General features: G+C 36.1%; 6 protein-coding genes and 1 long non-coding RNA gene across 10 annotated transcripts; 4 read left to right on the top strand and 3 right to left on the bottom strand.

Annotated features, from left to right (window-relative positions):
- The first annotated feature begins 1,079 nt into the window (after positions 1-1,079).
- On the top strand, positions 1,080-10,644 carry LOC120330091 (protein unc-93 homolog A-like). Its single transcript, XM_039396919.2, has 10 exons — positions 1,080-1,194; positions 1,373-2,379; positions 4,146-4,337; positions 4,604-4,791; positions 5,192-5,371; positions 5,452-5,620; positions 5,904-6,133; positions 6,440-6,503; positions 8,589-8,759; positions 9,745-10,644. The coding sequence occupies exons 2-10, from the start codon at positions 2,265-2,267 to the stop codon at positions 9,945-9,947; spliced, it is 1,512 nt and encodes a 503-aa protein (XP_039252853.2). The 5' UTR covers positions 1,080-1,194; positions 1,373-2,264; the 3' UTR covers positions 9,948-10,644.
- A 7-nt stretch (positions 10,645-10,651) lies between these two features.
- LOC144430625 (uncharacterized) lies at positions 10,652-16,466 on the bottom strand. The gene is made up of 6 exons (XM_078118633.1): positions 16,433-16,466; positions 13,555-13,704; positions 13,218-13,310; positions 11,959-12,246; positions 11,494-11,707; positions 10,652-11,274 (listed from the first exon to the last, which is right to left on the bottom strand). Exons 1-5 carry the CDS (start codon positions 16,464-16,466, stop codon positions 11,559-11,561), a joined length of 714 nt encoding a protein of 237 aa, XP_077974759.1. The 3' UTR covers positions 10,652-11,274; positions 11,494-11,558.
- A 9,372-nt stretch (positions 16,467-25,838) lies between these two features.
- On the top strand, positions 25,839-32,458 carry LOC120330090 (protein unc-93 homolog A-like). Its single transcript, XM_039396917.2, has 8 exons — positions 25,839-25,958; positions 28,849-29,040; positions 29,282-29,469; positions 29,826-30,011; positions 30,093-30,261; positions 30,538-30,767; positions 31,108-31,342; positions 31,971-32,458. Exons 1-8 carry the CDS (start codon positions 25,844-25,846, stop codon positions 32,195-32,197), a joined length of 1,542 nt encoding a protein of 513 aa, XP_039252851.2. The 5' UTR covers positions 25,839-25,843; the 3' UTR covers positions 32,198-32,458.
- Positions 32,459-37,035: 4,577 nt separating this feature from the next.
- Positions 37,036-41,197, bottom strand: LOC120329722 (protein unc-93 homolog A-like). The gene is made up of 7 exons (XM_039396501.2): positions 40,814-41,197; positions 40,361-40,548; positions 39,642-39,827; positions 39,389-39,557; positions 38,876-39,105; positions 38,191-38,425; positions 37,036-37,323 (listed from the first exon to the last, which is right to left on the bottom strand). Exons 1-7 carry the CDS (start codon positions 40,830-40,832, stop codon positions 37,097-37,099), a joined length of 1,254 nt encoding a protein of 417 aa, XP_039252435.2. The 5' UTR covers positions 40,833-41,197; the 3' UTR covers positions 37,036-37,096.
- Positions 41,198-47,757: 6,560 nt separating this feature from the next.
- Positions 47,758-52,676, bottom strand: LOC144430804 (uncharacterized). 3 transcript variants are annotated; one of them, XR_013479736.1, is made up of 4 exons: positions 51,730-52,676; positions 50,989-51,644; positions 50,356-50,516; positions 47,762-49,390 (listed from the first exon to the last, which is right to left on the bottom strand). It is a non-coding gene; the product is annotated as an uncharacterized LOC144430804 (long non-coding RNA). The 3 variants fall into 3 exon arrangements; XR_013479737.1 differs by having other exon boundaries at positions 47,763-49,390; positions 50,989-51,106; positions 51,491-52,644; XR_013479735.1 differs by having other exon boundaries at positions 47,758-49,390; positions 50,989-52,636.
- Positions 52,677-58,763: 6,087 nt separating this feature from the next.
- On the top strand, positions 58,764-61,144 carry LOC120330162 (proteasome subunit alpha type-5-like). 2 transcript variants are annotated; one of them, XM_039397011.2, is made up of 5 exons: positions 58,765-59,026; positions 59,242-59,309; positions 59,865-59,966; positions 60,076-60,237; positions 60,757-61,144. In XM_039397011.2, the coding sequence occupies exons 1-5, from the start codon at positions 58,804-58,806 to the stop codon at positions 60,919-60,921; spliced, it is 720 nt and encodes a 239-aa protein (XP_039252945.1). In that variant the 5' UTR covers positions 58,765-58,803; the 3' UTR covers positions 60,922-61,144. The 2 variants fall into 2 exon arrangements, with proteins under 2 accessions (XP_039252946.1, XP_039252945.1); XM_039397012.2 differs by lacking the exon at positions 59,865-59,966 and having other exon boundaries at positions 58,764-59,026.
- A 2,484-nt stretch (positions 61,145-63,628) lies between these two features.
- Positions 63,629-64,702, top strand: LOC120330027 (uncharacterized). Its single transcript, XM_039397212.1, has one exon. The coding sequence runs from the start codon at positions 63,629-63,631 to the stop codon at positions 64,700-64,702; it is 1,074 nt and encodes a 357-aa protein (XP_039253146.1).
- Positions 64,703-72,089: the final 7,387 nt, after the last annotated feature.

Raw genomic sequence — 72,089 nt, 5'->3', positions numbered from 1 at the left:
TTGCGATATATAAATGTCTATACTATATTCCAGCAAGAGTGTTAAAAGCCTGCATTGCAAAAAATGCGCTTTTCTGTCCGTGTGTTTAGTAACGTTCCACGAGGACTGCTGTAAAACGTATGTCGGATGCATGGCACGCTCCCCACATGCCTTTTTCTTCGAGCTCGAATGGGTAGAGGTATTGCTCGCCCTTATTAGAACGTGAAATCATTGATGTCCTATATATATCTCAAAGCTGGGTCAGGGACATTTGTTGATGTTACCGCACAATAGTACGAAACGAATCATAATATGCTGTAATCAACCACTTTTGGCCTCTCATTAGATACAGGGTATGCGAGTTATTCAATGGTGCTCTAATCATATGAAGAAAGAATGGCAAGATCAGACAAAATATTTAATACCGTAGAATGATTGAATCATGTATTTGGACCATTTTTCCAAGGTTTACTGAAGTCTCACTTCAGTATCGCACATATGTCTTCTAAAATTCCATTGAACATCTGTGTTCTCTTCATATATAGAAGCATGTCGCCTCACCGTGGCTATTTGTAATTGTTAAAATTGTCACTTTTATGTTCTGAATGATCTATAACATAAATGTGGATCAGAACGTGAAGACAAATTATGTTTATCGTTCAATCTGACAAGTATATATTTTGTCTTACAGAATATAAGTATATTCTCATGTTTTCTTATTAATCTGAAATAATTTCATGAAATTTGTCATTCGTCAAAATTGCCATTTTCAATTTCAATATGACTATTAACGAAATGAAAAATAAAGGACAACATCGGCGACGTTGAGACATCATTAATGAGCCTAAACTTAGTAACAGTACTGGGACAAATAATGTCAAATATCACATTCTCTCTTTGCTTTAAAATGAGACATGGGATTTCTCTCATCGAATCTCTCATGGAATCATATTAACGTGATAATATATTTAAGAATTAAGAATGATACTAAATTTCTAGCTCAATCGCAAAATTTGCTCGTCAGATTCATTTAAGGTTTCCGGAATAATTTGAGACTTCCCGTTTCCTATTGCCAATTTTAGACTAAATTGCAGATAAACTGAATTCCGAATCCTCTTGTCCCGAATTTAGTATCAGTGGAGATATGCAACTCATTCCTTTGCGTAACTGCTCGGGGCCTTGAATTTCAAACATTCAATCAAATTTTGAAATGAGGTCAGCAAATGTTTATGATCTTCATTTTACTTTTTTATCGTTTACATTTTTGAGCAAATTTATAATTGTGAATTTTTGAATATATTATATCCAAAATTTACCAAACACTGGAAAAAACGATGTTGGTTATTTGCCTCACATACATAATATTTTTGACGCTGAGACTTCCGTTTCCTAGATCTCAGCTCAGACGGTTGAAAACGGAAACGGCCATGGCAATCTCTTCATCTGCACTTCAACCGGTTTAAATATGAAGTGTGAGTTTCAATTTATTGATTAAATGTCATAATAATTAGATAAGGTTAATAGTAAGTTGCGGTCAATTATGTATTACATCGATACTGCTGAGATCATGACGGCAGAAAGATGTCAAACGAACTTTTGCAATCTATCAAAAGGCATTAGCAGCAAAATATATGAATAGTGTAGTAGCTTATTTTCTTGCTTGAAGATGAAGATCTATTCATTGTATATTTTCCGTTCTAACAACAGTCCAACGTCAAAAATGTTGGTGCCCATCCATACATCAATCAGAGTTGCTATAAGTACGCATATCGCTGCCAAGGGTTACAAACTTTCTAGTATTCTTATTTATAATATTTTCTTAGTCATAGTCAAAGAGTATGTTTAAATATATTATACACATAGGTTTCGACTTAGAGTTGAAAAACGTTCATAAGTTATTTAATGGTGCTCTAATTATGTGAGGAAAGAATTGGAAGATGAGACAAAAAAAATTTCTAAGGGAAATCTCATTTCACTATCGCGCAAATGCTTCTTAATTAAAATTCCATTGAACATCTGCGTTCTTTTTATATATAGAAGCATTTCGCTTTACTGTGGATATTTGTGATTGTTAAAATAGTCAAAACTTTTATCTTGTGAATGATCCATATTATATAACACTAATGGAGATCAGAACGTATAGACAAATTATGTTTATCGTTTAATCGTATCGTTTAAAAGTATTTTGCCTTACAGCATAATAACAAATTCATATTGTATCTTATTAACTTGAAATTATTTCATTAAATTTGTCATTTGTCAAAATTGCCATTTTTAATTTCAATATGAGCATTAACGAAATGCAAAATGAAAATACAACATCGGTGACGTTGAGACATCCAAAACGTACCTTCTATGCATGCTCATTTGGATTTGCTGCATACGTCGGTTCAACTGTAGGTAAGTATTTTCTTACTATGCATAAAAACCACTTTATATGTTTCATCTTTATTCAATGGATTCTTAGCTATACCATGCGTGAGTCGTACTCATGTTTTTGTACATTTGAAGTGTTTATATAAATGGATAATATTAAATAATATTAGTAATTGTACTACAGAAAATACTAGACACAATTTCTCATTAAGATGGACAAAATGTTTATCTGGGAAGGAATTTCTCCACGGTTGAGAAATGTTACTTTGAGAAATTTAAATGTACCTTATTCAAATTTCTGAAACCACTTTAAGTTTAGGAGACTAATCGAGTCGGACCTGCATTTTGACGGCCATTTGCTGCACATTGAGCTTGAATCCTCGGCTCACTCTATACACCTGTATTTAATTTGTACGGCATGAGAACTATTCTTCGCATTGGTCTTCTTTACATTACGAATGATTGTTTTTAAGCTGGTATTGGTATCTATAGCGGCATGACGCGGTATGGTCATTGTAGCCTACAGGACGCCTAAGTGTTACGTTTTTTATGACAAGGAGCTTTTTTTCTAATTTTAAGATTGGAATGATTTTAAGTTGAAACACGTACAACTACAACTACAACACGTACAACTACAACTATTAACCAAAAACGGCTAATTACCCAATATCCCATACAAAGCACCTAAGTTTAACTACGGAGCAGTGGCCAAGCTTGATCGTGCAGTGAAAAAATATGTAACAAAATTCATTAAAACATAAGAAAGTTGAAATTATGATTGTGAGACAGAATGTGTGTATGTTGTGTTGAACAGTGTTTGGAAAGAAAAGGATTTGTCGTTGAGTTACTTTAAATTTTGCTGACAGATTACTACAAATGCTTTGCTCTAATACACTTCGTTTCACATTAAAAACTTTTACCCGATTATATCTTGTTTTGGTCCGTATTTGTGCTATTTTACAAATTCGACAAATCTAAGCGAGCTTAACTTGCAACACTGACTGATTATTTTAAAGATAAAACCGTTAGAAAAATCTCTGAACCTCGTATGAAATCTCACGGTGTAAAATTTATTTTAGTACAATAAGAATTGATTGAATATACTTCTGTTACTACTATACTATCCGATATATCATTAGATTCATCGCAAACCGGAAAAAGTCGCGTTTCCAACTTCGTATAATGTCAACAGTAAAATGTTCGACGGCAATTTATAGTGATAGGTAAAAAGGTAAATCTCTAGTGACGGTATGGTTCCCAACGTCGACCAAACAAAACGAAATTCTGCGATTTATGATGCCTAGAGAAGCGTTTTTAATCTGCTTGGGACCTCTTAGAACAAATTGATTACGGTTTTATTTTTCGATTTTTATGTTGCCGCTTTGCAATTAAAAAATTTGCGTCGCCGACTCACTTCTTTATTTTGTTTTTAGCATCTCGCCGCCGACGAATGTCTAATAATGCTATACGGATTCACAATTCTATGCGAGTACATAAAGAATGTAAATATCGTAGTTGTTATGATATAATTTTTATGATTTAATAAAAATAAAAACCAACTTTACGGTGTTTGCGACCTGAATACCACGTCACGCTAAGGAAAGCAATCAGCGATTTTGGCAAAATACAATCGAACGCGATATTAGCGACTTTTTTAGTTTTCTAAATATTTCAAAGGGAGTCTGGCGGCGCCACTGTTTGTGGCGCACTCACATTTTCTGAAGCCTTGTTTTGACTACTGATGTTTGAATATAATAATTTATATATAGCCTATATATGGTATTTGTCAGGCTTGGCAACACTTCAGAGCAGTATCAATATCAAGAATGATCTCGGACCAAAAAGTCTTCTGATTTGTTTTTTGTGTGGCTTAGCCGGCATTATAACAGCGCCCTATACTTTGAAAAGGTTTGGTGCAAAAGCAACGTTGATTACTGGAGAGATCATAGCATCATTCTTAACGATAGCAAACTTTTATCCAAGTAAGATTAATCTTTAACGACAGATTATTTACTAATTAAAAGATCCTTACAACATATGCTACAACATATTGAAATCAATAATGAAACTGATTCTTGTCGTTAAGTTTTTATTAATTCAAACTTGCTGTTCAAAATACAAATAGTTTCGAATGTTAATCTTATTCTGTATCATACGAATGACTTGCCGAAAAATCGCTAGATATATGGTAAACACGAATGAGTCACGAGAAACAATCTCACAAATATAAATTGTGTTTTAATTCAAGGATGGTTTACCATGTACCCGACAGCTGCTTTAACAGGATTGATGTCATCATCATTAACGTGGTCGGCAAGTGCAGTAATTGTTCACAAAGTGGCTACTGCTGATCTGGAGAATAAAATTGGAGAACAAGCTGATATTGCCACTCAAAAGTATTTCGGAATATATTTAGGAATTGTCGCCTTTGGCCAGGTGAGTCGTTCATATACAGGGAGAATGAAGCCGCAGTTCTGATTTCTCTAAATATGTCATATTTCAACATTTTCAAATAATAGCTGCCTAACAGCTATTAACATATCATATATATATATTTACTACCCTACCTAGGAAACTTTTTAAGTTTGCATATCAAATTTAACAGATGCAAAAAATTGTCATGTCTCCAATAAATTGAATTTGATTAATACCAATTACCAAATGTTGATATGCATATAGTATGAATTCATCTAAACCTACGTTTGCAATCGCAAAATATGTTCTTTGTCGGCCATGGTTGTCAAGTCATTGATGTTCGAATATAATCTTTAAAAGTTTTTCCATATCTGCCTTTTCATCAGCACTCGAACCTTCTGTATAATATTATTATTTTCAGATTTTTTGTAATGGTGTCACCGTTCTGATTCTTGAATTTGTCAATGACGATTTATTAGGACTTAATCATAAAACAGTGGAAACCGATTTTGACAGTAATTTATCTACACAAGCTCCGCAATACAAAACTAGTAATTCGTCCGTTATTGATACTTCTCAATGTGCGGCCAAAGATTGTCCGGTCAGTATAATAATTCAAATTATCCTATTTCGGTTTGAGTATTATTCATTTTCAGAAACTTTTTTCTAGTTTGCTTTCAGGCTGAATATGCATACAGTAATTCTACCAAACTTGATGTATTCATACCAGACGATTCTTCCAGATACGTACTGTTTGGCTGGTATTTACTCATGCAACTAGGGGCCGTCTTACTGCATTCAATAGCGATGGATCCAATCCCAGTTGATACTTATAGAAAGAATATGATCGGTAAGAAACGAAATTGCTGGCGATCTGTAACCTCAGTCCAATGAAAATTTTCTATAATTTGGTGTGCTTAATGATAGTAATACATTTACAATGACAGAAATGATTGGTAATACTTGATGTTGAATGTTTTGTGATTTCAGTATTGAATTTTTGTTGTATTTCAGTTCATAGTTGTATTTGTTAGCGTAAATGTTCTCAATATATCAATGTGTTTACGAAGGCAACTATAAACTGTGCTTGAAAAAAATGTTTTCAAAATAGAATTATATATTTTTACATACAGCCAGCCAAAATGAAGAAGAATCTCCCAATCGAAAACTATTACTGAACAAACTAAGAGAAGAAAATGATTGCTCGAATTTGTTCGCGCCAATAAAAATATCAGTTCTACATCTAACTTCTCTGCAAGGAATACTTTCTGCGCCGGTTTATCTGTTATATGGATTAACGATTTCATTTATTTGGTCAGAGTTTAGTCGTGCCTACGCTTCGTGTGTGGTTGGGCTAAGCCAGGTTTGTTTGTTTTTTTGGAAAAACATCTTGATATCATAACATTTTCTTCAAATAATCTAGTATAGAGTGATTGACTGGGCTTCAAGTGACTCTTACATGTCTCCGGGAAATGTTTGCCAAGGCACCTCCAGCCTACAAATGAAATGTCAAATATATGGAATTGAAATAATCAAACGGCTCGGGTTCCAAATAGCGACTGTCAAAACAGCGACGTATTCAAGTGAGCGACTGTCAAAACAGCGACATCACTTCCTGTATTAAATCCAAGGCTTACGCGCACACGCACTCTTTCTTTTTATATTTCAGGTTGGACTAACAAGTGCGCTGGTCGACTTTCTATCACTTATTGTCTCTATGATAATATCAAGATTAGGCTTGCACGTAATTGACAAAAATCAATTCCGTAATTACGTCAAAATTGATTACGTAATGACCCCGTAATTGCGATGTTTTTTCACACATTTAAAAACCTATCATAACAACCATTTGAATCGACTTCTTTTCCGAATGGGACATCGAAGTTCGATTTTCATATTCCTGGCAGTACTACTCGCCGGCGAAATATGTTAAAGACAAATATCAAAGAGTATATTCAAATTAATTTGATTTTGATTTTTAACTTTTGTGTTAGCTTTGATTTTCCTTTATCACCTTCGCAAATTAACCGTCCCAATTTTATGCGATCAATTTTGTCATTACCGACACTGGTATACGGATATTTATGAAACGATAGTTGACTTTTTTTTTAAATCGAGTTTCGTATTAAATGAAAATTTCGGAATTCCAATTTATTAAATCTACGACGAGCGTATTCTCTCGTTTGATTATAATTGCGCTTGCCTCGCGACGAAGACTTCTCATTGCACCGTTTTTTACATTATCCCACTTCACCACCTAGTTAGCATTTTATAATAATTATTGATGCCGACTTATTGACGATATTCCGATTACCATGCCTCATTTTACATTAAATCATTCCGCGTCCTAAATGTTATAACATTATTTGCGATAAATTTGTATCAAATATTAATTATTTGCGCATAATTTAAATGCCGTACTTATATGACATGCCTTTACCGAAAATACAAAGTTATATCGCAAAACAATACATTTTGTGACATTTATTTTGCACTAACGAAAAAATTAACTCGTTTTTCTAACTCAAATCGACGATGCTATCGCCCAAAATTGACACAAGTTTGGTCGAGTGGCGGTGGTATTCGAGTCCGCGATAAATAAAAATAAGTTGCCGCATTTGGTAAAGACAGTTAATCACATTTGGCCGAAAATGCGAGGCATTGTGAAAAACATATTGAGCAAGGCCAAGTCCGGACAGAAATATAACGATAAAACCTGTAACAGAACATCAAGATTTCGTAATAGAAAATGAATCTCGCACAGAATAAACACACTGGCTCATACTTGATTATATTTGATCGTCACCGGTCCACAAAGGAATTTTACCGGTCGGCGGGAAATCCCGTCGTTTTGTTGTTTCTCTGCCGTCTCAATCGCTTTACCGATGCCGAAAAGACGAAGTTGCGTTGGTTCATTACGTAATTTCTCTTCCACCGTCATATTGCTGTTTGATAAGCGCGAAATTAATTATCACGGCGCCAAGTAATCTATCGCTTTTTGAAAATGACGCAATAAGGGGAGGAAATAATTTTTTTCACAGTCTTCGTTGCTACCAGTTAGCGATAGCCGTCTGTAAATTCTTACTCGTAACTCGTTGTAAATTAATGCTAATAAATTCTATTTTGCTTTTCAATGCGCTGTGATTTGTTAGCGATAGCCGTCGGTAAATTCTTACCCGTAACTCGTTGTAAATTAATGCTCATAAATTCTATTGTCTGTGATTTGTATAAATAGAAGTGATTGAGTCGGGAAAAGAAAGTCCCTTCTCTCCTTTTGTGCGCCCATAACGGCGGTAATATTCGTTTCATGTCTGTTTCATGAAGAGAAAGAAAAATACGACTTCCGGAATTGCAATCAACAATCACACATTCTTATTTATCATTCATTATCAGCGCCGAAAAGATACCATACCGTGAAGACAAAAAAGTCTGGCGGTGTTAATTGCGTGATAATGCAGAGAATAATATCGTTTTGCCCGGGAAACCAAGATGCGCAATCGTAAAACGAGGCTGCTGCTTTTTTGTAGATGAAATTGCACATTAAAAATTTCTTTCAAACGGGGGTGGCAACGCGTCATGCCTTACCCCACCTCCGTAACAAAAGAGAGAAAAACGGCTGAGATTGACGCAACTCTACTCATTAAACTTTCATTTTTTTACAATCGACGGAATTGACTGCTTTGAAAAGAGCTCGTTTCAATCGTGAAAGAGCTCGACAATTATTTACGACTTTACGTAATTCGTAACTTCCCTTCCGTAACTCGAAATAATTCCGTAATTCCGTAAATCCGTAAATTACGTGCAAGCCTAATCAAGATGTGCCTCAAACTTTGGAATGTTTTACATTTTCCTATTTGGTATGTGTTACGACATTGCATTGTACGTTGTTATTCTGTTCTGGGTTCCAACACCATCGACTTCATATTTTGTCTACATTTTTGCTTCACTTTTCGGAGTCACTTATGCAGTCAGAAGGAATACACAATATCGTAAGTTTGTTCTGGTATTTTTTATGGCCTCTGAAACAGTTCGAATTTCAAGTAATTGTGATGGGGAAGAAAACTGGCCAAAGGTTAAAGCAGCTACCTATCGCATGCATCTGTTTTAGTTATCTACAATCTCCTTTGTGTGTAAATGCACATAGCCATGCGATATTCAACGAATGGGCGAAATGGAGATACTGTGATATTTTGACTTGTTTTGAATCCATTAAGTTATTACTATTAAATATGAGAGAGAAATTTGAATGGCGGCATTTTTTTTCAAGCGTCATGCTCAACTGTTATGGTACTTTAATCAATGTTATTTCAAATTATCAGGTAATACAAAAAATTTTTTTTTTGTGGGTTTGGTAATTTGTTTTGAAAATGAGTCTTACACTCGCGGCCGGTCCTCAAAATTAAGTTGTTGCATGTGGTCAAAATACCGACCAGAGTGACAGCATTTCTCTAGATACGGTTTTCAAATAAACACCTTTGCTGGCAATATTAAATATATGATTTTGAGTTTTTAACAATACCAATCGGTAGGTTCACGGGTTATATTAAAGATCACGAAACGACTCGAAATCCTGACATATTGAGATAGACCTCCCGCCACTTCAGCAATTTATTTTCTTGCTTCGGTTCAGGTATTCTACAGAATTAACTGTTCAGCATTCATTTGTCGAAACAAACTAAGTGATTGTGAACTCGAAACAAGTTTATTCAATTTGATGGTCCTCAGGGCTGATAATATAGCTGAAGTACAGCTTTTTAATTTTGATGTTGCTGTAAGATTGAACAGGGCAACTTCCCGACCATCGTTGAGGTTTTGCTTGGCCTTGAAAACATACTTGACGAGACATCAAACCTAATTTATTTTATAGGACCGAGCATTGAGATCATCTTTACTTTGACGAAAGTCCATTTTATGGAAATCAAATATATATAGAAATATTATATCGCCGAATTCTTACGATTTTTTATGTTTCAGTAACAACATCCACTCTATGTCCAGATAAAGATGTAGGGTTCACGATACAGAATGTTCTTGGCGGAATAGGCCTGATGATGACTTATGCTTGGACAACTGCTTTCTGCGTTTATGTTAAAATATATATTATGATAGGATCAGTGGTTGCCACAACTGTACTTTGGATATTTGCCGATAGAATTCACCAGAAAGAAAGAAATTAGCAGTTAATTCAGAAAATCAGTCCTGTGCATATATATATATGTTGAGAAACATTTTTTTTTAATATTTTTTTATTATTTTTTATTAAATCACACATATATATATATATTCTAATTTCGGTGTTTGCGTGCTTACAAAATAAAGGGTCTTCATGCGAAATGACCGAACACGATAGCCTAGGTGCCAAAAACGAATTTGTTCCAGAAAGGATGACAAAGAACTGTGGACAAAAAGCGTAACAAAATTAAGACCAGGAATTTCAAATTGATAATACGAGCATTAAGTCATCCACGAAAAAAATAATTGATCTATATCTCGTATCGTTCTCGCAATTTAATAACTTCGATAATGTAACGTGAATATTTACAGAGCATAATATTTCATTAGCCGTATCTCTGGGACATACTGGAATTATCTAGATATCAATTTTACTTAAAACCCTATTCAGCCAACATCTGCCTAGGGTATTTTGCATACCCCTCCTAAAAAATGTCATACCTTTTTGTTCAAACTTGCGAGAATCTTCACTTAGATATCATCGAAAATCGGTATTTCGTCGCTTTATGCCAGTTTTTCGAGACGCGTGTGCTATTCGCTCAGCCGTGCTGCGTTGGGAATGAGAAAAAAAATTTTGAAAAAAGTTTTGTTTTGGTATCGGTGTCATCAATCCAAGCGAAACCGACTCGACAACAAAATCTCTCAAAAAGACAATTAGGTCAGCTTCCAGACAAGTCTAAACCTGCTTTTTGAGACGCCGTGGAACTCTAAATATTCAAGAAACAAAGAGCGCATGTTTTTTTCCTTGAGGATATGTGAACAATGGCATATTTCAAAAACAGAAATCAAATTTCGAAATCTCATTTCATACATGATAAATTCGTTTTGTGCATTGCAACATCTGGTTTGCCTAAGGTACATTTGTAGAGTAGAAGTGTGAATTGGAATCGCATGGCTATACTTCTATTCGGCCATTAGGAATATTGATTCGAATAAAAACTATCCTAATTCTGCCTATTTCCCGCTAGTAAATTTTTAAATATAAGACTAAAAATCAATGACTTATCTGCCATTGCTAAAATGTAATCTAATTTTGCACTCATCCATATGAATATGACGTCGTTCAAAACGGACACTGGCGTTTCAATTTGACATAATACTTTGTGTGTTCTCTCTCCAACTTGGTGGAACGGTCATCATTCCTTGGTAATTACTCATTGGATCGGAACGAACTACAAGTGAGACTTTTGTACAGTTCTCGCATACATAGCCAATTCTCGGATATCCAACATGCCATTCCGTGAATCCGTTAGGTGGAAAGATTTGTCCTGTCTGAAAAATAATATGACAACGATGCGCGTTAATTCTATTGCCCAGTCGAGGTTCATTTTCACATGGCGCATTTTCCAAATAATAATTCAACGAATAATTCATTCTACTAAATGAGACATCGTGTTTGTGAACATGAGTAGGAGGAATCAGTCTGAAGTTTTTTGAAAGGTTCATGCTAATCAAAAATATTGCAATAACGTGTAATCTCGTGGGACTTACAATAGGATTGATTTCCAATCCAATCCAAGCAGTAATGGATCCACGTTTTGGGCGCATCATCGACATCACAGAATCGTATTCCCGTTTTTTTTTTTTATCTGTGCAATTGTTGACCAGTACTCCGCACACACACTGCTATAGGCCACAGGATATTTCAATCCAGGCGCAGTAGCGGTCCCCAATAACTTGCCATCGACGGTGGTATAATTTTTTTCTGTATGAAGAAATTATGCGATAGTTATTCTTTTCTTACAAATGTTTTAAAAAACTTTTTAAAAAAATAAACGACTGGAATTGTCTTAATATTGTACAAACTCAAAGATAATCACACATAACATAACATGAGATATGCAGAATATGATTTTTTAATTTTCAGGTTTTTTTTATGCGTTTGCATAACCAAATATTTCTTATTCGTGGTATACCATGGCACAGTAAATGAAACGGGTCAAAAGAAAATATTACCTTCTGCCTCCATCACGGAATCTTTTATCAAACACTCTTGTACAGATTTCAACTGGTTTGTTGCTGTTTGAAGTTGTTCTAGAGCTGTTTTGTTGACTTGCTTCAAATCACCTTCAGACATGCCATGTTCTTCCAATCTTTTGTTAGTTGAATTCACTTGTCGTTCGTGGATGCGTAACTTCAACTGAGTGATATATTTGCTCTGCCCGTCAACATATTGAACAAAGTTCGCAAGACTTTTGTTGTCGACTCCAACATTTCCGATCGGTTGCGTTTCTTGATTTTTAGCTGAAAATACCATTTTTTCCGGTTAATTAGACTCGTTGGTTTTATTTCTGAACATTCGTTTTTTTAACAGTGGTTCTCGCGTACCGGTAAAGTTTTAAAACTGATTCCATGGACCGCCGAGCCTTCCAAATCTTAGAATATCAAAAACATGGAACAAAATTGAAAGTAGTACACAATTTAATTTAATAAAAAAAACACCATGTTCACAAAACGACGTAAGTACCTCTAGTTGGCGTGGCACAACTATTTTTTGCAAATGTTCTTTCTAAGCTCCGCCTTACCACACCATTCAAAAATTACGTACTACGACGTCACAGTAAAGTAATAAGGCCTCTAAACTAAACTAACTTTCATCCAAGACGCGCAGACGATCACCCGAAATCAAGAAAGCTATTTTTCCCGATGTCTCGTCGTGACGATCCCGACATGAGAGGGATCGCTGTCGTCAGTAAGTTCATTATTGTTGGAGAATAAATATGCCATTTCGGGCGATTGTAGCTATACTTGGGAAAGCTCAGGACATTTTTTTCATGCGATAACCGAAACTGTGACAATGGTATTCAGCCTGTTCATGGTCTGAAATAGGCTTTCTGGCCAAGTTTGGTTTACGGAACAATAGGAGGTGAAACTCTCAAAATATATGGTCAGGCCGCCAATGCCTTGTGTTTTGCGATTGAGTTATAAATTGGAATCTATTTTACGGACCGACAGGAAGATTGACGCTGACCGATGCCGGTTTATTATGTTTTAATAATGAATGTAAATTCATGACCAAACCATTTATTGTTACTAGTCTAAGTTATACCAACCCCAATACACCCCCGCCCCGGATCTTTAGTGTGTCTCTAATGTAAAGTTATTAAATAGGCTTTGTTGAAACGTCTAGACAAAACATGAAGTTTACGTAGATGTGATTGACAAAAAACACTTATCAACGCTTAGTGAGCAGCTGTGAATGAAACTTAACTTACTCAGCATGTAAACAGTAACCAAACCAACTCCAAGCAACAGTGTAAATGTAATTGTGATCAAGATGATGCATTTTTTCTGACGAATCATATTGTCTACAAAAATATAAAACAACATGTTGGTAATGTTAAAATATATATGTGTACACAATAGTCACATGTCAAACAAGCCTCATAAAGACTTCTTCAATTGCTATGTTTAGTAAATTTGAAATCAATTTATGTATTAGTTTTAGAGAAAATTAATTTCATGAAAAGTGTAGCATCTCAACAAAACCTTTAATTCTTAGGGGTCAAAAACTAATGAATGGAGCATTATATATTATCGAACTCAACCTACTAGATAGCTTGGACGTTTTATTCTCCATATTCGCCACAGAGTTCTTCGTTTCCGTAAGTTTTCTTCCATGACGTTCTGCAGCTGCGTCACCTGCACATGACTGAGCAAAATCCAGATAGAACCCTTCATTACTTGCAGTTGGCATCCCACCTGGATAATAATACAAGTTCCGTGTTAGTAAGTTGAGAAAGGTAAAATACGGTGTTTATTTCAACCTAAATAACGCACTGTGGTAATATGTGAGGCATGACCTAAAAACGAATTTTGCCAATATCAGCAAATGAAGATACAGGTATAATTTAACACGAAATGTACATGTGGACTAGATTGGTAACTTCTTGTTGCTGATCTTAGCTTTGCGTTAAATATGGTTGTTATTGAGAAAAATCATCTTCCAAGCAAGAATTAAAAAAATCAATTTCAAATTCCAGTATTTAAATATGGAAGAGAATTTTTTCTCACTTTAGGTCTTGTGTTTGTAAGTTGAAAAAATCAAAGTACGATGGATGTCCCGCCCAAAATGACACAATATGCCGATGCGTAAGGTACAACATATGAAATATTGATTAGTGCTATAAAATGATTTTATTTTAATATATATCTATGTCAGCAAAACTATTGATTATTTTCAGGAAAAGCAACAGACTCATTATCAGAATAATTTGTATGAGGTATATGAATATTGCGTTAAATCCGCGCTATGTTAAAACAATGGGTTTTTCCTATTACTCATGAATCACTTTCAGTACTAAATTTTTCATTGTGTGTAAGATAGAAAATACATTATTCGCCTACCAAATTTCGATGAGTAATATAGAATTTTAATTTAGTGACAATTAAAATTTCTAAATCACATTAAACCACGCACGGTATAGCGGAAATTTGTAAGCGGCAAAGCAATATTCTTTCAGTAAATTTTTATTCTGATAGGTAACACTAAATATTTGCTAACTTGACGGAACAGACGTTGCCTTCAACACCCCCCCCTCCCCTCCATCCCCAATAACAAAAACATAAAATCTGATATATTTTTCCTCAAGGCGATTTTGAGCTATAGTTAGACATATGCTCGTGCGTATTTTTCAAAATTTATTTGCTCTCTATACTAGTAATCCACTGATTGGTCGCGATATCTAGTAAAGTTAAAGGAAGTGTAGCGTTTTCAATAACAAGGGGTATGCGTTTTGGGGGGTTCTCAGTCGATACTTGAGGCCGGCGTCGGTTGGCTAAACTAATTTTCTAACAATCAAAAAGTTTTTTTTTTTTGCTGCTATCTTAAACCTGAATCATCAGTCCGAAGCTTGAGTGAAATGCATATTACTAGGGTGATAGGATAACCAAGGTGAAATTTTTCTACAGCTCGGACCAGCCAAGACACAACGACAGACATGTAGAACGACTTGCAGATTTGAAAGCCAACTTGAACATTTGAACTGTACTGATGAAACCCTATATTGCCGAGGCACTCTGGTTAAAAAATACCGGTCTAGATTAGAACGTGATACTAGATCGATGCTCAAATATACACGCGAAAGAAACGCGTCGATAAAAAAATGTCTCAGTTTTGTATATTAGTAGCGATAAAGCGATTTTTTGCACAATACTCCCAATCACACCAACAATGATACCAGTCTAAAAAAAAATTCATTACAGTTTCCACCATTTTCAATTTTATAATGCCTGCTTTAAATCATGTTAAGATAAGCAGAATGCATACCTTCACTCACATATACATTTCATCCCGAACTACCGGGTCCCATAGGCGAATATGAACCTTGAAAAAAAGATTAAAAGTTGCTTTATTTTCTTACAGTCGCGAGATTCAAATGGGGCATTTGCCTATAGGCACTAATGTTAGGAGTCGGTAAACTTTATGTACTTGTGGGCCAAATATACACATTTCCGGTAACGTGCTAACGGCATAAAAATCAACAGATTGAACTTCAAATTATGGCGCACTCGCACCTTCTATTGCTGTGTCAAACGCCTGCATTATTGAGATGTGTGAGTGGCTTATTTAAATATATCAATTATCAAACGATATGTCATTTTTATTCATTATCAATGTGAAGGATGATGTTTTTATGTGTCATGGCCAAAGCATTAAAATCGAATCTCAGCTTCGTTGCCCCACAGTACGTCTTCCAAATGACAATCTAACAAACGTGTAAGAAAATTTATTTTTAGTGTAATGCATTTTAAATAAAACATTTCGCAGCAATATGTGCGCCCGAACTTTACACTTATTGCGCTGTCACACAACGGAGTAGCCCCGGTTCACGTATTCGAATTTCCTATTTCCGATTAAATGTTTTGTAATTACGTTTGACATCGAAACTCTTAACTCTTGAAGCAAACTAGTTTAGAAATGCGCAAGGAAGAATAATATTTTTCTGTCCAAGTACTTTAGAATGTCGTCGCAAACTTCTCGCCGTTTTCCAGACATTTTTAAATTAAAAAAATTAAAATAAACCTATTTTATATTTCCAACCAACGAAGGACGCTGATTGCGTTAACGACATTGAACTGACGCTACTTTTAATTCGAAACAAGCGTCGTACAGCAGCACTTGTCATCACATAAATGACAATAATAATTTAAACTCAATACTATTTTCATGCATTAAAATTTGGGTCTTTCGAGAAACGCAAAAAATTAGTTTGCAGGCCGCATCCGCGGGACTCAGTTTACCGACCACATCCCTAGAGTATTGTTTTGAGTGTATATTTTAACTAATAAAATGTTTATATCGGAAGTTTTGAAACCACATTTATAATTGTCGGGATAATAAAAAAGTGTTCTCTGCAATCACCGCGTTCAAACAAACAAAGCATTATCGCAGAGATGAAATTTCTAAAATTCTCCATTTCATACTTACATTGTTCCTGTGCATTGAATGCCTGTGCCTCCATATCATTTTCCTAAACTACATCAGCCATTGTTTACAGTGTCGCATAATTAGCTAACATAAATTATCTGGTTTCTAAAAAGAACTAAGAATATTTCACTTTTTATCTTATGTTCTAATTTGCCTAAGCATACACATTGTTTGTATTTGACAATATCTTGATTGTATTGAACTATGAGACCTAGTTTCCATTCTAGTTTACGTGCTTGTTTTATACGTAATCAGTTTTATTTTTCGGTCTATTCTAAACTTTTGGAACTGGGCCGTGAGTCCCAATTTTTTTAAAAACCAAATTTTTATTCCAAACTTCCTTCCAATAACATCACGGGTGTGGTTTTCATCTCCCCATAACTGGTTTCCTGGTCTAATTAAACAGAATTGTTTTGAGTATCGCATTAATTGCTCTATCCCGTAATGCCCCGCCATAGTTTCACATGGATTAACTCTATTCATAGAAAAAGTGTATTTACATTTTAGTCACTGAGCGTGCCCCTGCTTCGGCAAAGTGGTTTATAAAACTTACACACTGAATAAGACACCCTTTCGCAACGGCGCCAGAACTCCGTTTATGGAAATATTTTTGCAACATTGTTAAATAACCACACGGGGACAATAAAAGCTCGCGATAATCAAAAATAGCTTTAATAATCGAATTTTCTAACTATTGTTTAACGGAAAGAAAAAAGCAATGCAAAGGAAAAATTTGAATATAGATTGACGTAACTGTTCAAAATCTAACATTAACATATTATGGTCATCACAAAACCAAACTCACAGTGCAAAGGTTGTTAAATAAAAGTGATTCATCAAAGAAAAATCGACTCTATCGACTTTTATTGGCAATATTGCTAATATGTTTGAAAGACAAATGCTAACCGTTACCTCGAACCGTTGAATTTTATCTGGTTGTGTACTACTCAGTAAAATAGTATCATATTTAAAAAAAATAACAAAACTAGGTGTGCATTGTGGTTCGTTGGCCAAGTCAAAACGGACGGGTCATAAATTTCTGTTTAAACTATGTTTCAATCTTCTTAATATGATTCTAAATGTTTTCGTATACTTAGGGGTTACTATAGTACGGGAATGACGAACCACTGACCCGCGGGTCACAAAGTGACACACCTCGTTTTATTCGTGACCCTCCAAGGCACGAATAAAATAAAATAAAATGCAAACATATCAGTGAAAAAAATTGATAAAACCGGCTTCAAATTAATCTAGCAATAACTAGACTAGACTATTATAATGTACCGTCAGTTGGGCAGTCAAGGCTGCGATCGCTCATATTCAAATTTATATTTCCGAGCCGGTATGGTAATTTTTTAAAACCTCTAATCTTAGACATATGTCTGCACCGCTGTTTACCGTAATTCGGCTATTGGCTCTGACATCGTTTATGACATAACAATGCAATTGATCTGTTCATTTCTCGCAACGTCTTGTCTTTTTCGGAAGAGCATCTGCGGACTGTTTTAGGGGTTATACGAGAACTAGATGCTACTTTGCATTTTATTAGTTTGCTGCCTACAATGCCGTTGAGAAAACAAAATCTGAAATACCAATGGGGCAGTGTAAAAGTGCCCTAATGTGGTTGAAAGCTGATCAAAAAATATAACACTATCAGAGTGGAATTCCCCGGAACCGTAAAATAATTTTCCGCATCATCCTACGTTTTTGGTAATTAATATGCGTGTTTTCGTACTCCAATTTCATAAAATCGAGTGCCAAAGTCCCTATATATAATAGAAGTGATGAATAATCCCAAACCTACACCAACACCAACAAAAGCTTAGGTAAGATTTGTTTCAGAAGTTTCTTAAGATACAAACATTGATTAAATATCAGTGACCCACTCTCTTCTGATCCGCGATAAAAATATAAAATTTTTGACCCATTCGTCAAAAAAGGTTCGCCATCCCTGCTATAGTACGTATAAGCCAATCTATTGCATTCAAAACACTATATTATCCATTTACATTCAGAACAACATGCAAAGGTGATAATGATAGGCCTCCATTGCAAAACAAAATCGCGGCTTCGATAGCTATTGTAACTGAAGCCCCAGTATCACCGACGCAGCATCTACTATGGTTGCAAAGAAAGTCCTTTTTGAAATTGACGTCAAATTGTCGGATGCATTGACGATGCTTCTTTGGTATCGTCGCAATGGAGGGATGAACAGTCCAAGCATCATAACTTGCATTAACACAGGTGAGAGGCTAAGAGCCAACGACGGAATTTTTTGCGAATAAATTGTAAACCAAATCGTCACACAACGCCCTTGTTTAACTTTAGCCACGGCGAGACTCAAAATAGCAAATCCATTAGCGATTGAAACAAACACAACAAAGGCCATAACAAATATACTCACTGTACGTGTAGCAGAGTTGGTTGAATGTTTCATAGAAAGCATGCTAAAGAATGTAAATTACCCCAGTCTGACCTACAAGTACGATCTACGTGTTTTTGTCTACATCGCTTCCACATAAAGGTGAAACGAGAATATCGGTCGGAGACCAAAGACTTATCGATCGAAACTGCGGTTTCAATTCATGACTCTATAGTGATACCGCGTGTCCCATTCCTAATTAATTAATAACTCGCTAATTATACCACATAATTCATTCAAAATCAATGGGCTTCTGGTCCGAGATACGATGAATGCACATGCAAACTTTGGAGCAGATTCAACTACGCCTTCGTGAGATATCGCGTGCTTCTAACAGACCGACAAACAGACAAATACCTATCAACATACTTACCGATCTAAAGATCGATAAGTAATGAGTGTAGATTACCCTAGTCTGACCTACAAGTACGATCTACGTGTTTTTGTCCACATCGCCTCCACATAAAAGTGAAACGAGAATATCGATCGGAGACCGAAGACTTATCGATCGAAACTGCGGTTTCGATTCGTGACTCTATGGTGACACCGCGTGTCCCATTCCTGATTAATTAATAACTCGCTAATTATACGACATAAATCATCCCAAATTAATAGGCTTCTGGTCCGAGATATGATGAATGCACATGCAAACCTTGGAGCAGATCGATAAGTAATGAGTGCAGATTACCCTAGTTTGACCTACAAGTACGATCTACGTGTTTTTGTCCACATCGCCTCCACATAAAAGTGAACATTACCGTCTTGCAATTTCATCTTTGATAAACGTTTCATGCTAATTTCGAATCGTCCTAAGCAGTCAACCACAACACTCCAGAAACTTCTAGCATAATAAAAGGCACTTTTAATAAGATGTGATCCCGAACACGTTTAAGCAATCTATAATATGTTAACATTGAACTAAGAATGAAAAAAAGACGATGGTGGAATATATCATATGAGATTTTATTTTATGTATATTTAAGCAATCTTAGTATAGTACTGTCCACAATCTTCCACTTTTATCAAGTCCGTAGTTTTTATACGATGCCTTCTGAGTATTCCTCGTTTATCTGGTGCACTGCCGGGCTCTCTTATGTTCAAGGTCGGCGCCTACTTGCAGTAGATATAAAGGCATATTGTTTCCACTGAGATAATTCAACTGGTATACTGATTTTTGAAGTTGCTGAACGTTTCTGGATGTGGGTCGCGAGTATCTGGAGTCTTTGATTTTATGATAATTAGGGTCGCGAAAAATAGTTTTGGAACCACTGGATTACCCGATGTCTCTGCCACACCGTCAAATAGCTGAGCAACAGCAAATTAGCAGTTTCAGTATTCATTGCTGATTGAAGAAAAACTTATGATTAATTTGCATAATATTTTTTGATAATAGTCCTCACGCCTACAAACATTTATTGAAGTACCACACCATCTACGGATTTTATAGTGACACTTTATTGGCAGACAAAAATCAGATATTCCGACGGCTCCGTTCGTCACGCAACGCGACGACACAAAGAACGAAAACCTAGTTAAAATGAGTATACTACAAACGTATGCCAAACAAACATTGAGACTCAAAAACGTTACGGAAACATTGCCCATTTTCAATGCTTTATTTGCAATATGTAATTTACCGGTCCGGGCTAAAACAAAATAAACCTTGTCCGGATTAGATAATTACGTCCAATGCGCTACCTAGCAAGCTCTTTGCGACCACGATTAAAAGATTCAGTGCCTTACCGTTTTTTATGGAAACCTAATTTAGATTCGACTTTTCCATATATTCCGCCTAAACCCAAATACCCAATAATCTGAATAAATACTACTGCATAAACAATATATACATTCATTGACATTTGTAACTTTCTATGATTGAAAAGTTGCAATAAACTTATACATATGGTATAGATACAAAGTAAAATAGGGAACAATTTTAATTCAAAATTGAAAGGCATTGATCTTCAAAGTTCATAATGTTTTCACATACAAACATTTCGAGTATTTTTCAATCCAGAAATTTTTAAATGAACTAAATTAATATTACTGCAAAAACAATTATTCAATCTCTTTATTGACATTTTCAGCGTTCCAGAGAACAGATGTGACAAATTTATATACATGACAGAACAAAGTAAAAGATGGGAATAGAACAATGAAATAGAACGATCCTCGCTCGTATTTGTGGATATTTGTTTGAAGTAGAGCATACGTGGGCAATGGCATATTTCAAAAACAGAGAATGCGAAAATCCACTGAACCCCTTACCTCTGCAATGGGGTGTGGTTGGAACCCTAGCGGGTCTTCAAAGAGCAGCAACTTCAGTCAGCTTCCTGTGCCTTGAATGCAGCCGCCGATTCACAACTAAATCCGTCTTGGCAGTGCATCGGAGGAGAAAACATGCTACAAAATTTCACAAAGATCACATCAAAGTACGCACTCGAGCAAGGTGGAACTATGAGGAAGACCATCTGCTTGCATTAGAAGACATTCGTCTAAAACACTTCGATCGAAAATCTTCGATAGCAATGAACGCCTGTATCGCAAGAAGAGGTCCGCCTGCGCCGAAATGGTGCTGAGTGGGAGAGGGGCTTACCAAAGCCCATCGATGAATGGGCCCTCAGACAAGGAACTAACAGAATTCTGGCAAAAGATCATGGAAGCACCGAAGATAGTAGACACCCGTCCAGTCAAACATATAAGATCGACAGCGTTTGGGACACGGGGGAGCCGATAGGAGGCCGAAGGAGGAAGTTATAGACACTCTTAGAACATCTAAAACATCGGGTCCCGGTCTGGAAGAGGTGTCTCTTCGGATGCTGAGGTACATTCCTCTGAACAGCAGCACGAAGATGTTTAACCTGTGGTTGCTAAGCTGTAATCAACCCCAAGCACTTCGTCATTCACGAACGATATTATACCGCAAGTGTCTTTCCCAACAAGTCCGAGAAAATTTAAGCCTATAACCATAAGCCCCATAATATCCCGAACTTTCCATAAGATCCTGCGAAGACAGCTAGGAGAACACAGTTCACCACTCGAGCCTCAGACGTGCTGCCATAAGAATGGTGACCCCTCCTCCTTTGGTAGCATATCTCACAAGCTGCTACACTTGTGCAACAACCACAATAAATGACGCCACAATCCACCCGACCATCGGTGTGAAACAGGAAGATCTTTTCTACCAAATACTGTTCAAGGCAGTGTTGGATGAGGATCTCCGCCTTTGGGATAGCGAATGACGCTATTATTGCGACGAAGGCCGAAGCAACACTTCAGCACCAAGTGGACCGCTTCCTAGAAACAGTAAGAGAATGCGGCCTCCGTTCAAATGTGAAAAAGTGTAGTAGCTTCTCGGTCAAGGTTGATGGTAAGAAAAAGAGATGGGTTGAAGATAACAAAAATCTACTAGAAATAGACGAAGAAAAAGTACCAAGCATGAGGCCGGAAGAGGTGCACAAGCACTTGGGAATTAACATCAGTGTCCAAAGAAGACGAGAAACGCTCGGATCCAAATTACACCAGGGTCTTGAAGAATTGTCTCACGCACCTTTTAAATCTCAGCAACGACTCTACTCTCTCTGTGCCCATCTAACCCCCAATGTATCGTACGTAGGAGTACTAGGGAAAAAAATCTAAAACAAATCTCCGACGACTTGATTGCCATCTTTGCAATCGCGTGAGAGCATGGCTCCGCCTGCACATCAGTTCCCCTTTTCCACGCTGATGCAAAAAATGGCGGACTTGGGATACCATTCCTGTCCACATCGGTTGGGATAATGAAGGCAAAGCGCTTTAGCAAAATGGCAACATCTACTGACCCTACCGTGCAAGCTATAAGCAGACATCCTAACACACAGCGTCTGCTCGCATGGTAGAGACCTGCTAAAGTGCGCTCGCATCCAGTTTACAATAAACGGATGCAAAGCAAGCTCGAGCGAGGGAGCTTTATGACACCATCGATGAAGTGTCTTTGCTGAATCGATCCTCGTTAGTCACGTCCACCGCTGGGTCCCAAACGGTTTGAAACTACTCAGCGGTATATCTATATCGACGCGGTTAAGATCAGAAGAAACCTTGCAGGAACCAAAAGAGGGTCTTCAAGAAGCCGCCCAGACGCGGATACATATTGTCCTCACACACATTTTAATCTTCATCTTCTCTTTTTGTTAGTTTTTGTTTTGTTAGTATTTCATGTAAACTAGAGAGTATAGACCCATTAGTCTTCTACCATCTTTTGTAAAATTCTTTGAGAAATAATGTATATCAGAATGTTAAACTATTTTGAAAGCAACAATTGTATCATTTTGGTTTCTGCAAGTAACACTCTACTGGCTGCTAATATTTTGGTACACAAACTAACCAAGGCGTTTGAAGGGAAGCGGCATTCCATTAGAATGGTTTTTGGCCTTTATGAAACTTTCGACACCCTCCTTTTAAATAAAATGTTTAATATTTTTAATTTTTTAGGTAAAAAACGTGTGGTAAATTACAATGTCGATTCTGCTGCTATATAGCTGAGTTTACTATACGAGGCATTGCGAGATATAAAAAAAAATGAAACATGGCCGCATGGTCACCTGAGTTGAAGTAAGTCACAACCTTGAAACATGGCCTTTTAACAAAATTTTAATATTGTATCTGCAATACGAATGTATACTACTAAATAAATAGTTAAGAAATGAACAACAGTATAGACTATAGACGTTTGGACCCGAACTAATTTAACAATTTTCAAATAGAGTTGTAGTAATTTCTGAATTTAGTTCTCAGCAAGGAATATGAAAAAAATACGAGTTCGTTCAATCTTTATGCTATGATGTCTCAATTGTGTGCTTGACTCTTACGATAAAGTAGTGTTGTAATGGAAACTTAGTGCTTGTGTATGAGGTACTAAAAGCAGATACACAACAGTTTGCGTCTCATTTTTGGGCAAGTTTACTACAAAAATCTGCTCTATTTGCTATTATGTATTTGATGAGGCAGTGTTCTGAAATTTATGTCCCGTTTTCTTGGTATCCTGCTGAACTAACACAGCCATTTTACTGTATGAACGATTTTACTATTGAATTTTGTACATGCGTGTATCTCTAAATCAAATGCTTTATTAAGAAATCTATATATTTTACTAATGATAATGATAACTGGTACCAAATCATTCGTTATATTTCACTAACGAGATGGTGAGTCATGGTCAGGCGTAATTTGACTCCAATAAATGATTTGTTCGCTTTGGCAACGGCTTAGGCAGGGAAAAAACTGGTATTTTTTAAAATATATTTAAAGACGGGTGGTTCAGAATGATTTCACAGCGTGAAATTAGACGACAGTGAATACTGATTGACGCGAGACTTCATTCAGTTCAGATCAAAGCGATTAGAAAAATAGCTACGAGGCAGTCGATTGCAAATAACTGAAAGTCTCAAGTTGAATACAAGGGCATACTCTTTTTTGTCTTGTAGATTCATTGACAGTATCCAAATAAGAAAACACAGCAGGCAAAGGAGTTTCACGGCGATGATTTTTTGAATGGCAAAGTTCCAAAAGTTCAGAAGAACAAGCAGTTGATTCTAAAGGGCATAAAAATACGGACCTTGACGCCACATTCCGTCTACGGGAAAAAGTCTTTGCAATTCAGAAGCCGATCTTATTCGATATTCTCTTTCGTATTCGGTCAATCACGTTGGATACTAGCACATGAGCACCAGCTCATATGTGACAGCAATGCTCTGTGTATTATGGTATTAATAATTTGTACAAGTGTAATACTTACTCACGTGACAGATATGAACGAAAATCTGAATTTTTGGATATATATTATATTCAAAATTTACCACACTCGAAAAAACGACATTGCTGTTGTTTATTTGCCTCACAAACATAATTTTATCGAAGCTGAGACTTCCGTTTCCACGTTCTCATCTCAGACGGTTAAAAACGGAAACAGCCATATCAATCTCTTCTTCTGCACTTCAACCGGTTTAAATATGAAGCGTCAGATTTAGTTTATAAATTAAACGTTATATTTAATAAATTTAGTTAATAATAAGTTGAGGTAAATTATACATTACATCTTTACTGCCGAGATCATGCCCGAAGGAATGTCAGACGAAAGTGGAAATCTTACAAAAATAAATGTCAATCATATATATATTTCGAATGTGTTTTTCACGTATAGCCATGGCGGTACATATAAAGAAGAACGAGTTGATATAAACTGAAATGAAGCAGTTATCTAGATATCTAGTTGAATATGTTGTCGAGCTAAGATGTATTGTATATTATCCGTTTGAACAAAAGTTAGACTGGAACATCCAGCACCCATCAACAGTCTAAACCTAGTCAAAATTTTTACAAACTTTCAACTAATCTTACTCATAATATTTTCTTAATATCATAGACACGGAGTATATTTAAATATATGAAACACAGAGGTTGGACTTAGAGTTACCAACAATTTATATCTCCAAGATATAAATGTCTATACTACATTCTAGTACGTGTGTAAAAGCCTACATTGCGAAAAATGCATTTTTGTCGGTGTGTTCAGTCACGTTCCACGCGGACTGCTGTAAAACCAATGGCGGATGCATGGGACGCTCCCCATGTGCTTTTTCCTACGAGCTCGAATGGGTATTCTGGCAGTGTTCACCTCGGCGGCTTGTGGAACGGAACGAATACTGTCGCTTTTATGAGAAATTTTGTCAGGTGTTGGAATTTTGCTCGTCGTTATTAGAACGTAAAATTAATTAAAGTTAATTTACCGTGGCTATTTGTGATTGTTAAAATAGTGGGCACTTTTATGTTCTTAATGATCTATATTCTATAACATAAATGTGCATCCGAATGTGCAGTCAAATTTCATTTATCGTTTAATCTGACAAGTATTTTGCGTCACAGCATAATAATAAATTCATATTGTAGCTTATTAACTTAAAATCATTTCATGAAATTTGTCATTCCTCAAAATCGCCACTATCATTTTCTATATGAGCATTACTGAAATGAAAAATAAAAAGACGACATCGGCGACGTTGAGACATCAAAAACGTACCTTCTATGCATGCTCGTTTGGATTTGCCACATACGTCGGTTCAACTGTCAGTGAGTATTTTCTTTTATTAAACAAGATAGTTCTCTCAGCTATCTACAATTTATTAGCTAAATCTGTGGATTCTAACCTACATATGTACATATGTATACATAGCTAGTGTTAAGCACTCCCTCTTTTATGGGTCGCGACTCGCGACCCCAAATTGGGTCGCTTTAAAATCTGCTTGAGTTGCTCGCTTTCTCAATTTTTATTGTATATTTTATATTTGATTTGTAAGTGTTGTTCAGTTGTATAAGTGGGAAGTATCACAGGGTAGAAACCAATTTATGCGCAAGACCTCGTTGATGGCAAACAAGTGCCGTTTTCTAACTTTGAAGTGATTTACGGGAAATTTAATGTAAAATGATTTTTGGGTATTAGTAATTCAATTTTCCAGCCTCAACTATTTGAGCATAACCTTGAGTCGCGGGACCTACCAAATTTTATTTTTGAAAAAATTCGGTCGCTTGAAAAAAAGGTTGGGAACCTCTAGAATATTACATATACCCGTCCCTTGCAAAAAATAATCATGTGATAGAATGAATTGATAACTGAACTGACTGAAGTGAATGCGTGAATAAAATTTTTCTGTTTAATCATTTCGTTTTATCTTCAAAATGTTTATTCCTAATGTTACGAGAATTGTGGCAAATATGGTATATATATATATTTGTTTTCATTTATACAAAGTCACATTTAACAACTTGTAATTGAAGACCGACGTGGTTTTCAAACTTACCTTGTGGACACAGTCACTAACTCCTTACTAGATGTTTTGGGTCTCCCAAAATATGATACAGATATAACCAAAAAGCTTTAGATTAAGTGAGTCCCAAACGTTTTCGTTAAATTCCTCTCTTCGCCTATTTTGCAACTTTTCTTTCCCCCCTCACTAGTCACTATGAATAAAAACCACTTTATATGTTCAGTCTCCAATCAATGGATCCTCAGTTAGTATCATGCATACGTTTTTGTTCAGTTTAATAGTACATAAATGAATATTAATATAGAATATTAGGAGTTGTACTACAATAAATATTGAGCAAAATTCCTCCCCGACAAAGACAAAATGTGTCCCTGGCGAGAAATTCCTTCACGGTTGGTAAATGTTACTTTAGAGCAATTTAAATGTAGCCTACTTTATTCCTATTTCGAAAACCACTTGCACGGTACTTTGCTCTATGTTAAGAAGCTCCACACTCTATACACCTGTATTTAATTTGTAAGTTCAGGGGAAATATTCTGCGCATTGATCTTCCTCATCATGTCCTGCTATGTTTGACTTTTATTTAAGTTCATAGTGACAACACCTTTAAATTTAATCTGATAATAAGATGTAGATATGTATATTTCTAGGCAACCCTTTTGCTAAGAGTGCAATGAATGAATGCAATTCACCACTAATCAAGTGAAATGGTTATTAGCTTGCTCGTGTATGCATGTAATATTTTCACAAAACTTGCAATAATACGGTCGGAAAATAGACACAGCATATTACTTAAACTTGTTTAAAATTAGGTAAATAGGACCGTCATCAAGAGTTAAACGTTTAATCGTATACGAATGCATGCAGTTTATTGTGAACTATTCGTTTTGATGCATTACCATCATAATCCGTCCACTTCATACATAGAATGAGTGAATGATTGAGATTTAAAAAAAGAACTGCTTGGAATATTTACATTTAAATTGATTTAATATCGGTTTACCAAAACCTATTTTTGTGCCATCTACTAGTGCTCAACTTTGCTCTTACCACTTCAGTGGTGAAGACACGAAAAGGACATCGGACATTGTAGCAAACGCAAATTTCACAAATATATTGATATTATATTTGACTAGCAGATTGGATTAGAAACTTTTTTTTATTTTTATTTTAGTGAATTATAGAGAACTTTTTAGCATGGGAGAACTTTTCAAGGAAGCCTCAAGTTGGACATCTTTTATATTACTTGTTTATCAAAGCCCATTTGTTGCTTATTTTTAGTTATATTAACAGCATATCTGTAATAACACAGGAGAATATGAAAATTCAAAACACACATATTTTCTACTGAGTTCAAATTTATTCGTCACAGTTTCGAGTCCTGATTTAGAAAAGATGTAGTTGAGATTATTGTTTCAGCCATAGGAGTTTGAATAATTGAATCTAGGCATATTTTGGGGTAAAAAGTAATCGAGGTAGAATTCTTTTAGTTTTGTAAATTTGTACCACCCCATGTCGTATACTTTTCTCTTCGTTCAATTGAATAAGTATAGCCTTTTGCTACTGGTCATGGATTCAATCACGTTTGCATCAGTGTCAACACTTGTTTACCAAATGCTGTTCAGCGGTACTTGTGAATAATATTTCTGTATTCAAAGGCATTTGTCGTTTGCTTTACATCTTGACCTATTATGCGGCCAAGATCAAAACGCTTTCACACAATTAAACGTTACGCTGTTGTATAATATTTGACAGTCTGTTAGTTGTATGATATTGCTTGTTAAGATAAAAATGATAATATTTGTCAAAAATATGATCGTTTTTCGATAAACCTGTTTGAAGTTTTAAAGTTCAATACATAGAGTGATCTTGGCACGCTCACTGCATTTTCTGAAACCTAGTTTTAACTACTGATGTTTGAATATAAGAATTTCCGAAGGTTAGTGTATACAATTACTGGGATTATATTTGACCTACGCTTATCGTTGTTTGCTTTACCACAAAAGCTGAAAAACAAAGCAGTCATTATATAAAATGCTAAAAATATGTATATACCTAAATTTAATATATTCCAGTTAACTTTGTCATTTTTAAATAGTGATTCACATCTATGACCTATTATTCAATGAAGTGGTCGTAAAACCGCATAACAGATCGAAAATCTTGCGTCAGTTTCAAATATTTATACTTGTCAGGTTTGGCGACGCTTCAGAGCAGTATCAATATCAAGAATGATCTCGGACCAAAAAGTCTCCTGATTTGTTTTTTGTGTGGCTTAGCCGGTATTATAACAGCGCCCTATACTTTGAAAAGGTTTGGTGCAAAAGCAACGTTAATTACTGGGGAAGTCATAGCATCATTCTTTACAATAGCGAACTTTTATCCAAGTAAGATTCATTTATTCAAGTATTTACTAGTTAAGAGACTCTTACGTGCTACAACATATTGAAATCAATAATGAAACTGATTCTGGTCGTCGTTATATTTTTACAAATTCAAACATGCTGTTCCAAATACAAATAGTTTCGAATTTCAATCTTATTTTGTAAGTCGCGAGATATATAGTAAACACGAGTGAGTATCGGCACCGAAACAATTTCACAAATGAATAGTGTGTTTCAATTCCAGGATGGTTTACCATGTATCCGACAGCAGCTTTAACAGGATTGATGTCATCATCATTAACGTGGTCGGCAAGTGCAGTAATTGTTCACAATGTGGCTACTGCTGATCTGAAGAATAAAATTGGAAAACAAGCTGATATTGCCAATCAAAAATATTTTGGAATATATTTAGGAATTGTCGCGTTTGGACAGGTAAGTCGTTTATATTTATGGAGAGGTTATGGTCACTTTGAATAAGTCATATTTCATTGCTCTCAAATAAATTCACACGTGCTTGAGAACTATGAACATTATGACGTATGCATATATATACTCTCCTATCTAAGAAATCTTCAAGTTTGCAATTGTAATTTAGCAGATGTAAAAATATTGCCATGTCTCATATAAATTGTATTTGAATAATACCAACTACTAAATGAATCCATCTCAACCTACGTTTGCAATTGCAAAAATCTTCTTTGTCCAACAATACCGAGTCATACACGTACAAACATAGTTTATAGATCTTGAAAGTTTTTGTAAATTCTGTATAATATTCTCGTTTTCAGATTTTTTCTAATGGTATCACCGTTTTGATTCTTGAGTTTGTCAATGATGATCTATTCAAATTTAATCACAAGTCAGTGGACATCAATATTGATAGTAATTTAACACCAACTACACAAGCTCCACAAAACAAAACTAATAATTCGTCTGTTATTGATATTTCACAATGCGCGGCGAAAGATTGTCCGGTTAGTATATTCATTAAAATTACTCCATTTCGATTTTGATCATTAGTCTTTATTAGAAACATTTTTCTACTTTGCTTTCAGGCTGAATATGCATACAGTAATTCTACCAAACTTGATGTATTCATACCAGACGATTCTTCTAGATACGTACTGTTTGGCTGGTATTTACTCATGCAACTAGGAGCCGTCTTAATGCATTCAATTGCGATGGATTCAATCCCAGTTGATACTTATAGAAAGAATATGATCAGTAAGAAACATAATTGCTGGCGATCTGTAACCTCAGTCCAATGAAAATTTGCGTTGATTTAGTGTGCTTAATGAAAGTAATAGGTTATGATGACAGAAATGATTGGTAATACCTGATGTTGGATGTTGTGTGATTTCAGTATTTAATTTTTGTTGTATTTCATTTCATAGTCCCATTTGTTAATTTATATCTTCTCATTATATCAATAGGTATTTACGAAGGTAACTATTGACTTAGTTCGACATGTTTCCAAATAGAATTATTTTTTACATACAGCTAACAAAAACGAAGAACAGTCGCCCACTCGAAAACCATTATTGAACAAACCAGGGGAAGAAAATGATTGCTCGGCTTTGTTTGCACCAATAAAAATATCAATTGTGCATCTAACTTCTTTGCAAGGAATACTTTCTGCGCCGGTTTATCTGTTATATGGATTATCGATTTCATTTATTTGGTCAGAGTTTAGTCGTGCCTACGTTTCGTGCGTGGTTGGACTAAGCCAGGTGTGTTTGGAAAAATATCATGATATCATTACCTTTTTTCCTCGCAAATTCAGCAATGTTTGACTGATGTTCGGGGGGACCCATTTATTTCTGCGGCAAATATTTCAAGTCAGATCAAGCAAAGTCAATTTTTCAACTCACAATAATTATAATATTATATTATAAATAATTTTGTTCTTACAGATATAGAAGTTACACACAGTACAAGGCATTTTATTAAATTTTGATATATCTTTCAGACTTCAGCAGACTGATTTTATTAAACCTATTTGGCCCCATTTTTTCGTTATGCCCGTCAAAATTCGTTAATTGAAACAAGACGTTCGTTTTATTATTTCAGGTTGGACTAACAAGTGCGCTGGTCGACTTGCTATCACTTACTATATCTATGATAATATCAAGATGTGCTTCGAATTTTGGAATGTTTTACATTTTCCTCTTTGGTATGTGTTACGACATTGCATTGTACGTTGCTATTCTGTTCTGGGTTCCAACACCTCCAACTTCATATCTTGTCTACATATTTGCTTCACTTTTTGGAGTCACTCATGCAGTCAGAAGAAATACACAATATCGTAAGATTTTTTTTTACTTGTGGTATTTTTAGGTATGGCTGTCAAAATATCCCAGCCTCTAAAATAGTTCGAAATTATTTCCTTTTTGTGTTTATTTTAAAGTGAGTCGCACTTTTATACATCGAGCTGGGGAACGGTCCTCAAAATTAAACCGGTGCCAGTTGTCAAAACTTTATCAATTTCAGTCAGTGGGTTCACGTGTTATATTAATGTAATCACGAAAGACTATAAACCACTCAAAAATCCAATCATTTTAAGTTAAAGATTCCGTAACTAAAACAATAAATCGTTTTTTGCTTCAGTTCAGATATTCGAAAAAATTAAATGTTTAGCAGTTATTTGCCGAAAGAAACTGAGTGATTGTGAAACTCGAAGCAATTTTAGGAAATGCAATGCTGATAATTAAAATATAGATTCTTGATTTCATAGTTGCTGGAAGATTGGCAACTTCAAACCGTTAGGCTTTTGCTGGGCCTGTAAACCCTATTTGACGAACCGTCAAATGTCTATTTATGTTATGAGACCAAAAAGTAGGATTATCAGTAATTTGACAAAGACTTATTTTATGAAAATCTAATATATATGGACATATATATCGCCGAACCATTACGATTTTTTTGTGTTTCAGTAACAACATCTGCTCTATGTCCAGATAAAGATGTAGGGTTCACCATACAGAATGTTCTTGGTGGAATAGGCCTGATGATGACTTATGCTTGGACAACTGCTTTCTGTGTTTATGTTAAAATATATATCATGATGGGATCAGTGGTTGTCACAACAGTACTTTGGATAATAGCCAATACAATACACCGCAAAATGAAATTAACGAATGATTCAAAAAACTACTCTTAGACATACATAACAGGTTCACAAACATTTGATTTTTCCTATCATTTTATTAAGTAACGTATACATATTCCAAATTCGATGTTTGCGTGCGTACAATATAAAGCATATAAAGCAGGAATGAGCAAGGTTTTTTAACCGAGCTCAAAAAATTCTGCCCACCTAATTGGGCGGGCCATGTTAGTGTGACGTAAAATAGTTACATTTTATGAACAATATTTACCTTGTTACGAAGCAAATTTGAAAAACAATAAGCCTCGTGTCAAACTAAATTTAACCGTAATCTTAACAAACTCCAACAGGTCAGATTTGGCCCACGGGCGTACTTTGCCAATGTCTGATATAAAGGGTTCTATCAAAAAGAAATGACGAAACGCGACAGGCGAGGTGCCAAAAATTGCGCTACAAAATATTGATCGACTTGAAGCTGTTGTTGTTCCGCGTCTGAGTTTCATTAAGAATCAATCAATTGACAACATTGTGCCATAATTTAAAATTGATAATACGAGCATTTGCTCATCTATAAAGAACTTCAACAAGCCTTAGCATTGTGTATATAGCATTCTTTGCATCGTCCAATTTGGATGACGTGTGTTTCCGGCCTTCGTTCGGGAGTTGAAATATAGTGTGTTTGTCACGTTCTTATGATTCGTACTGCTTCTGGATTCGATTGGATTGTGCAACTTTGAAATATACGAACATTTGGCATTACAATACATTGTGTGTTTCTTGACCTCTGAAGGAGTCAGTTGGGGTCAGTTTACTCCTCTAACTTGTGTTTTATAACACGGTGGTAAGAACGCTCAGATAGGCTCAATTCTCTGCCCTTTCATTTTATTGATACCGACGTGATCAATAGGCAATCAACTTCATTTCAACAACTGACCAGATTTATGAGAATGTTAATCCATATAACAGGTAAATTGGTGCGGAAAAAGTTTCTTTCAATGACTTAAGATAAATAACGGATATTTTTAATGGCTTGAACAACCAGTGCACATTTTCTTTTGACTTGTTTAATAAGGTTTGGATTGGATATTCTTATTGGTTTTTTGAAGAAAGTGTTAAAACAAAATTATTTCATGACACAATATGAAAAAACGAAAAAATCGGGGAAAAAGACTGATCAGCCGAACGAAATTTGGTCATAATTCCAAACCTTGCTTGAATGTTCAAAAGCATTCAATGTTAAACTAAGTAATACCATTATTGCTGGGTGAAAGCTCCAGTCGCCGAACTCTGTTTAATATTTGTAATGCAATTGAATTATAATTTCGAAAGTTTTGCAGGATATATATTTTAATCTGATATAATGCAATAATAAAGCTTAAATTACAATTTGCTAATTTTAATATAAAAAATGGAATTTTGCACGTTTTAGTGAGTTTTTGATGATTTTGGCATGTTTTAGCTTGATAAATGACAAATAATGATCAATGTGTTTGGACAATAAAAGTGTTTGTTTTGTATAGCCCACTCTTTGCACTATTGGGGCCCGCAAACAATACGAAAATAATAGTGTGGCCCGCGAAGCCGTCAACCTTGGACCACCCTGAACTAGAGGATTGAACTAAAGTGAAGCCAAAAAACATTTGACGACCCTTTTCCTGAAATTCTGCAATAATAGGTGTCATTTTGTGTGGGATTTAAGTTTTTACTAGATTGGAATGAATCGACAGAACATTCAGGACATGCATGATAATACTGTCTCAATCTCAATATTTCGCCATCATATTAATTGCTATATCCGGAAATTTATACCAAAAAGTTAGTTACCAGCGTGAAATATTTGTGAAAAGAGTACATTACGACACTGTTTCATTACTTCACTGAAATAACGAAAATTGCAATATAAAGGAAAATAATTACTAACATAAGTACGTCTTATGGAACATAAATAGGGTAACTAATTATTTATCGTGAGAAAAATTGAAAGCTTGTTGCCTCCTGAACGGTGTGCATGTATTTTTCAATTAAATTATTGCCAACTTATAGCTTCTGTTCCTAAATGGAGGCTTGAACGTTAGTGAACAATTAAACAATAGCTATGGATGTAATTTTCTCTCTATACAATCTCCGAATATCAAATACACAACATTGAATATTGCAAGGAAACAATATTTATATCCTACGTTAAACATTCTTTAGTTTAAATTAAATGACTTTTCGTGTCCTTCCGGAAACGGATGTGTACCAGATATCAGATTTCAAAATATTCTTTGTGATTAATTTAGAATAAATTTTATTTTTAGAACACGCCGTTTTTGAAAATACAAAGTTATATCGCAAGACAATGCGTTTGTTACATTCATTTTGCACTCCCGATAAAATACATATTTTTCAGAATTCAAATCGCCGGTGAATCCGTTCCTATCGTCCAAGCTCAACACACGTTTGGCCGCGTGTCGTGCGGTAATTTAGTCGACGATAAATTGAATAGGTTGTCACAGGTGGCGAAGGCAGTTTTTCCATCCGGCCATATACTATTGGAGGACATGATGCAAAATTATTATATAACGATAATAACTGAAAACTTGAAAAAGTGTATCATACTCATACGCATGTTGTTTCAACATAGTATTTAGGGATCATATTAGTTTTGAACAATTCAAGGCAAAAGGCATTCAATTAAATTCTTTTATTCCATTGTCATATTTGGTCACAAATAAAACACAATCAATTGTCCTATTTTCAAATTGTAATCCATCATTATGGTGGGAGAATTCCCAAATTTGAATAACAATATAAATAGAATAGGATTCGGTATTCTGGATTCGATTTAAATAATCTAGAATAGTTATAGAAGTATCCTATACTGCCCATTCCAACATATAGGCGTAAAATTAGTTAACAACAGTCAGACAGTATTTCCTGATTTCATCTTTTAGCATAACAACAGCATTCACTCCTCGCTACTTTCAGAGCATGGCAATACTTGCCAATATCTTATCATATCTCCTCAAATATACTGTCAGACTAATCTAAATATATCTAGATGAACAATAAATTAATCTAGAAAATATTCTAACATCTAAATCATACGAAAATAATCTAAATTTAGATTGAAATAATTCAAAAGACCCCACATAACAGAAAACAAACGACATAAAACGGTGAAATGAATTTATCAATTCATTTACATAGCATTTTTAAATGTGAAACAATAAAATATATACAATAAATAGAATATGTAAAATATTTAATCATATTTTAATTATGTTTAACACAATTCTGTTAATTTTTGGGGCGCACTTACCAAATCGACGCTTCTTTTGGGAATGAGAGAGGGTAACAATGTGACAAAATTATAAAAATGTAAAATTGATCTTGAATTTCAAAGTAACAGCGAACATTGGCTTGTTTACGAACAGTTGCGTGTATTATCTTTGCAAAATATACATGCAAAGTGTGTTGCATTTAAGTAACGGTTACTTAGTAACCTGTATGCAGTAATAATTAGGATGCGACGTCATCAAATTTGCCAACTGAAGTGTTGAATTTGTAAATTCCGTAAATACAACTAATTGTGTGTGACTTTCCCGGTAATGATTTCAGCTTTAATAGTGGTATTGTTATGTTGCAAAATAAAACAAGAAAACGATAAAAATTAAAATAAATTAATTATATTTAGTTCCTACCTCTCCACTCGATAGCTTCAGGGAAGCGGTCTGAGAAGGGTATAAAACAATCTTATGTTATACATAAGAATATTTACCATTTTTTAGACTGTACTTATTTATGCAGTATGCTGATACTGCTAAAAATATTTGACTAAAAATACACAACAAAGGATTCGGTTGTGACGTAATAATGGATGATTTCATGGTAAGGCGTTCGTGTATCTTCGACGTAAAAGAAGAATGCAAGACGAATATGTTTATCCAAAACATGCTAAATCGTAGTTTGCAAGTTATTTTTTTCTTGAAATTCACAATGCGAAAAGAGTCGCATGAAACCGGAGCAAAGGCCGCATGCGGCGATACATACAAATGTCCTGTGATTTAGTATTGCATGTACTACAAATGTATTGTATATTGTATAAAAAGAAATTCTATAACAATTCGTGCACTTTCTAACCGTTATTTAAATTTTGGTTTGTGAACTTATTTAGCAAAACACGACTAATTTCTACTATAACAATGTAAGGCACCTAAAAAGAAGTAATGGTATTAGTCTTCAAACAAACAACGTATGTTTGACTTCCAATGTGATTTTTATGTTGCATTGTTTTAAAATCGAATGTTGATACTCGAGAAATACCTTATGAGCGTGATTTCCGAAATTCATTATCTAATGCCTTTTTTTTACAAAATAATTTTGACATGAAAACAAAGAATAATTTTAATCCTGGATAGTTATTTGAGTTCGTAAAATTGCTATTCAAGTCAGCTCATATTATCATTGAGGTTTATCGCGCACCATGTGCGACGGGTATCCCAGAATGATAAATCATAGCAACGTCAATAGCAATGATAAGTCATAGCAACGATTTCAATCCTAATTAGGTTTTCAGCTGGTATTCTCTCAGCCGCAATAGATCATCAACAAGAACGTCATCTGACAACCACTCCAGGCATCTCGAGCGATAACAAATCGGTTAACAGCTCATTTTCCACATTGTAATATTTATATATCCCTCATAGGCTATCCGTTATGTGTTCAAGCACTCTCTGAATTTACTTTAACTCAAGATAAATATGGAAATTCTAAGAGGCACAACATGCAACACCCATCGACGACTCTGAAGAACCAGATTAAACAATCGCAGTGAAGTTGATATCTAGATCATTTCTCAGTGAAAACTCTTGAAAACTCTTCATATAGCAAGCACGCAAACACCGAAATTAGGATATATATATACATACTCGGTTTATTAAAATAGGAAACAACGAATATTATATATGGCTAAGACTGATTTTTTGAATTATCCGTTAATTTCTTTTTGTGGTGTATTCTATTGGAAAATACCCAAAGTACTGTTGTGACAACCACTGATCCTATCATAATATATATTTTAACATAAACGCAGAAAGCAGTTGTCCAAGCATAAGTCATCATCAGGCCTATTCCGCCAAGGACATTCTGTATCGTGAACCCTACATCTTTATCTGGACATAGAGCGGATGTTGTTACTGAAACACAAAAAATTGTAAAGATTCGGCGATATATAGGTCTATGTATTTTTTCATAAAATGAACCTGTCAAAGTACTAATAACCGTAATGCTCGGTCCCATAAAATAAATTAGGGTTTGATGGCTCGTTAAATATGGTATCGGGGCCCAACAAAACCTCAACGGTTGGAAAGTTGCCTTGTTCAATCTTACAGCAACTGTGGTATTGAGAAATTATAATTTAATTATCAATCCTGCGGGCTAATTAAATAAACTTGCCTGGAGTTCACCATTATTTTGGCAAATAAGGCCGAATAGGTAACTCTATAAAATCTGAACCGAGACAATAAATCATATATTTATTGTTGAAGTGACGGAAACTCTATCTCAAAATTGCAGGATTTCGAGATGTTTCGTGATTTTCAATATAACCCGTAAACCTACCGATTGGTATTGATAAAAAAATCAAATCATATAAGTATAATAATGCCAGAAAGGGTGTTTATTTGAAAATCCATATCTAAGGAAATGCTGACCAACTGGTGGTATTTTTGACCACTGGCAAAGGCCTATCTAAAGGGCCGGTTTAGAGTCCGCCGGTGAGAGACATTTTCAAAAACAAATTAACAGATACTACAACCCCACGTAAAGGAGATAATTTTGTAATATCTTCCGTATTTAATAATATTTACTGAAATATTTCAAAACAAGTCAGAATATCACATGTATTTATTTCCATTACAATACATGTGTTACATTTGGCGCACTTGCATTGTTTAGGGTACAATTGAAAGTTTACAACAACAGCAATGCTTCGAACTGTTTCAGGAGCTGAAATTTATATTTATAAGGTAATACCAAAATTATCATGAGTAAAAAAAACTTACGATATTGTGTATTCCTTCTAACTGCATGAGTGACTCCGAAAAGTGAAGCAAAAATGTAGACAAGATATGAAGTGGAAGGTGTTGGAACCCAGAACAGAGTAGCAACGTACAATGCAATGTCGTAACACATACCAAAGATGAAAATGTAAAACCTTCCAAAGTTTGAGGCACATTTTGATATTATCATAGATACAGTAAGTGATAGCAAGTCGACCAGCGCACTTGTTAGTCCAACCTGAAATATAAAAAGACATCTCATTACTATTTGACGCCATATGGGTTGAAGTGTGAAATGTATATCGAACATTTAGAAGTGCCTTGTACCGGGTGCAACTTCAATACAAGTGTAATAAGATTATTTTATTTTATATCGAAATAAGTGTACGTCGAAAACTTAACTTCTATTGAGCTCTAAACACTAATAAGCAGTAATAAAATATGCAAACATATCAACATTTGTGGTTGTGCAAGCGAAATATTTTTTTAAGAGCATGGTTTCTCTTCCTCATTGGATAGTAAGTTTGTTATTTCAATACCGTATATTTGACATTTCATTTGGAGGCTAGGGGTTATCTTGCAAACATTTGTCGTAGAAATGTATGAGTCACTTCAAACCCGGTCAATCATTACTAGTTTTTTTGAGAAAAATGTTATGATATCATGATATTTTTCTAAACAAACAAACCTGGCTTATCCCAACCACACACGAAACGTAGGCACGACTAAACTCTGACCAAATAAATGAAATCGTTAATCCATATAACAGATAAACCGGCGCAGAAAGTATTCCTTGCAGAGACGTTAAATGCAGAATGAATATTTTTATTGACGCGAACAAAGCAGAGCAGTCATTTTCTTCTTTTGGTTTGTCTAGTAATGGTTTTCTAGTGGGAGACTCTTCTTCATTTTTGTTGGCTGTATGTAGAAAGAATTCTATTTACAAATCATGCAGAACTCAGTTAATAGTTGCATTCTCAAATATATATTGGTATAATAAGAACAGTTGCATTAACAAATGCAATTATAAAAAGAAATGAAACAAAAATTCAATACTGAAATCACACAACATCAAACATTAGGTATTACCAACCATGACTGTCATCGTATCCATATTACAATTATTATGAAACATACACACCAAATAATCGGAAATATACTTTGGCTGGGGTTACAGACAGCCATCAATTTTGATTCTTACCGATTATATTCTTTCTATAATTATCAACTGGGATTGAATCCATCGCTATTGAATGCAGTAAAACGGCTCCTAGTTGCATGAATAGATACCAGCCCAACAGTACGTATCTAGAAGAATCGTCTGGTATGAATACATCGAGTTTGGTAGAATCACTGTATGCATATTCAGCCTGAAAGCAGAGTAGAAAAAGTTTCTGATAATAACTAATAATCAAAATCGAAATAGATTAATTTCAATTAATTAATATACTAACCGGACAATCTCTTGCCGCACATTGAGAAATATCAATAACTGACGAATTAGTAGTTTTGTATTGCGGAGCTTGTGTAGTTAGTGTTAAATTAATATCAAAATCGGTTTCCACTGTTTTATGATTAAGTCCTAATAAATCGTCATTGACAAATTCAAGAATCAGACCGGTGACACCATTAGAAAAAATCTGAAAATAGGAATATTATACAAATATTCTAGTGCTGATGAAATGGCAGATTTGCAAAAACTTCTAAAGATTATAAACAATGTTTGAACATCTATGACTTGGCAACCATGGCCGACAAAGAACATGTTTTGCGATTGCAAACGTAGGTTTAGAACTTTAGATGAATTCATATCATATACATTCCTAACATTTGGTAATTGGTATTATTCAAATGCAATTTATTAGAGACATGACAATATTTTACATGTGTTAAATTTGAATTGCAAACTTAAAAAATTGGGTGCTCCAGAAGTATGTCTACCAAGATGGCGCACAACCTGAACATAGTATGTGTACCAGATGAGGTATCAGGTTGTGCGTCATCTTGGTACACATACTTCAGGAGCGCGAAAAAATTTCCTAGGTAGTAGAGTATATATATACATTATATGTTCGTAGCTATTGAGCACAATTTATTTGAGAATATTGAAATATGACATATTTAGAGAAATCAGAACTGCGGCCTCGCCTGTACCTAAATATGAACAACTCACCTGGCCAAACGCGACAATTCCTAAATATATTCCAAAATATTTTTGAGTGGCAATATCAACTTGTTTTCCAATTTTATTCTTCAGATCAGCAGTAGCCACTTTGTGAACAATTACTGCACTTGCCGACCATGTGAACGATGATGACGTCAATCCTGTTAAAGCTGCTGTCGGATACATGGTAAACCATCCTGGAATTAAAGCACAATTTAAATTTGTGGAATTGTTTCAGCGCCAATACTGACATGGGTTTACCACATATCTAGCGACCACATCTACCACATCTACGATACAGAATAAGATAAAAAGAAGTCGAAAGTTTTTGCATTTTGAACAGCAAGTTTGAATTAGTTAAATTAGAACGACCAGAAACAGTTTCATTATTGACTTAAATATGTTGTAGCACGTAAGAGTCTCTTAATTAGAAAATACTTTGTCGTTAAAAATTAATCTTACTTGGATAAAAGTTTGCCATCTTATAGAATGATGCTATGATTTCCCCAGTAATTAACGTTGCTTTTGCACCAAACCTTTTCAAAGTAAAGGGCGCTGTTATGATACCGGCTAAGCCACACAAAAAACAAATCAGGAGACTTTTTGGTCCGAGATCATTCTTGATATTTATACTGCTCTGAAGTGTTGCCAAACCTGACAAATAACATATATATATAATAGAACTGACGCAAGGTAGAATGAAATCATCTCGTCGGGGTTCTTGATTTGTTATGAAGTTTCACGACCACTTCACTGAAAAATAGGTTATAAAGGGGTTAATCAGTCTTAATGACAATTCAAAGTCAATCCAAGTGTATAGCTCATATTTTGTAGTTAAGCAAACAAGGATAACCTAGGTCAAATTTAATATCAGTAATTGTAAACACTCATCTCCAGAAATTATTAAATTTAAACATCAGTAGTCGAAACTAGGCTTCAGAAAATACAGTGAACGTGCCGAGTTCGTACTATTCATCGAACTTTAAAACTTTAGGTCAGTTAAATAGGTTTATCGAAGAACGACTATACTATTGACAAATTCCATCATTTTTATCTCAGAAAGTAATATCATACAACTAATAGACTGTCAAATGATGTATAACAGTGTAACGCTCAATTGTATGAAAGTGTTTCAATCTTGAAGTTGCAATAAGTCAAAATTTAAAGCAAACAACTCATGCGCTTGAAAGTTTTCCATGACCTAGAAAACCTAGTTTTCTATGCTAGGAACAATATTGTTTGGTTACCTTCATAAACTAACTGGTTCTCAGCACGCGTCGCGACATAGCTGCACTGGTAAACGTTGTGTTCTGACTTCTGAGTAATATGGTTATAGTGAACTGAATCGGCGTGATGATGTGCTCTTTGTCTCAGATATTTGGCGTCAGCTGGTTATTTTATTAATACTGAAGCGCAAAGCTGGTGGGCATAACTTTTTGACGAGATGGGGATTTTAATGTTTCATGCCAAACAAACAACGAAAGGCACCTTTGGACTTGCTGATGGCAACATTTACAACAAAGCATTTGGTTGCATTAGTAGTTACAGGCTTTAATTTTTTTTTTTTTTTTAAAGGTCCACGTTGTGGATTCATAACAGTTTTGTTAAAATAAATAAATGATGAAAAAATAATAATCATAGAACATAGTTACATATAATAAACAAATATATTCGTAAACATCATTCAGTATTATCCAGCCATTCATATTATTCCATTGTTGATTCCAGATAAAGTTTCCCATGTTTATCAGTAAATATACATTAATTTATATGTTTTTAATTTATAGCAGAAAAATAAAAATTTATACAATTAGTCATAGATTCTTACAAATTATGTCTAGTTCTTTTATAAAACTAGGATTATGTCTGAGTTGTTCTATATTTTTCCTTGCTAAAAAGGAGACATTATTTACACTTGGATTAACTTTTTCAAAAATTACTGCATTAAGTTCTAACCATATTTTATATCTTGCAGTACACAGAAGAAGTATGACTGCATTACGTTCAACTAGTGATGAATGTGAAAAACACTGATTATTTAGTTCTAGTGAAATACATGTTTTATAAATATTTTTTAACTCGCAATTGTTTATTTTTAATACGACAGAAAAAACATAATCATATACATTTTGTGTAAATGCACAGTTCCAAAATAAATGAGATAGAAATTCTGGTTCTTGAGAACAAAGTACACATAAATCATTTCCAGTAATATGTCTAATCCTTGGTTTAACTTTTAGTGAAAGAATGTCCCACATAAGTTTATAATTGAAAGTTTTTATATTATTAGCCAATATTTTACCATGTATGTTTGAACAAGCTCCTTCCAAACTACCATCTCTGAGAAACACTATTCTGTCACCCCTCTTCAAATTATCAACTATTTTATTATAAATTATTCGATGACAATTTTTAACGATAAAAAAGTGTCTTTAAAACCGGTCCAAGTCAAGGGATCAATAAATATAGACATAGTTTATTTTGAAACCTCTTTCAAAAGGAAAGGCAATATTTACCCAGATAAATACAATGACATATTAACAGAAACTTCGGGAAAGCAGACAAAACCTAAAATAAGGTTTTAAACGTTACTATGAAGAAAGGAAAGGTAATGCAAAGATAAGGACATGCGTCGCTCACTCATAGATATATATGCTGCTAGACTTCTACTGCTTGAACATATATGCAACACGCCGCGGTTTCTTGGAAGCAAAATGCTCAATAACGCGCTGATTAAAGTCATGCATCCCAGAAATAACGTCTCTGTGAATGGATAAAACAGCCAAGGAATTTAATCCATCTTGCTTCATTGTGTTTCTGATATACGTTTTAATACGCCTCAGCGTGCTGAATGTTCGCTCTGCGTCGGCGGAAGAAATAGGCGTCGTCAAAATGATGTCCAGAAATTTTGCAGACGCCGCAAAGATAGTTACTAGAGTGTTATCTATGAGGAACCTTAGAGCGCGCAAGTTGATGTGGTGTTCAAAAAAGTTTGATTGGTGTATATACATCGCAATTCATTTTCCAATTTACCCACATTTATCATGGGGTAAAATTTGGAGACAGTAGCCAACAAATGGATGGGAAATTGACGTGCAAATTTTGAAATATTTTTGGGGTTCATCAAAGAGAACGCGGCAAGGTGTTCAGTGCGCAGACGATCGCCTATTTGATTCACCAGAATGTCACAGCATTCCTTTGCAGACAAAATCAAACGCTGCGTTGTTTGCCCGCGGCGTAAAGAAGCACTCCATGTGTCGTCGTATTTTATTGTTTCCCTGATACGAGATACAGCATCGCAGAAGTCTGAAATACACGACTGCACAGACGCTCCATCCATTAGCCTTGACTGCAATGCGCCGTATAAGACATCCACTTGATAGAATATTGTGGAGGAAAAAGCGAGAAAAAATGAAAACTCACCATCTTCTAGCAGACGCTTTAGACCTGCCGCCTCCCTCACAGAGCGTTCGTCCCAAACCGGAGAACTCGGAATGCCATTGAAACACTCAATGAGCTCAGACCTAATTTCGGACACGCCCTGCACCACGCGTGATTGGAAGTTTCAACGTGTTGGTGCACAAGCTGGGAGACGGCGGGTACATATCTGGCGAAGGAGGTCAGAGCGCTTCGGCGAAACGGAAAAAAATGAAGAAAACCCCGAAACATTTGCAACCATATTTTATATCTTGCAGTACACAGAAGAAGTATGACTGCATTACGTTCAACTAGTGATGAATGTGAAAAACACTGATTATTTAGTTCTAGTGAAATACATGTTTTATAAATATTTTTTAACTCGCAATTGTTTATTTTTAATACGACAGAAAAAACATAATCATATACATTTTGTGTAAATGCACAGTTCCAAAATAAATGAGATAGAAATTCTGGTTCTTGAGAACAAAGTACACATAAATCATTTCCAGTAATATGTCTAATCCTTGGTTTAACTTTTAGTGAAAGAATGTCCCACATAAGTTTATAATTGAAAGTTTTTATATTATTAGCCAATATTTTACCATGTATGTTTGAACAAGCTCCTTCCAAACTACCATCTCTGAGAAACACTATTCTGTCACCCCTCTTCAAATTATCAACTATTTTATTATAAATTATTCGATGACAATTTTTAACGATAAAAAAGTGTCTTTAAAACCGGTCCAAGTCAAGGGATCAATAAATATAGACATAGTTTATTTTGAAACCTCTTTCAAAAGGAAAGGCAATATTTACCCAGATAAATACAATGACATATTAACAGAAACTTCGGGAAAGCAGACAAAACCTAAAATAAGGTTTTAAACGTTACTATGAAGAAAGGAAAGGTAATGCAAAGATAAGGACATGCGTCGCTCACTCATAGATATATATGCTGCTAGACTTCTACTGCTTGAACATATATGCAACACGCCGCGGTTTCTTGGAAGCAAAATGCTCAATAACGCGCTGATTAAAGTCATGCATCCCAGAAATAACGTCTCTGTGAATGGATAAAACAGCCAAGGAATTTAATCCATCTTGCTTCATTGTGTTTCTGATATACGTTTTAATACGCCTCAGCGTGCTGAATGTTCGCTCTGCGTCGGCGGAAGAAATAGGCGTCGTCAAAATGATGTCCAGAAATTTTGCAGACGCCGCAAAGATAGTTACTAGAGTGTTATCTATGAGGAACCTTAGAGCGCGCAAGTTGATGTGGTGTTCAAAAAAGTTTGATTGGTGTATATACATCGCAATTCATTTTCCAATTTACCCACATTTATCATGGGGTAAAATTTGGAGACAGTAGCCAACAAATGGATGGGAAATTGACGTGCAAATTTTGAAATATTTTTGGGGTTCATCAAAGAGAACGCGGCAAGGTGTTCAGTGCGCAGACGATCGCCTATTTGATTCACCAGAATGTCACAGCATTCCTTTGCAGACAAAATCAAACGCTGCGTTGTTTGCCCGCGGCGTAAAGAAGCACTCCATGTGTCGTCGTATTTTATTGTTTCCCTGATACGAGATACAGCATCGCAGAAGTCTGAAATACACGACTGCACAGACGCTCCATCCATTAGCCTTGACTGCAATGCGCCGTATAAGACATCCACTTGATAGAATATTGTGGAGGAAAAAGCGAGAAAAAATGAAAACTCACCATCTTCTAGCAGACGCTTTAGACCTGCCGCCTCCCTCACAGAGCGTTCGTCCCAAACCGGAGAACTCGGAATGCCATTGAAACACTCAATGAGCTCAGACCTAATTTCGGACACGCCCTGCACCACGCGTGATTGGAAGTTTCAACGTGTTGGTGCACAAGCTGGGAGACGGCGGGTACATATCTGGCGAAGGAGGTCAGAGCGCTTCGGCGAAACGGAAAAAAATGAAGAAAACCCCGAAACATTTGCAAAAAATGTACGGACGAGAGGGGTATCAAGACACATATTTTTAATAACGAGGTTAAATTGGTGTGCATAACAATGTAAAAAATGCGCATGAGGAAAATCTTCTTTTATATAAACTTGAACACCATGTTTCGACCCACTCATGACTGCCGCGCCGTCATAAAATTGAGCTATCAATTTTGACTTCGCGTTGTAAGGCTGTAACACTTCTTTCAGTACAGCCGATATCCCGCAAGCCGTGCGATCAACGATTGGTACAAAGCTGTGAAATCTCTCGGTAGGTTTACCATCTTTCACAAACCGAAAAATCACAGCCAGTTGGGAAACGCACGTGATGTCAGTTGTCTCGTCAGACTGAATCGAAAGGAACTGGCAATTCTCAATTTCCAGAGCCAAATGTTGTAAATAAATTTTATACATTGAGTCGAGCAAATCATTTTGGATATATATCCTTAGATGTCCCTTTCGAAACAGTTGCGGCATCAAGATGATCTCTCAATACTGTATCTAGGGATGCGGTGTATTCCACCATATCCAAAAATACCCCTCTATTAGAAGAGCCAGCCCGTTCATCGTGCCCACGGAGGGACAGCTCGTGACAGCCAATGAACTTCAAAACATCTATCAATCGACCGAGAACATGGCGGTTTTTCTCGACGTTTTGGTTGTGCCGACGAATAGAAACCGCGCGTCCTTCATCCAACTGTGCTGCAATATTAACATTTCCGAATGTTCGCTATTTTACTGCATTGTCCAGATGCTCCATAGAAGATTGATTATCCATGGCACGCTCGGAAAGATGTTTAAGATCTCTAAAATCAAATTTACACCAACGTGAGTCACGGGCGGTAGCAAAAAGTAGGCAATAAAAACAAAAAAGTGCATTTTTGTCCTCGCTGTAACACAATCATTCGTGTTTTTTATACCAAGTTTCTGCGCAGAATGTACGCCGACGCTTTCCTCCGGCATGGGATTGTTCCAGTGAACCATTTTTTGGTTGATAAGGCCCAAGACGTTGTACCTCTAATTTTTGTTCCAGCGGCAGCTGCGAAAACGGATTGCGAAGTAGTGCATCAACCTTATTCATTATGAGGTCTAAGGCTAAGAAATGCGAAGCCGGAAAGAAGTGAGGAGCTCAAAAGGAATGTGGAAAATCGAAAGCAAATGGACTAAAGGTCTCTAACTGATTCAAATAGCGAAACAAGCGACAAAAACGAAGGCGAGGAAACTATCAACTCTTCAAGCAACCAACGAACGAGAAGGAATGCGTGAATATGTCAACACGTTGTCGTAAGAAACGTCGGCATTGTGTCGTCATAATTTCGGGGCTGGCCCCGATCGGTAAAGTAGTAAAAGAAACAGAAAACAAACGAGACAAACGCGGCGAGTGGAAGATAAAAGAGAGAATACGATATACAATGAGCAACCGGGGCAAAATCGGCGTCGGACGTTCGGCGAAGGATTTGCGAGCAAAAAATGAACCATGTCGGGAGAATATGGCTAGTGTAGACAGTCTGTGCAACCGATATTGAGGTATTTTTCGAATATTTTTTATTATACCGAAAAAACAACTGGGGCATTGGTGGCCCTATTGACGCGCCGCCACTGATAGACAGTGTTTTCATGTACAATAGCTCAAATCAGTATATTTGCTCCAGTGATGTCAATGACCTTAAATTCAATGATAGTCTAAAACTAAGTGGCTTCATGACTCTTTCAATCAATATCCGATCTTTAGCCTCCTTCAAAAACTACACAAAATCTGAAGCACTAGTAAATTCAGTGAATTGTAAGCCACATGTAATTGCCATAAATGAAACATGGATTGTATCTGATACAAATGGCCACTTCAATGCATTGGATGGATATGTTTTCATCTCTAATAGTAGATCTCATCACCGAGGTGGTGGTGTTGATCTGTACATTCGAAATGACCTGAAATACATTGTCCGTAAGGATCTCACTATCATGTGTGAGAAGGTTTTTGAATCCATATTTATTGACATATCATTAGAAAATAAAACAATAACCTGCGGTACTATATATAGATCACCACTAACTGATGAATTGAACAATGCTAACTTTAGACCCAATCTTTCAACAGGGGTGATAACTTTTCTGTGGCTTTGGAGCCAGGCCACACATAAGGGGCCGGGCCACGGAGAAAATTGGGCCAGGCCACGGACAAATTGGGGCCAGGCCACGGAGAAAATGGGGCCAGGCCTCAGAATATTTGGGGCCAGGCCAGCGCAATGGTAATGTTAAGACATCCGTATTTGTTTAGTTATATTTTTGTTTATAAGTAATGTGGAAACTGGTAATGTTAAGACATGTACGGTACCTGTACAATTGAACCGTATCGTATGTTACAACCCGGGAAAATGCTGTATTCGAACACTTACTCATTACAAATGCAGAGGTATAAGTTTATTTCGACTCCATAATCAGCAATAGACGATAAAATAATATCAGCAATAGACGATAAAATAATAGATAAAAACAAATGATAAAGTAACTGATTATAGAATCGGGAAAGCAAACAAAACCTCAAGTAAAGTTCAAAGCCTACATATTTTAGATGGAAAGGTATTGATAAAAGAAGTAGCACGTGTTTGCTCACCCAATGTATTACTTATGTGAGGGGGTTATATTGCGAACGATACATTATTGTAGTGTTTCTACTGGTCACCGTATCTATATATTTATATTCCTCACCGCATTCATTGTCTTTTTACTGTAGCGTGAACTGGTGTCTATATGTTAAAAAAAACTATAAATAAATAAGTTATATGTATTGCTTGTTGCATACCTTTTTGTGATTGTTAATTTTTTTAGCGAATATGTGTTGTTATTTAATTATTTTCATACAATACATGGTTAATAGATCAGTGAGTAATTCCACCAGTGACTCAAATGCTATTATTAAATGAAGTACGTACTGATAAATTGTGTAGTTCTACCTGTATTGCATAGGCAATTGACAGGGGTTTACACACTAAGATGTTTTAGATTTGTGATACAAATTGCAGGCACAACATATCGGTAGCTGGTATACGCTATCACAACCACTAGTATCCCAATACTCAACATACAAAAAAGACTACTCTTCTCCGTTATACATTATCCCCAACAGAAAACAAGATCCATGCATACCAGTTGATTAACTGTTTCATTTATTGAAAAATATGCAAAAAAAATTGCAAACACCAGATTGGCAGGATCCTTACATACTCTTTTTGAAAATAAGATTCATCTCTGAGGGGGTCCTTTTTGTTAGCATCTTAAGACTTTCCTATTACCGATAATTACTTCAATTATATTCAGCGTAATGAATATCAGGGATAAATGTTCAATCATAAGACTGTTTTTTCATTATAAGTCATCATAGATATATCGGAAAAGTAACAGTAGTACAAACACATATTAGATAATCATAAGCAAGGAAATTGTAAGACTCTTTTGACTGGAACTGGTTTAGAGATTCAAGGGAAAATTCTCAAAATTCAATTTGGTATTTTTTCAAATTTGATTTTAGCAACTACACTGGTAAGGTTGAGTATCTCCTACACAATATAAAACCAAAATTATATAGAGTCCGTATTGTTGCATCATAGCAGACACCATGATTTAATTTCTTCTTCTCTCCAAGCTATAAAACAAAAAAATTATGTTAAAATTCTTGATGACTTGAGTGGTTTATTATTTTACAGTACTGGGAATCAAAATACCTATTTCACCAATAAATACTTTTTAATCCTGCACACCATTTTGAGAATACAGGTAAAACGTAAAATTAAATGGTGGTGATATTAGGGAGTGGGGTTTTATGGCACGTTGTTAGCAACAATATGGGATGAAATTTATCCAACAGAAGGAAGTATGTAGGTTTCATATAGAATTATTACATCATTTTTATCATTGTCAACTAGTCAATTCAAATCTAACGAAGATTCAATAAAACATGGTGTTTATTCGACTAGACCAGGGGTTCTCAACCTTTTTCTACAAAATACCCCCACGCACGAAACAATCAATGCGAACCCCCAGTAATGTGACACTGAACAAAGTTGTGATATATCGACTAACAATTTGTTGAAACAACAATGTATTGACCAGATAAAACTAAATTTAATTTCCCTGTTACTAATATTGCCCTAACTAATAAATTCTTGAAATCCCTCTCAAGTTTCAATAAGGATATCACTGTCTCCAGTGCTCGCAGCACGCTGTATTTGCTGTGAATTTCACATTGTTTACGTCACAATCACAACGCAAGATCAGGGAAAATCTATGTTTCAATTGGCAACCAGTTTCAATCGGCACGCATTTTCCTCTGGTAGTAATAAAGGATATTAAAAACAGCAACACACGAAAACTCGACTGCCATCCAAGTACCTCCTGAAATCTTCTCGCAAACCCCAGGTTGAGAACCCCTGGACCAAAGACTGCTTGGTCCATCCCTGATTTGTATACATCGCAGATCACTTCATTATCAAAAACTCATTAGGTTAGGAAACAAATGGAATGGGCCAATTTTTATATTCTATTCTGTTTTTACTTATTGTTGCCTATGTCCTGCTATAAAGCTCAGTACAAACAATACGTCAAACTCACATTGAGGTACGTAGAATCTGAATAAATCTTCGAGCAACCATAATACCACACTTGCCAATTCCACGTCATTCTATTGTTTTATGTACGCGATGTTTTGGAGAAGCAAAATCAATAACATGGAAACTACGACAACTGTTTGCATGTCGTTACGACGTGAGCACCTGAGATGTCACAAAAATTATGTTATTTGTTAAAGCCATACTGAACAATTTTTTATCATGTGATACAATTAATACATATTAGGCATTACATGTATTTCTTTACAATGCTTAGTGATTAAGGCAAAATTTAAAAATGAAACTGATAGTGGCAAAAAATTCACATCTTACAATTTTATAAAAAAAAGTGCTTAATAGGGAACACCATTTGCAAAAAACATCTTGCGAGAACATCTCTTGGAAATGAAATTTTATACAGTATAAAAATAGCAAATAGTCAAGAAAAATTGTGAAAGAACTTGCAAATGTTATTTTAGGAAAACAAATGTACAAAATTCAGACTTGACTATTAGACGACTATTAGACACAATCTTGACTGGAACAAAAAAATTTAACCATGGAGATTGTATTCAGGTCTCATCTGTACAGTTATTGTTACAATGATGTGATCAAGGCAAATAATACCAAATCTTACCATTATACTATTCCATCTATTTTAGTATTTAATCTTTGTAGTGGAATCTCGTTCGGAATATATTTTTATGTCTTCTTTTTCGCTTGATTCCTGGTTTCCTTATCAATTTAAACAATCCCTGAAATCAGATCCAATTATGTATGTAGTAGTAATCATCACAAGAATATAATACAAATATGTTATGCATGCTTCAGGTGGATATAAAAATATAAGGAATATTAATAAGTATTTCTAGCTTTGTCTCAACCGTAAAAAATTGCAGAACAAACTCAAAAACAAATATATACTTAAATCTCTACTCAAACCATTTGAATGACGAACGAATATAAAAGTGTGAATCAAAGCTTCCCCCAAAACCAGTCTTAAATGAAAAATCCAGTGCGCCAGCTAATGTTATCTAATAAATAATATACATTGTAATATTAGGCTAAAATGTATAGTATGATATGAGTATTACTTATAAATAGTTTGAGTAAGATAAGCTTGAAATATTTTTCCCAACCTGGTAAATGTAAACTACAAATTATCTTTCATATTCATAATCTATGATCAAATTGATATGATACCAGCTTCTTACAGCCGAATTCTTGTATACATTCCTCAGTTATCGTGTAGTATCTGTTTCACTGCGATCATTACTCATATCAGCATATATACTGAACAAAAAACATTAATTCCCCAAAAAGTGAAACAAATCTTATGGTACTATTGTTGTAAAGTAACTTAACCATCATTACAAACCTGTTATATGAAATAAAAACTATGACTAATCCACTTCCGACAACATTCAGACATTGCGTCCCTGAATCACCTCGCTGTATGAATCCACTTTTTAAACTGCACTTCCAGGCAACAAATTTCAAAGTATTTACTTTTCAGACAGTCAAACATGATTTCATACTATTATGGTTACCTGTAACTTGAAGATCTTTACTAGCCTGTTAAAAACCATGAAAAAAAAAAATACAAAATCATCTCCATAACAGAAATCAAGTATGGCTCCATATACCTGTATACAGTCTACAGATATACCATGTTTCCCCAAAAATAAGACTGGGTCTCATTTCAATTTTCTTCCAAAAAATAACACTAGCGTTTATTTTCGGGGGATATCTTATATTTTTATTTAATAAAAGTAAACTTAAAAAGTCGAGAATTACGAGATTTTCAAATATACAAACTATGAACCTATATATATATATATTATAACCTATATATGAACCTCGGTTAAATGTGATTCAAGCGAATTCTTTTCGCTAATAAGGTTTGCCTGTACCTTCAAGATTATTACTAACCTGTTAAAAACACAAAAAATAAGACTAATTCACTTCTCAAAATGAATTTGAGTGTGGCTCCATTTTCTATCCTGTATTTCCAGGCAATAAATTCTCGGTTAAATGTGATTCAAGCGTATTCTTTTCACTAATAAGGTTTGCCTGTACCTTCAAGATCATTACTAACCTGTTAAACACACAAAAAATAAGACTAATTCACACCTCATAACAGAATTTGAGTGTGGCTTCATATTACTGAACTGTTCAAGTATGTGGCTCCATTTTCTATCCTGTATTTCCAGGCAATAAATTCTCGGTTAAATGTGATTCAAGCGTATTCTTTTCACTAATAAGGTTTGTCTGTACCTTCAAGATCATCACTAACCTGTTAAGCACACAAAAAATAAGACTAATCCACTTCTCAAAACGAATTTGAGTGTGGCTCCATATTACTGAACTGCTCTAGTCTGTGGCTCCATTTTCTATCCTGTATTTCCAGGCAATAAATTCTCGGTTAAATGTGATTCAAGCATATTCTTTTCACTAATAAGGTTTGCCTGTACCTTCAAGATCATCACTAACCTGTTAAACACACAAAAAATAGGACTAATCCACTTTTCATACCAGAATTTGAGTGTGGCTCCGTATTACTGCATAGCACCATGGCCTGGCCCCGATTTCTCCGTGGCCCGGCCTCAATTTCTCTGTGGCCCGGCCTCAATTTCTCTGTGGCCCGGCCCTATTTCTCCGTGGCCTGGCCCCAATTTCTCCGTGGCCTGGCCCCATTTCAGTGGCCTGGCCCAAAAGCCACAAAAAAGTGACCACTCCCTCTCCAATCTTTTGTCCCAAGTTCTCTCAAAGATGAACAGGTCGAATTATATAATGGGGGATTTCAACTATAATCTTATTGATGAGTCCAATATGAATACCAGCCTATTTGTTGATATTATGCACAGTCTGGCCTATTATTCTCTGATAAACTGTCCCACCAGGATAACTTCAAGTTCTGCTACCTGTATAGACCACATCTGGACAAACGTATATGATAAAAAAAAATTAACAGTGCTGTTTTAGCAGAATGTATTTCCGATCATTTGCCAATTGTACAATGCTCTCTCCTAGAAAAGCAAATCCAAAACAGAATTGAAACACTTCGTCGCCAATTTACTTCGTCCAACTTGAATACTTTTATAAATGAATTGAATTCCATTGATATTGATGACTTCAACAGCATACAGGATCCAAACATATGCTTTGAAAAATTTTTTGATAAATTCTCTACTGTTTAAACAAACCTTGGTATGATACTGAGTTACGCAAACTCAACAAAGTCAAACAAAAACTTTATAAGAAATTAATAAACAATAAAAACATAGATGACAAACAAAAGTCACATTATAATGAATGCAGGAATCTTTATGCTCGACTTCTCCATAAGAATGATATCAAGTTATTATATGTCCAAATTTGCCTCTCACAAAGGCAACATTAAGGCAGTATGGAAAACAATTAATGAACTAATCGGTAAAAATAAAAACAATTCATGTCCTTTGATTGGACTTGAATGCAGTAATACACAAATTGCAAATAAATTTAACGAACACTTCTCCCAAGTGGCACAAAGATTGCTCGACAATATGCCACAACCAGCTAGCTGTGACAAAAATTATATTTCATATCTTGGGAAGCAAGAATCGTCATCCATGTTTTCAAGGCCTACTACAGCATTAGAAATAAAAAATATTATACGCGAAATGAAGCCCAAGTCAAGTTTTGGAATCGATGGTATACCATTCAAAATATTGAAATATATTCCAGAACACATCACTGATATTCTGGCATACATATTCAATCTCTCACTATCTACTGGATTATTCATTGAAAGTTTCAAGACATCTAAAGTTCTTCCTCTCTTTAAAAAGGGTAGTGTCTCAGATCTTGGGAACTATAGACCGATTAGTCTTCTACCGTCGTTTTCTAAGATTCTTGAAAAAATAGTGTATAGTAGAATGTCGAACTACTTTGAAACCAACAATGTTTTCCACTCGCATCAATTCGGTTTCCGCAAGCAACACTCCACTGCTATGGCTGCTAATGTTTTGGTACACAAACTAACCAAGGCTTTTGAAGGCAAACAACATGCAATTGGAATATTCCTTGATATTTCAAAAGCTTTTGACACCATTGACCATTCCATCCTTCTAAGTAAGCTCTATCACTATGAAATTAGAGGCGTCCCATTCAATTGGATCAGGAGCTACCTGCAAGACAGAAAACAAATTGTGCAATATGACAATTCATTCTCTACAAATACCTGTGTCATGAAGCACGGAGTTCCTCAAGGATCTTTACTTGGTCCATTATTTTTTCTAGCTTACATTAATGATATGTCCAGGTGTCTGAAATCCTCTTGAGTCAATCATGTTTGCTGATGACACTGACTTGATTCTTCATGGGGAAAACCTTGAAGATCTGTTCACAGTTGCAAACTACGAACTAGCCAACATTCATAGCTGGATGTTAGTTAATAAATTATCTCTTAATGCTAACAAGACTAAATTTGTATTATTCCATCCAAGCAAGCATAAAAGTGTGAGTTGTACAAAATCACTGCTGCTCAATGGCAATGAAATTGAAAGAGTGAAAGAAATAAAATTTCTAGGAGTTATCTTCGATGAAAATCTGTCTTGGAAATCACACATATTGCATGTTATTGGTAAAACAAGAAGAAACTTGGCAGTTGCTGCCAAAGTATCCCAGTGTGTTAATCAATCAGCTTTACTAGCAATGTTTCAATCATTACTACTCAGCCATATCCGATATTGTTGTTCAGTCTGGCTCCATGGTAATAAAACACTTGTCTCAAAATTGCAAAGTATTTGTAATAATTTTTTAAGAATTTTTCTTAGGAAAGGTAAACGTGAAAGTGTAAATCATTTCTATAAAAAGCTAAATATACTCAAAGTTGAAGATATAATGAAATTTGAAGTATTATCATTAGTCCATGATTTCCATAACAATTCCTTGCCAAACTGCTTTGACGACATACTAACTAAAATTACTTCCAATCGAAGAAGTAGTTCCAACCTGTTCATATCTTTTATGAGTACATCTGTGAGCCAGCATGCCTTATGTTATACTGGGCCAAAGCTGTGGAATTCTCTCCCCTTGAATTTGAAAACATTCAAATCCAAAAAATCCTTTCAGAAAAAAGTCAAGTCCTACTTGGTATCAAATTATCAAAATTTATTATTAGAATCACACTGTTATATATTTTTCGTATGTAGTTAGCTACAACTTCAAAAGAAAGACCATGACATAACTTGGGACACTCAGCACTTGCACATACTTATTGTTTTCATGAGAATGTTGAACAGCCATAACATTGTTATTGTTTCTGAGATTGTTAATTTATTTTTGAACAAGCAGTTGAGCTCTCTTCATCTGTTTTGCATTCTAGTTGGCCATTTATTTTGTTCTATAGCTTAAGATTTTCCTTAATATGGCTGTTCACATTCTGATATCTCCATGCGCATGTTTCCTTTTCTTTCAATGTTGGGTTTCTGATATTCCACATGCGTGAACTTTGTTTTCTATTTGTGTGGTGTGATTCTTTGTGAGGGTTGTAGACAGTATGATTAAACTCCTGTACCTAATATTGTGATTAGGTGACCAGTCGAGATATATTTGGATTCTCCCCTATTGTTATTGTTTCTGAGATTACTAATCAATTTTGAACAAGCAGTTGAGCTCTCTCCATCTGTTTTGCATTCTAGTTGGCCATTTATTTTGTTCTATAGCATAAGATTTTCCTTAATATGGCTGTTCACATTCTGATATCTGCATGCGCATGTTTGCTTTTTTTTCAATGTTGGGTTTCTGATATTCCACATGCGTGAACTTTGTTTTCTGTTTGGGTGGTGTGATTCTTTGTGAGGGTTGTAGACGGTATAATTTAACTCCTGTACCTAATATTGTAATTAGTTGACCAGTCGAGGTATATTTGGATTCTCCCCTACATTTTAACTTGCTGTAGTACTATATGCTGTGTCCTGCGTGTGTACAAAGTTTTTATCCTTGGTCGAATTTATGCTGTATAGCATGCAAATGTGTAAGGGTTAGTGTGATGTTAATGACTAAGATAATGGCATACATGTGTGCGGTTTGACCGACATCGAAAGGTTTTTGCATGGTTTGTGAACAATTTCTCTTGTGTCCCAACCACAATCTCTTCTTTCTCAGGTTTTTCAACTAGCAGTCTAATGATATTTAATTAATATTAATCATTATATTTACACAATTCAACAACTTCCCCTCAAAGGTGTAGGGTAGTTTTCTATTGATTCCTTATATGGAATCATTGAACATTGTACTCGCAGATATATTTTTCGTTTTTCAGGACGTCATGATGATCAATTTAAATGCTATCTATGTCAACATGAAAGGTGTATACATCAACAAAACTTACAGACTGATGAATCATCCGTGATGAATTTGAACTGACCGCAGTGATCAACAACCTCAATTAAAGTTACTTGCCTATAATCCATGACCCCAGAAACCTTACTTGAACCTTAAACACCATATATATTCCCTTAACTAATTTTCCTACCTCTGTATCATACCGCCCTAATTAATTTTAATTATGATTATCGGTACTGTTATTGATTAATAGTATTTAAAATAATTTGGACGTTATTTGGCTTGTTGTGGCTTCTATTTGATGAGTGAAGCAGGTCTAGCCCGGCCTCTTCATACATCCAACTTGGCAATTCTGATTGGGCAATTTGGCATTAGGTGACTCCAATTATAATCAGCTTGACGATATCTTTTGAGGAATACTTTTCTCTCCACAATACATTACTCTTGTTGACTAATTCGGTATCTAATTTGGCAATCCTCATAAAATTATTAATTTGTTGTGGCAAAAGAATTTATTCATTTTTTTTTTACTTGTTTGTGTATTTTCCTTCCTTTTTACTTTTAAGTCTCGCTTTTTTCGCTTCCGACAGTATCATGTCTCGATGATTGTGTGTGTGTGTGCGTGCGTGCCTTCATTAGTTTTTTTTTACTTTTGGGTGAGCGAACACGTACTACTTCTTTTATCAATACCTTTCCATCTAAAATCTGTACGTTTCAAAACTTACTCTAGGTTTTGTTCGCTTTCCCCATTCTATAATCAGTTACTTTTATTTTGTTTTTATCTATTTTTTCATCGTCCATTGCTGATTATGGATTCGAAATAAACTTATACTTTATACTAATGTCACTTAATTGACTAGTACTATGACTAGCCGAGGCAAGTAGCGAAGTTAAATGATGTGCTCGTCAGTCTAAATTATTATCTGGCTTCCTATCTTTTCGGTCGGGAATATATGCCAACAGTATAGACATCATAGAAAACTAAAAATCTAATGCGGATTCTATTAGCCTGGGATGGCTATGTCTGGCAACTACCGGTATGTGTTTGCACAATAAAAGTGTTTGTTTTGTATTGCACTGTTTATTGTGGCCCGCGAACAATGAACATCACATCAAAAACATCACGGTCCCGCGGTTTAAATAAAATAATGTATATATCCGTCGGGTTTGCAGCTGGCATGAAACAGAAGTCTCATATTTAGCATTTTAGAAATTTCATAGTCAACTCGCTGACTGGCTGATCTTTGAACCTTAACACAAGAAATCATGATTCATGTTTTACATGCCTGTGACTCAGCACGAAGTGCTACAGTACGATACTGCAGTACACACTGTAACGCATTTCAATGGACATAAAGGGGTTAGAATAGGATTTACATATTTATCCCGGGGAGAGGAGTGCCGATAATTAGAGGTGCGGTGGCGAGCGTATTCCTAACGCTTAGCCCGTTGAGCCACACCGCCGCGCCGTAGTTATGTGCGAGAGGATTGCTGGACTCCTCTCCGCTGTAGGGTGGTTCACGTAACCTCTGGTCGGTTACGGTTTCCTCCACTACCAAGTCCATGCTTCCAAAATCTTATAACTAACTAATTCTATACCCGACATGGAATAGTACCTAACCGGACGAGAGGCCGTGCCGGTTAAGCGGTTTAAGCCGTCTTATACCGGTACCAGTATACCGGTACTTAAATAATCTTATGCTTATCGGCTTCCTTCTCGCCCGGGATAAATATTTAAATCCTATCATAACGTGCTAAGGAATACGCTTGTCATTGTCACCACACTTCGGCAGTTCTGGCTTCCTCCACTATCAAGTCTGTGCATACTGGCATATGGAACAAATACCTTAACTGGCTGAGTAGCGTAGGCCTAATCTTCATTCCAGACATGAACTGCAGAACTGAAAACCGGACGAGGGGCTGTGATTCACCTTATCTATAAGATGACTTAATTCAGTAATTATCCTCTCCCCGGGAAGAATATATATATCCTACATGGGACTTCAGGATAGTGAAATGCCATTAATATATTTTTAATCCTAATTTATTTCATCTTGATTCTAAATATTTCTAATCTTCTTGCCTTTGTTCTCTCTTCCTGTCAGCTTCAAATTGAAATATGTTTATGACAAGGTCTGAATATGATCGGGGTGTTAATACCTTCTCACCTGAAGGAAGAATATTTCAAGTCGAATATGCGATTGAAGCTATCAAATTAGGATCCACAGCTATTGGAATTAGAACAGCAGAAGGTGTTGTGCTTGCCGTTGAAAAAAGAATAACATCACCTCTTATTGAACCTTCCAGCATAGAAAAAATATTTGAAGTTGATGGCCATGTTGGTTAGTATTCTATTTTTACTTATTTTTTGTCTAATTCTAAATGATTGTCAGAAATATCATAATCTGTTTCTCGAATGCCTATGTCTGTATGTGCAACGTTCCAACTAGACCAGCTACCAGTGTTTATGCTGGTGGCATTTCTGTGTCAATTTATCAGGTAAAATGAAATAATATGAAGTACATTCCTACATGAAATGAGGTACAATTCTTTTCAGGATGTGCGATGAGTGGTTTAATAGCAGACTCGAAAACGATGATTGACAAAGCGAGAGTGGAAGCCCAAGTATGTATTTTTTTTCTTGGTTCAAATCTTTCGAAAAAGGCATAAAGGCACTTTGAGAGTGAGCATTCAAACTCGCCCAAGTGTGTCTTCGAGTGAACCTATATATATATATAGAAGGGTTCCATTACATTTGAACCCACGTACATTTGAACCCATGGCAATTGCACCTGCCTACTATTGCACCTATGGAATTTTTTTTTGTTTTACGGATATTTGAACCCATACTAACCCTAACCCATGGGTTTAACACCCGCATATAGATTGAACCCGCGGATATACACATGGGTTCAAATGTACATGGGTTCAAATGTACGGTCACCATATAGAAGATGTAATCAAATTTGCACTTTGAAAAGTAAAATTGGACATATCACTGTATTGATGAGGGTGAAATGTGCTGGTGAATATTCGTGGTTCATTATTAAGTATAAACTTTTTTCTACCTGTGCAACAAATGCCACAACAAGAAATTTGCTCAGAATGTTCCACCAGCACTTTCAATAAAATAAGTTGAAAAAAATTGTCATGAGAAAAAAATTTTTATCTGTGCTTTAGAATCATTGGTTTACATACAATGAAAAAATGGCAGTTGAAAGTATCACTAAAGCTGTGTCAAATTTAGCACTACAGTTTGGTGAAGAAGAAGCTGGTACTATGGTATGTGATATATAAATTTCATTTCTGGCATGTTTTCAAGAAATCAATGTGATATTATATCAGCCTTGCAGTTGGACTGTTTATTTTGAACATGTTATTTTTTTCACAGAGTCGGCCATTTGGGGTTGCTTTGTTATTTGCGGGATTAGATGAGAGAGGACCTCAACTTTACCATTTGGATCCATCTGGTACTTACATTTTATGTGACGCCAAAGCAATTGGTTCAGCATCTGAGGGAGCACAAACATCTCTTCAAGAACAATATCACAAGGTAAGGAAGTCATATTTTTTTCATGAACTCTCTCTTTGGAAGATGATCAGGCCAAACTATAGGCATCAAATAAAAAGCTACCATTTCGAAATGATTCTTTATAAGAATGAATGAACAAAAATTGTACAGGGCTCTCTACTTGTAAATGTGGTGATAGCACAACGCACAAGACAACATCTCCAAATGTACATAGTACAAAATAAATACTGGCAATAATGAACACCCAGTCACAAATTTTGCCTTATAATATTCATTTCCTGGCGCTCCAGAATTGTGTGTACCAATATGGAGCTAACCAATTTTGTTCGCATACTATACATCAAGTTGTGTAAAGTGGAAGTTTATGGGCAGGGGGTGTATTCACTTGGCTAACTAACACAGACAGTCCCCGAACTCGTTCGTAATAGAACTAAAATAAGGGAAATCGTAATAAAATTATGTCCTAACCCTAACCTGGTACACATACCACGGGAGTACCAATTTTCTTACACTCACTTTCTTTCACTTTCAATACTCCAGTCAATGACCATAAAAGAAGCAACAAAGTGTGTTCTTGGGATATTGAAACAAGTTATGGAAGAAAAACTCACCGAGACGAATGTAGAAGTAGCTACTGTTACTCCTGATTTACAGTTTCAAATGTTATCTAAAACCGAAGTTGAGGAAATAGTCCAGAGCTTATGAAATGTTGTCCTTCATACTGATGTGTTGATGAAGTGTGGCCAAATAAATGCCTTTCATTACAGCAAACATTTAAAGCTAGTGTAAGGAATTGAGTCACAAGGGCGGTTGCTCTATTATAAACTTACGGAAACTTATGTTTTGGACATACATTTACTATTTGAAGTAAAATTGCTCTACTATGTTTTCGCCATTTTCAATAAATAAATTTTCTGTGATAACCACATTCTGAAAAGTTAGTTGTTGATTAGAAAATACAGGTACACTTGCTGGTTTCATTAGATATGCTCTGTTGCATAGTTTGTTAACTTTTGGTACCGGCCGAACAACTACGCGAATTTTTTTCTATTATATATGATATGAATGAATATCGAATACATTTAGTCGTAACACAATATTTCAGCTTTTTGTTTTCTACTCGGCGATAAGCCAGAAGAGTCGATGATCTGCCAAGGTACAGATATGGTCTGTCACAGCGGAAACCCTTGTGCGGGATCAGTCGCCCATAACAAGTCGTCAGTCGACCGATATTGGCAATAATTACTATTTAGCATTTTGAGTGATTCTTGATAAGCTGTCATATCCGAGCTAAATAAAAACTGATTAGATCAGGGTGGTCCAAACTGCGACACATTCCGTGCGGCCCGCAGAACAATTTTAGCGTACACTACTACTAAACCATTGGCAAATATTTGTACTTATTGGCACAACGATTTTGATTTATTTTTAAACTATTCCAACTGGGAATAGTCCTTTTCGTAATCCCGATGTCGGATTGATGTTTGTTTGTTGTCCTGTGCAGACGGGACGAAGCCGATGAGACGAGCTCGCGTCGAGTAACTCCGCATTTTAAAAGACGTTTTGTGCCTTTATTTTAGTCAAAACACTCCTCTATTTTCAAGCGTTGGCCATGTGACAGCAGTGAAGAACCGCAGAGCTGACTTAGCCCGCGCGATCCAGTTTTTTTTATCTGGGTCCAAGCTTCCCACATTTGGCGGACTTAGTTGCTTTTTGACGGTAGCACTAGGCCTGCTCACGCTACAAGTAATAAATTCATCATACTATAAGTGTAAAAAAAGGTGACCGAATTAAACTGAGAGTAAACGTATTTTCTTACCCACAACAACGTTAAAACACAGTGTCTGGTGTTTTTTCAAGTAATATCTGTCACTAGAGAATATAATTTTAAGCGACATTACAAAACCAAACACGAGAAAAGATATATACCGAAAATACAACGATATTTCTCGGGAAGTAATTTTAAAATACCTTTATATAGATTCCTGCAAAAACTGATTAGAACGATGAACTCTCATTCCTAAATATATTTAGGATAGGATAGGATTTACAGATTTATCTCGGGGAAGAGGAAAGCCGATAAGACGGCTTAATCATATGGCGAACCACCATTTAAAGTGAGTAAACTCGCGAGGTTTTGATCACTTTTGGATTTTCTCCGACTGCGACCCGCGAGACCCCCTCAAAAGTTTTTGCGGCCCTTCAATCTCGCAACCTTGGAATACCCTGGCTTAGATTCATTATAAAGTAAGATACAAAGGAGGCTTATTATCTTCACAAGTCGTTGTTGAAATGTTTTTGTAATTGTTCCATCGATTCCTGTCAATATCAGGACGTTAGGAAATTTGAGAAGATAGTCATCGAAAAATTCAACGATTGGGACATAATTTGAAAAACAACTACGCTGTGTTTCAGAAAAGTACAAGATCTCAGTACATTATTGAAATCATGTTTTATACACTGCACATGACGGTGAACTAACACAACGTTTGAACACGAAGACCCAAAAAGTTTTAGAAAGGTCTCAACCTTTTTATTTTATGGTGGACCTTCGAAATCAACCCAGAATGTCTGAAACACAAAACATAAGTAAACTAAAGTAGTTAAGGCAAAAGTGGACAATTCAATTCAATGGGTAATTTGCTGCTTCATTTTTGATATAGTAGGTCGGGGTAAATCGGACACCCGGGGTATGATGGACAGTCAAAATAAAATCCTCCTAATAGCGACACCTCACGCTTTTTCGTCGCTCTTCGATTTTTTTCAATATAGTCTGTTGGGAATGTCAATGGGCCGTCGTCATCGAAACTTATAAATAATTATTTTTTGGTACTAAGTACTCTTTTACAACAAAGATCAAAAGCACACTCATCGCCATATTTATACTGGGTCTCTTAGAAGTTAGGCCCGGCGTAAAATTTCATCTTACCCCGTCCAATTTTTTTTCCATATGCGTATAAAATACGCCCAAAGTTATGCCAAGAAATTACAAAATAAATACTTCTAGAGGTAGTCCGTGTAAAGAAGATATAATAATTGCAGTTGAAAAAGTGCAAACTAAATTTTAAATTTCTAGTTTTCCTAAAACTGTTCAAACCTTTTGTGAAAATTGCCCTGTTATGACCTTTATGGGGTAAGACGGACATTGTGGCGAACCACTTAACTAATAGCCGTTATGAGTAACAATTGTTTTGTTTATGTTTTTGTCACGCATGATTACTTACGTGCTTTTCTTACGATAACTTGTCATTCTGTTTTCTGTTCGCTTGTCGTTAACATTGCTTTGTTATGGATTAAACATCAACATAATTGAAAGTCTTTTTCTTGTTAGAAAGAAGTTAGTTCGCTTCAAATGGTGACCCCGACCTCAAAAGCATACTTTTGAGAAAAGAATACGCACATAACGAAGAATATGAGTGAAGACAACAAAGTAGGCCTAACAGCGGTATCATTAAAGCTGCCGATTTTCTGGACTAAAAATCCTGCCGTTTGGTTCCACCAAGTCGAAGCGAAGTTCGCTGTTCGAAATATCACAACAGATGAAACAAAATACCACTACGTGGTTGCCGCTCTGGATGAAAATACCGCTGCCAGCATTCTTAATGTTCTCAATAACCCGCCGGAAATGAACAAGTACCAAGATCTCAAAGAGAAGCTCACTACTAAATGTTCGCTAACGGATTGTGAACGAGCTGCGCGCCTTTGTTCAATGCCTGGACTAGGGGATGGAGCGGCGACAGAACTTATGGACAACATGCTTGCATTGTATCCAGTAGGTAAGACACCTGATTTCTTATTTCGCCATTTGTTCGTCAGTCATCTGCCACCAGACGTCCGGTCTCAACTTACAGACATTTTAACAACCACGGGCGACGATTTTCGGAAGCTGGCAAGGAAAGCAGATGATATTTTAACTGCAAAAGGCTATGAGGTGACAAACGCTGTACAAAAAAACAGTTCGTTCAAACCATCTCATGTTTTGTCTGAAATGTGTTTTTATCACAGGAAATTCGGCAAGAAAGCCAAAAAATGTCGCCCGCCATGTTCTTTTGTGGTTTCGGAAAACGCCATAGCCGACCGACCGTCAGTAACCACTTTGGCGGTCGGCAATTCAAACCTTTATTACGTCACAGACAAAAACTCTGGACGCAGTTTTTTAGTTGATACGGGTGCACAAGTCAGCGTGCTGCCTGCCACCGGTCATGACCGTCGTTACGGGCGACCAGGACAAGCACTTTTGGCAGCTAATGGCACCTCAGTTACGACATATAGCACACGAAAAGTGCCTTTGACTATATGCGGTAGAAATTTTACCTGGAACTTCACATTAGCCAATATTTCACGGGCAATTATCGGGGGAGATTTTTTGCGCTCTCACGGACTTTTGGTTGACATCAGGGGCAAACGACTTATCGAGGCAAGCACATACGCTTGTATTCCAACCAGAACGATTACTGGCACACCCCGCCTTGCCTTCACTACGTAGCCGAAAACGATTTTGCCAAAATTCTGAACGAATTCCCTGATTTAACGCGCCCCACAGCAACCCGACCACTGCACACGGGGTAAAGCATCATATTGTTACAGAAGGCCCCCCGGTGCACGCAAAGGCTCGAAGATTGCACCCCGATAAGCTAGCCGCGGCAAAGGCAGAGTTTGATAACATGATTGAACTCGGAATCATCCGACCCTCAAATAGCCCCTGGGCGTCTGCGCTTCACATCGTACCTAAACAGGATGGCGGGTGGCGCCCATGTGGAGACTACAGACGTCTCAATGATATGACCGTGCCTGACCGCTACCCAGTCCCAAACATACAAGATTTTACGGCCCGTCTTGCGGGAAGGACAATTTTCTCTAAAGTGGATCTTGTTCGCGGTTATCATCAAATACCTATTCATGAACAAGATATCCCCAAAACTGCCATTATCACACCATTTGGCCTATTTGAATTTCTCCGCATGCCGTTTGGGCTTAAAAACGCCGCCCAGGTATTCCAGCGTTTAATGGATACCATCTGTCGAGGTTTGCCTTTCGTATTTGTCTATCTTGACGATATCCTTATCGCCAGTACGTCTAAAGATCAACACAAAAAGGACTTGCGAAATCTTTTCCAAAGGCTAAAAAGCCACGGTATGGTTATCAATCCTGCCAAATGTAAATTCGGTTTAAGCGAATTAGAGTTCCTGGGACATACTGTTACAAAAGAGGGTGCTTTTCCTCTCCCCAATAAAGTGAAGGCGATAACTAATTTCCCTCGCCCTTCATCTGTAAAAGGCCTTCAAGAGTTTCTTGGCATGGTTAATTTCTATCATCGGTTTTTGCCCAAAGCTGCCCAAATAATGCAACCACTATTCGCAGCACTTTCCGGCCTGCCCAAGAAGTCGAAGGTTTTGCCCGAATGGACTGACAGTATGATATGGGCATTTGAAAAAACTAAGAAAGCACTGGCAAATGCAGTTTTGCTGACACATCCACAACCAAACGCACCAACTGCCCTCACAGTCGACGCTTGGGACGTTGCCTTAAGAGGTGTTCTCGAGCAAAAGTTAAATGGATCTTGGAAGCCAATTGCATTTTATAGTAGACAGCTACGCAAACCCGAGACGAAATACAGTGCATTCGACAAGGAACTTTTGGCCGTTTACTTAGGAATACGACATTTTCGTTATTTTCTCGAAGCACGACCCTTCACGATTTTTACAGATCACAAACCCCTCACTTTTGCTATGTCAAAAGTCTCTGAGCCATGGTCAGTGCGACAACAGCGTCACCTCAATTTCATATCTGAATACACAACAGATATAAAACATATTTCCGGTAAGCATAATACTGTCGCCGACGCCCTGTCGCGCGCGGTCATTAACGACATCAATGACGGCATCGATTATGAAATTATGGCCACAGATCAACTAAACGACAAGGATACACAGGCTTACCGCACTGCTATCACCGGCCTTCGTGTCGAAGATGTCCCTTTTTGCAACGGCAAATTTACATTGCTGTGTGACGTATCTACGGGTAGACCACGACCTATAGCGCCTGCCAGCTGGCGCAGAAAATTTTTTGATGCGGTTCACGGGCTCTCGCATCCAGGCATACGTACCACTCGCAAACTGATCTCACAAAAATTTGTGTGGCATGGTCTTTCCAAACAAATTGGACAATGGGCCAAAACATGCCTGGAATGCCAAAAGTCTAAAATAAATCGTCATATACGGGCCCTTTTAGAAGATTTCAAAACGCAGACAAACGTTTTGACCATATCAACATTGACTTAGTTGGTCCTTTACCACCATCACAAGGATACAATTACCTTCTTACAATAGTAGATCGTTTCACAAGGTGGCCAGAAGCCATTCCCCTCGAGGACATATCAACTATGTCTTGTGCCCGAGCTTTCCTGTCAAATTGGGTTGCCCGTTTTGGTGTTCCACTTCACATTTCTTCTGACCGAGGATCACAGTTCATTTCAGGCCTTTGGTCTGCCGTTGCCGAATTATTGGGAACAAAAATTCATCACACTACAGCCTACCACCCACAGGCAAATGGTTTGGTAGAACGTTTTCATCGAACAATGAAATCTGCCATTAAGGCACGACTCATTGATTCAAACTGGTTGGACGTGCTTCCATGGGTTTTATTGGGAATCCGCACAGCTCCGAAAGAAGATCTTACGGCATCGTCAGCTGAGCTTGTTTATGGCGCTCCCCTCACTGTCCCCGGTGATTTCATATCAGACTCTAAAGACAATAGCTGCCCGACCACAAATCTTCGGCTTCTCAGAGAAAGAGTAGGATCATTGGCTCCAATTCCTACGTCGCACCATGGTCCTTTCAGAGCAAGAATGCCAGCCGCACTCAATCAAGCCAAGTTCGTGTTTATTCGTCGTGACGCACATCGATCTCCTTTACAAAGACCTTATGAAGGACCATTCGAAGTTTTGCAACATGGGAATAAAACTTTCAAAGTACAGATTGGAAACCGAAACTATTTCTGTTGACAGGTTAAAGCCAGCTCATCTTGATCTCGACCATCCTGTTTCTGTATCCATTCCTAAACCAAGAGGACGTCCTCCAGTCCCTAAAACAACAACGAACAATCAGCGTTCTACAGACGATCGTTCATCCGAACCTACAACCGGTTATGATTACAGAACCAAATTTGGTAGAAAAACTCGTAAACCCACTAGATTTTTATAACTCATTCCGTCTGGGGGGGTAGTGTGGCGAACCACTTAACTAATAGCCGTTATGAGTCACAATTGTTTTGTTTATGTTTTTGTCACGCATGATTACTTACGTGCTTTTCTTACGATAACTTGTCATTCTGTTTTCTGTTCGCTTGTCGTTAACATTGCTTTGTTATGGATTAAACATCAACATAATTGAAAGTCTTTTTCTTGTTAGAAAGAAGTTAGTTCGCTTCAACCTACTTTTTAATATGCAAGAAAAGTGATCTGTTTAAAAAAAAATTAAGAGACATAATCCTGGGTCATCTAGGCGTTGATCGAAGTCTTATGACCGAAATCTTAGACACCATCAAGTTTATTTTGGTGTGTCCGTCTTGCCCACAAAGTGTCTAACTTACCCCGATATTTTTTTAGCTGAAAATCGGGCGTAAATTCCGATTCGTTGCTATGGCAACAATGTGTAAAAGTGGCGAGATAGCTGGAGGGTGGGTGCATAAATCAAACGTAGAACGAATGCAGCTGCGACATTATTTGAAGAATTATTCAAAATAACTTATTAGTGGGTCCGACTTCATACGTGTTAAACGTGGTTCTTATGAAGTTTCTGCAAGACAAAGTAGAACGTTGACTTCAACACGATTTCTCTCGACGATGAGTACAAAAGAATCAGCCGTGATTTTGCAAAATAATCTTTTCATTTTATATAATCCCTACCGCCGCTAGTTCGGTATTGTTTCTATATTTTTTTTTTCTGAATTTTTCTGAAAAGCAAAACAAAAAGGTTCAAAAGAATATAAAAACGTTAACGCTTCGCAAACGCTATCTGTTTGATCAGGTATTCAACGTTGGAACGGAGGCATTAGCGAGATATTTCACATATAATATATATATATATGCTGCATTTGACGGCGGATCTACTTCGTTTTTTTTAGTCAACAATGACGCAAAATTTCTTGCAATTACTTGACCAATCCCCAGGTGGTGAAGAGTATTTTTGGTAAAAAATGGATGAAAACCGATTGCAGGAGTAAATTATTTCGATTCATATACGTACAGCAATCGTACAACATGGAACATATATGTCAGCTACCACAAAAGATATCTTGTAGTAGATCATTTTTATCTAAAATTCGTGCCTTAAGTTTAAGCAGACAGGACGAAGCCGATGAGATGAGCTCGCGTCAAGTAACTCCCCATTTGGGGAGACGTTTTGTGCCTTTATTTCAGTAAAAACCCTCCTCCATGTTCAAGCTTTGGCCATGTGACAGCAGTGACGAACCGAGGAATTGACTTAGCGCCGCGCGATCCATTTTTTTATCTGGGTTCGGAGTCTCAACTTTGACGGACTTGGTTGTTTTTTGACGATAGCACCAGGCCTGCTCACGCTACAAGTAATAAAATTAATCAAATATAACAATTCATCATACAATGAGTGTAATAAAAAAGGCGATCGAGGTAAGCTGAGAGGAAACGTATTTCCTTAGCCACAACTAGGAATTTGTTCAAAAAAAAATTGTTTTAATTAAATCAAGTTTTTTTTCCTTGTTTTGTTCAAAATGGCTGTATATATAAATTATTCGATTTTTTTTGTATTAAATTGGTTAAACTGAAACAAGAAAAATCGATGTAAAAACTTGCTAGGCGCCTTAAATTTGTAATAAACTATTCGAAACGCCACAAATTATGACTTGGCCACACACGCCTTTTCAATGCGTCGGCAAACGTGGTACGCAGAGGAAGACGCAATCGATAAGCCATAACGTGAATCACTCTGTGACGGCCAGGAGTCCAAAAAATCTTTTGAACATTGTCACACCTCTCATTGGATTTGAACCAGGACTGAGTATGCTATTAGACAAGGTAGGTCAAAGCTCAGGGGTCTCAAACCTCGAGGAAATTGACGATCAATTTTGAACTATTGTTCCTTTTTAAATCTTTTTATTCAAATTGTAAAGCCTTTTTTTCAAATTAATGCCAGTTAGAGCTTTATAGATCTCATATTTAATATTCAGGGTAATAATTATTGTTTCAAAAATTCACTGTTTCAAAGATTAAAAATTGAAATATGGCCGAATAAATGAGATTGTAAAAAACTCTATTCCTTAAACCTTAAAAACAAAGAATTCTAATTTAAATTAATTAGGTTTAGCAACGGTTTAGGCGTAATAATTCCTTTTTTTCATGGGAGAAATGTCAATACATAGACCCGAAGTCCTTATCAGAGGCCATTGTATCAGAAGGGTCTTATAATATAGACTATAATATAGGTCAGTGGTTACCAACCTTTTATGGCTTGTGGCCCCCTTTCGACGGCTTTTTGCACTCGTGCCCCCCCCCCCCCCCCTGTTCGCCATTCCAAAAAACTAGACGTGTTGAATCTTGCGCTTGGGACTGTCTGGCGAGGTTTTCTTATATTAGGCACCGCCTTTGGTATTGCCTGACGAATGTCACTGTCAACATCAAGACGGTTCCCAGATTTTGTTTTCTCCGACAGAAACCCGATCTTGGCCAATGTTGCTTTCTGAAAAGGGTGGTTTTGGAGTTTAGATGGACGTAATGATTAATTGCTCATCACGTACGAGCAATGCAGGCATTGAGCATATTCTCTCTCATCTCGGTTTACTTTTGTAAAGCCAACGTAACCGTCGTTTCATTTTCGTATTTTGGGCATTAGGACTTTAAAGGGGCCTAGCCAGGTGGGTCGTTTTGGTGGTCGAAACTTCCCCTTTTGAAATGTGAAAAAAATTCAAGCATCTTTCTGTATCATACATAGCAATTTTTCGTAGCTTAAAACGCTCTTTAGATCCTCAAGACTCGTGAAAGCACACGTTTTCCGGCGTTCGCCCGGACCCGCTAGCTGTTTCGATCTAACGTAGCAAACAGAAATTTCAGAACCCCTTCACCCCTTTGGAAATTTCTGGCTACGCCCCTGGGACTTTACATTATGGGTTTTGCGTCTATGATACGGCACGGAAGGTTGCCTCGCAGTCTAGCAAACCCGCCCGTCTGTAGGTTAGGCGGCCTACCACAGAGCTATTATTATTGGTAGATTTTAAATTCCATTATGATCAAACAATTCACGCATAGAATACACCCTGTTATCGAAAATAACTTATTCGGGTAATGAAACTGCGGTGAACACATGAAAAGGTAAGTATGCAATCAAAGTCGCTTTAATATCAATCATTAGCCTTGGCCGTGGTCGTGGCCCCCCTTAAACTGCTTCGTGCACCGGCCCCCGATTGAGAACCACTGGAATAGGGCCTAAGCTTACGGTGTCTCATCGTCGTCTAAGACTCTAAACCCATGGGTTGTCGCCAATCTAACTATTACATGTAAAAACCCAAAAGCGATTAAAACATAGCGAGTTTATTCACTTTAAATATATATATACTTAAAAGTAGAGTTTACGGTTCAGTCTTTTAAGGAAGATATATAAAGCCTTTATTTATTTTAAAATTGCTTCCCGAGAAATAACGTGGTATATTCGTTATCTTTTCCAGTGTTTGGTTTGGTAATATCGCTTACAATAACATTCTTTCGTGACAGGTATTACTTGAAATCACACCTGACACTGTGGTTTAACGTTGTTGTGGGTAGGGTTTTGTTATTATCAATTCTGAAAAAGAAGAAAAATCAGAGAAATAACGAATAAAAACTACGAACGGTATGTTTGTTTTCCTTTGGCGTTGGCCCACTAGGCTAAGCTAAGCAAGAACTGTGGAGAGGACGGCTGTCGGAGGAGGCGTTGAAAGTTGACAGATGAGACTCAGAGAGAGAACCTAATGCACGGTAATGAGCACACGCACAGGAAATTCAAATCAGAATTTACTCTAACTTTTTATTTTGCTTTCCTATTTTTATTTCATTTTCTTCTGTTTTAACTGTTACAAGTATCATCGTCTTCTCACTGAAATTCTCTAGCAACTGAAACTGAGACACATTGCACGTACCCGCGGGGAACAAACGGGCCAGTGCGATGGCAGATAGTTGCTGGGCGTCTACCACGAGCTTCAATTATTATTTTGCTCACACAACCATTCGTTGATTCAGAAAAACGCAAATGTTATTGAACGATTATCGTCATAATCAAATGAATGAATATGATTTCCATCCGCTGATGATGAAAAATTAAGACCGGCAATCGTGTTTTATTTTTCGAGTTGGCGCTGATTTAGATATTTCTTCATGTCGGCTGTTATGATCTTTTGATTATAAATTAATACCGTCAACCTAAACTGAACGATATTGTCATCAACGACGCCGGGATAATGATAAAATCTATAGCTTTAAAGTTAAACTATTTGTTGACGTAGCGTCTGTTTTTGGAATCTAATCAGGTTTAAATTTGCCTTTCGCATCTGCATTGAGAATGATCCAACTTTGGTCATGCAATAGCGAATTATGAGAGGCACAATGAAATAACTTTGCCAACCTAATGAATAAACAAGAAGCAAATGCGGCGATTCCCCAACTCCATAACGCATAGATAACTTCAATAATGATAATGTATTCATTCACTAAAAACATTCACAAAAAAAAAAAATTACACCACGCCAACATCTACATTGCCAAGCAAGGCAACAAGGTTCATATAATTTCGACCCCTATTCAGTTCCATTAAGGTTTCATACTAAAAGTAAGAAGTATTCATTCGATTCTCTCAAAACTTGATATATTA

This window comes from Styela clava, chromosome 12 (assembly GCF_964204865.1).
Source record: "Styela clava chromosome 12, kaStyClav1.hap1.2, whole genome shotgun sequence".
NCBI lineage: Eukaryota > Metazoa > Chordata > Ascidiacea > Stolidobranchia > Styelidae > Styela > Styela clava.
The sequence above is the reverse complement of the archived record's forward strand: the minus strand, read 5'-3'. Positions and strand labels throughout refer to the sequence as shown.

Bases quoted from the DNA above. Each gene is read 5' to 3' on its own strand.
- LOC120330091 (XM_039396919.2), top strand. From the start codon at position 2,265: ATGAGCATTAACGAAATGCAAAATGAAAATACAACATCGGTGACGTTG. The intron at 6,504-8,588 runs TAGGCTTGCACG...CCTAATCAAGAT, and splicing joins CTCTATGATAATATCAAGAT to GTGCCTCAAACTTTGGAATG. The intron at 8,760-9,744 runs GTAAGTTTGTTC...TTTATGTTTCAG, and splicing joins CAGAAGGAATACACAATATC to TAACAACATCCACTCTATGT.
- LOC144430625 (XM_078118633.1), bottom strand. From the start codon at position 16,466: ATGGAGGCACAGGCATTCAATGCACAGGAACAAT. The intron at 13,311-13,554 runs GTAGGTTGAGTT...ATATTTTTGTAG, and splicing joins TAAAACGTCCAAGCTATCTA to ACAATATGATTCGTCAGAAA. The intron at 11,708-11,958 runs GTAATATTTTCT...TTCTTCATACAG, and splicing joins TTCCGTGATGGAGGCAGAAG to AAAAAAATTATACCACCGTC.
- LOC120330090 (XM_039396917.2), top strand. From the start codon at position 25,844: ATGAGCATTACTGAAATGAAAAATAAAAAGACGACATCGGCGACGTTG. The intron at 29,041-29,281 runs GTAAGATTCATT...TTTCAATTCCAG, and splicing joins AATAGCGAACTTTTATCCAA to GATGGTTTACCATGTATCCG. The intron at 30,768-31,107 runs GTGTGTTTGGAA...TTATTATTTCAG, and splicing joins GCGTGGTTGGACTAAGCCAG to GTTGGACTAACAAGTGCGCT.
- LOC120329722 (XM_039396501.2), bottom strand. The intron at 39,828-40,360 runs GTGAGTTGTTCA...TCCTATTTTCAG, and splicing joins GAATTGTCGCGTTTGGCCAG to ATTTTTTCTAATGGTGTCAC. The intron at 38,426-38,875 runs GTTTGTTTGTTT...TTTATATTTCAG, and splicing joins GTGTGGTTGGGATAAGCCAG to GTTGGACTAACAAGTGCGCT.
- LOC120330162 (XM_039397011.2), top strand. From the start codon at position 58,804: ATGTTTATGACAAGGTCTGAATATGATCGGGGTGTTAATACCTTCTCA. The intron at 59,027-59,241 runs GTTAGTATTCTA...AATTCTTTTCAG, and splicing joins TGAAGTTGATGGCCATGTTG to GATGTGCGATGAGTGGTTTA. The intron at 59,310-59,864 runs GTATGTATTTTT...TCTGTGCTTTAG, and splicing joins AAGCGAGAGTGGAAGCCCAA to AATCATTGGTTTACATACAA.
- LOC120330027 (XM_039397212.1), top strand. From the start codon at position 63,629: ATGAGTGAAGACAACAAAGTAGGCCTAACAGCGGTATCATTAAAGCTG.